Genomic DNA, 64820 nt, shown 5'->3' on the forward strand with positions numbered 1-64820 from the left:
TTCTGGATGGGGGACACCCAAAATGTCCAGAGCAATGGCAACTTTGTGGGAATGTTTGTAGTTTCTCAAAGGGACCACTTTAAGTTGGCCAAGAACTTGACTAAGTTATAATGTGTTGATTTAAAAATGGTTCTGTTTTCTGGCTATTTCTATCTTGCAACAATCTTGAAGAAGTTTCATTGGTCATCAAAGTTGTATTTAGGACTGACAGCCAAAACTTCCCCAAATACAGTGCAATTATTTATGGCATTTTCTCCTTCTTGAAATATAAGTATTGAGGGTCTAATATTTAGAATGAAACAGTCTATTTGGTATTTTGCTGTTGTTGAGCACATATCCAAACCCCTTGATATAGAATCAGAGATTTACATAATCATGAACTCCCCCAAGGGTGAGTACTGCACAGGCTCATATTAAAGATCCACGTCGCTGATCAGTATTCTTTTATCACATCCCACACTGGATTAGATGCATCTATGGAGAATTATAAGAATCTGGAATAATGCTCTTCCATTAATACCACCTTCTTTTACATTCCTCTGGAGCTCTAGGAATGAAAGCCATAGACAAATATTTCTTGTAATGCTGCTTTTTCCTTCCAGCCACAGAGGAAACAGACAACACAAACACCAACAAGAAATAAAGGTCCCATGAAGGTTAACTGTGAGAAGAATTTCCTTCATTTTTCGCTGACCCTTGACAGATCAATTGTAAAGATCTGTCCATCGGAGATTATGGAAGATAAATAAATATTGTAAAAACTGTTTCTTGCGAGCACTCTAGCTTTAAAGAATGTAACATTGATTTATTTGGTTTCCAGTCCAATAAGCTGTGTGTTAATCATCTTTCACAGCAGATACTTCAGAGGAGAAAAAAGACATTATAAAGAAGAAAGTCTTTAAGACAGTTTGAGATATCTCAAAATCTCATTATAAGTATAAAATCCTGAGTTGCATATGTATTAATTTGGATTCTCTTATTTATATAATGAGTTGACAAGCTGATAGGTCCTGGGGGCCACCAGAATCCAGGTCTGTTAATTATCTAGCATAATTATGGCAAGAAACATCTGTGCCTTTCCCCCTGCTCCACACCAGTAGAAAGATGCATTTGCACAGTAGGTATGGGATATTGTTACTTTAAAAAACACATAATGTTTAGATATTTCTTCTTATCAACTTTTAAGCTAATTAAAAAGTAATACTCAGCAGGTTTAGGTTTCTCCATTAGCATGACCTAACACACTAACTATGTGCCATATACAGTTCTAGATTCAGAGGATACAATTCGAAATTTGTTTTGGCCCTTGCTTTTATGTAGATCACAGTAGAGTGGGGAGGGCTAAGTATATTATAATGGATTAAATACTATAATTGAAGTGTAAAAAGTTCAATGTGGGTATGGCGAAAGATAAATGAGTCTGCTAATTGTATCCTCCTCCTCTCCTATATTGTCAACTTCTCCTGCCATACAGGCATATCCTGTCTTCTAATCGAAAAATGAAACAAAGCAGCACTACCAGAAAGAATCCTTCCCTCAGGTATATATGTAGTCATTGTCCTTTCTCCATCCCTGTCCAATCAGGCTTGCAAATGCACAGTCACTACTTCTTTATCTCCAGGTTTGATGGATTCTGTAATGCCCAGATCCTCTTTTTTAAGGAAGGGCATCCTTCCCCAGCAGCTGGAAGAGCTGTTAGCACATGGTCTTCAGCTACCTGCCCTTCAAGGCTGCTCGGCTGGACACAGCTGACTCACCTGAGTTCACATCCCTTTTGGCTTATCCACTTTCACTGAATGATTGAAGCAGGGTAGATGGGCCTGGCCATCCTGTTCCAATGTGGGACTGCTTTGAAGGGCCATCCTAGCTCCAGAGCTTCCCATAGTGTTCAACGATACTACTATATGGCTGATATTATGTCTTGATTACTCACTCTGTCCACTCCTACTTCCTTCTCCACAGGGCTTGATCGCAAGGGTGCTCTTAAAAAACCTTCTGTGTACCAAATTCTCTCTGTGGCCTGACTCTCAGGGAAGCCGCCAATGATACCTGTAGCTCTTATGCCCTGTGACTCTTGTAAAGAACCTGTCTGATGATCCTGCTAGTGAGGCCAATTAGAGCAATTTTTAAAATTTTTTCCTGCCAGATTATTTGTTGCTTAACAGAAGGGGCCATTTTTAAAAAACTTCTACTACATATAGTGCCTGGAGCAGCAGCATAGATACATTATAAATAATAATTGAATGAATACATATTAAAAATCCTCTCATTATTTATATGTTCAGATAATTCTAGAAGACCAATATTGTTGCCTCAGAGATATGCAAAAGAAAATAGAAGGTTGGCCAAAATGTTTTTTTAGAAACTTTGTACACATTAGAGCATAATATATTGGGTAAAATATCTATGATACAAAACTGCCTCAAGTCCATGAAGGATTCAAGTGGTAGAGAGTGAACTACAGACCAAAGGTGCAGGAGTCCAGAGGAATCTAATGTCTAGAAAGAGAGAAGTGGTGCAGTCCAGGTGGACTCAGTTCAGGAGTTAGAACTTGGTGTGCAGAGAAGAAATGGGGAGGGTACTTTTGATGAGTGTGCAGCAATAATGCTTGGAGGTGGGGCAATAGGAGGGCCAGGGGAGAGGGAGAAATAGTCAGAAAAAGAGAGTAGGATCAATTTGATAAATTAGAATTTCTTATGTGGGAAGTATGACAATAGTGAGGTATTGCATAGACATTTAATAAAATCTTGTAACTGTAACTGGTTAGCTATTGCTGTGTAACAAGTAACTCCAAAACCTTGTGGCTTAAAAAAAAGGAAGTTAAAGCTAGAGATACCCTATGACCCAGCAATTGCTCTACTAGGTATTTACCCAAAGAGTACAAATGTAGTGATCCTAAGGGGCACCTGCACCCCAGTATTTATAGCAGCAATGTCCACAATACCCAAACTATGGAAAGAGCCCAGAGGTCCACCAACCGATGAATTGATAAAGAAAATGTGTCTATATATACAATGGGATACTACTTAGCCATCAAAAAAATGAAATCTTACCATTTGCAGCAACATGGATGGAACTAAAGGGTATTGTGCTAGGTGAAGTAAGTCAATCAGAGAAAGACAATAATGATTTCACTCATATGTGGAAATTAAGAAACAAAGCAGAGGGATCATAGGGGAAGGGAGGGAAAAATAAAATAAGACGAAATCAGAGGAGGACAAACTATAAGAGACAAATCAGGGAGACAAACTATAAGAGACTCTTAATTATAGGCAACAAACTGAGGGTTGCTGGAGGGCCGTGGGGAAGGGAAATGAGTTAAGGAGGGCATGTGATGTAATAAGCACTGGGTGTTATATGCAATTGATGAATAGCTGAACTCTACCCCTGAAACTAATAATACATTATATATTAATTAATTGAATTTTTAAAAAGAAAAAACAAATAAAACCTACCCCCCCTCAAAAAAAAAAAAAACAATAACCATTTATTAGCTCAGTTTCTGTCATCAGGAACCCAGGCATGGCTCAACTGGGGCCTTCACTTTAGGGGCTCTGATAGGCTCAAACCAGGTTATCCCCTTGGCCTGCCTTTGTTTTGAGCTTCAAATGGGGCAGTCCACTTGCAAGCTCACTCACGTGGTTGCTGACAAGATTCAGCTCCTTATGGGCTGTTGCGCAGAAAGTCTCCATTTCTTGCTGACTGTTAGCCAGAGGCTGCTCTCTATTCTTTGCCACGTGACCTCTCCAACAGAGCAAATGCTGGAGAAGACACACAGCAAGGGAAAGAATACCAGCAAGATGAATAGTAATAGTCTGTTGTAACCTACTCATGGAAGTGATGTTCTATCATTTTTGCTGTATTCTGTTTGTTGGAAGTTAAGTCACAGGATCCAGCCCAGAAATGGACAGGGATTACACAGGATGTGAATTGTAGGAGGTGGCGAGGCTTGTGTGCCAGGTGGAGTAGGGCTTGGCACATATTCAAATACTACCACAGTAACTTTCAGGAATAGAAAGTGAGTCATCTTGAGGGATGCCTGGGTGGCTTAGTGGTTTAGTGCCTGCCTTCGGCCCAGGCCGTGATCCCTGGTGTCCCAGGATGGAGTCCCACATCGGGTTCCCTGCATGGAGCCTGCTTCTCCCTCTACCTGTGCCTGTACCTCTCTCTCTCTCTTTCTGTCTCTCTCTCTTTCTCTCTCTCTGTCTCTCATGAATAAATAAATAAAATCTTTAAAAAAAAAGAAAGTGAGTCATCTTTAATCCATGCCTGTCATTTTTTGTGCCTTACCATGAAACTGCTCAGCTTGTTCATAGCTGTGTACTTTTGCATATGTTGATATCTCCTCTTGGATACTCTTCTCTCTTCTTTCCCTGGGTAATTCCTACACCTTCCTTATGTTTCAGTTGTTCGTCACTTCTTCCATGAAGCCCTCCCTAAATCCATAGGTACTATTAGTCCCTTTCTTCCATGCTCCCCATTTCCCTTTGTAAATATAGTCACAGAGCAACTTGCTACATTTCATTGAACTTACATGTTTTTCCTGTTAGATTATTGCTTCCCTGAGGGCAAAGATTATGTTTTAATTATCTTTTTATCCACAGGGTTTTGCACAGTTATTAGCTCAAAGTAAGCTCTGTAAATGGCATCTATTTTTTTTTTGTGACTAGGTCATTGAAGGTGTTCAATAATTACACTACACTTCTAATTTATTTATTATTATTTTTTAAAATTTATCAAGCACCTGTACCTGCTATGTGCCAGTCACTAACTTTCAGAAAACCCGAGGCAGGAATGTTTTCTCCTATCTTGAAGATTTGGAAACTGAGGTTGAAAGAGATTATTTAACTTTCCTGAGTTCCTTTCTTTTCTTTTCAGCCCTCTTCTGGCTAATGGAGGTTGTTAAACCCAGTTCTGATCAATGACATGTAGACTGCTGGTGGGGATTCCAGGAAAACTTTTGGTTTCCTGATTAAAAATGGACCACTTCAACTGGAACACTCTATTTTTTTTTTTTTTTTTAACTACCATTGTGTTTTCCCTGCTGTTTTCCTTAGGACCTGGAGGTAATTCCTGGAAGTTCAGCAGGCATTTGTAGCCACGAGTCTATAGGCATGAGGATGCAAGTGAAGGGGACCAATGAAACAGAAGGAGTCTAGGGTCTTAATGATATCTGTGAATAGCTGCAGCAAACTTGTATTGCCTTTTGTGGCAATGTTATGTGAAGAAAAGTAATATCTATTTGTATAAGCCAATGTTAGTACAGGTTTTTCTGGTTTTGTTTTTTTTTTTTAAAAACCAATTCCCAACTAATACTTCTGCCAAGTGGCAGAGCTGAGATTCAAACCCAGTGTCCTTGACTCTCAATTCCATATTATTCCACTTTGCTGTATCATATAGTTCCTGATTCAAGTTTATTCAACATGGACAGAAAAACAGACTAACTGGCACAGAAAAGAAGTAGTATACACTCTAACGTTAGGTGGTGGTGCCCAGTCTGTTGAAGTTTTTCCACAGATAGATGAAGTTAATCATGGTAGAATGATCACACAAGCCTTCATGGGTGGGGTGGGCTACAAGCTAGTTCTCAATCGACAGGTAGAATTTGGATGCTTAGGGAGGGGAGGGCCCAGGGTAGTGCCACCTGGATGGGGAAAGAGAAGGAGGCTGTTGTATCATTGGCAAAGGGGAATCACATAAACTCTTTCATCCTTCTCCCTTCATTTTACTTGTAAAGTGAATTTGAAATGCTTTCCTTACTTTTCAGCAAAGATTTTGAGGAGCCATTATACCATTATCAATGAAAGTCATCAAGTAGGAGCCAGAGGAAGAGGGAAATCAAGTGTCGTTTGACAACCAAAAACACTGCTGATGTCAAAAAGACACTGGAGTCAACTTCAGGTGGGTAGGTCACCAGGAAATGACATTTTGCAGGACACCTGGGGGCGGGGGTTTGAAATTATTGCCTTAAATGTTTCTGGTATCTGAATCAGAGTGGAAGAAATTTGGTGTTTAACAGAATCTTGTCTGACTTCATAATTTTTTGTTCATAAATGTACATTTCTTCTGATTGTGTGCTTGCAGGGACAGAGAATACTTTTTAGCTCCTTCTCCATCATCTAAGTAAGTTTTTTTTCCCTGTACAGATAAGAATGAAGTAGCATTCTCTTTAGATGGCCTTGTTCAAAGGATCCACCCAAATGAAGTGCATTTAAGATCTTTCCTCAAAAAATTTTAAACTCTATGTATACATTATATGAATAAATGTTTAGAGAACACTTGAAAAAAAAGGGTAGTCATTCATATTTTGTGTAGCAAAATAGCTTAGCTACAAGCAGACTGCTGTACAGTGTTTGGAGTTAATTTTCCTGTGGTAAATTTTGCCTTATTTTAGGTATTTTTTGCGTTCTCTCTAAATGACTTTTATTTGATAATCCCATCTGTTAAAAAAATAGCAGAATAAGAGTTTTATTTTTAGAGTAAGCTGTTTTGACCATTGAAATTAAAGCACGCTTAGAAAATAACAAGGCTAGGGCTGCATTAGAGAATAAGGAGCATCTGGAAGAAAACAGAGGGAAGAACCAAGTAGATAAACTTGGTTGAATGAGAAAATCTTAGACATGAGAGAGCATGATGCCCATATTTTGCATATGTCTCTTTGTGAACTCAGGTTTGTCTCCTGTGAAGATAAGAGGTATTCGTATTCTTTTTCTTATAATAGAAAGAATAATCCATCATGGAGCTTTTGTACCTTTGTATCTGAGGCTCAGCAACAGTTGGCCATGGCCATGCTTGAGAATCGATGACAAAACAGCCATCGTGCTTGTTAGGACTGTTAGAATCTAATGTGCCAAGGAGTTCCCAAGGATATTGTAGAAACTCTAGCAGTCCAATGGTAGCCAGCAGGAAAACATAGAAGGCATCTCTTACTTGTAGAAAGACTACATATGGCTATGCCAAGGACTCCAGAAGACCAAATGGCACACATGGGCTCATTTGTATATGGAAGCAGTGGTAGTTTTGAAAAGATATAAACTACCTAGGCAAAACATTGCTGAAAATGCAATGATGTGAATCAGAAATGACCTGTATGCAGTGCTTTGGAGATTCTTTCTCTCTTTTCTCTCCAGCACATGCTAGGCTGGATATAGAGCGCCTTACTACTCACTGTCATAGTTCTTACCTATATGTCTTCCAAGTTCACCTACTCATCTATTCCTGACCTTTGTTACTAATCATCAGAAGAACTCCACTGCCACCCACCTCCAAGTAGCTCAATCCTATTGCTCAGGCTGTGAGTAGCTTGGGAGGTAAGGTGCAGAATGTGCCAGGGAAACCCACCAAATTCTTACATATTCCCAGATAGGTCCTTGAGTCATCATAGCATCTCAGAATGAGAAAGAGATAAATCAGAATCAGTTAGAACAAATATTGATATCAATTGGCATACTTCATGCCATGAGACGAGGGATCATTGGCCCTTGACACTTGGCCCAGTCTCCCTGGGAAATGCAGAAATCCATCTCCTCAGACACAAAAGTGCAAAGGGTTGCAGCGCAGCAGCTGAGTGAGGAATTCTTTAGCTGTGTCTCCTTTTTTCCCTTCATATATAGCCATCAGCCTTGAAAGGCTCTGATAGCTGTTTAGAGACCTACTCTGAGTTCAGACAGTATTGGTGCATGGCCTCCCACCTGCCAAGGCTTAGATATAAATTATTCAGAGTCCTGTCTCATAAGTAGACTAATGCACCAGTTCTAATTTGCTCATGGTCTTTGTCCATGACAGGGTCAGGTTTTGAGCAAAAAAAAAAACCCTTCTTCATTTTATTCAGAATCTCTCCCTTACAAACCTTACAGTCCGAGTCCTTTTGAGTTTAGATCTGTTTATAGTTCTTACATGCTTCCATGGACTGCATCTCTTGTATACCTGAGTTGCCTCAGTGCAAATGGTGTCTTCTGCTGGGAAAGTTTAGTCCCCCCAGTTAGGCTGCCAAGCCAGAGGAAAAAAATTGAGAGGGAAGGGAGGGCAGTGCCTATCTCTCCTTTTCCTTATCTTCCATAAGATTTTTTTCAACACTCTGCCTCACATTCAAGTTCTTTTTCTGTTTCTCTTTCATAGAGTGACAAACCCTGAGAACTCAGGAAATGGCTTTTTCCCTATGAGAAACAATGAGTTCAAATCTCAGTTGTACCAGGGCACCTGGGTGGCTCAGTTGGTTAAGCATTTGCCTTTGGCTCAGGTCATGATCCCGGGGTGCTGGGATTGAGCCCTGTGTTGGGCTTCCTGCTCAGCAGGGAGTCTGCTTCTGCCTCTTTCTCTATTACCCCAGCTCATGCTCTCTCTCTCATGTGCTCTCAAATAAATGAATAAAATCTTAAAAAAAAAAAAAAACTCAGTTGTACCAAATACTGACTGTGTGACCTCACACGTTTTTTTTGTGTTCTCATACCCAATTCGAATGGGTGTGTCCACCAACCAATGTCAGTACTCTTCTGACATAATCTGGGTGACTTATAACTTAACTCAATTTGGACGCTGCCTACCTGGAGAGCGCATCCGATTCCACAGGTGTAGAGATTATTTCTATAAAGCCATCATCACCTTCAGACACAAGTTCAGATTGTTACCTGTTCTTCTGAGCTACAAATCGGAGGTTCTCATGACCCCATCCTTGGGTTTGATTAATTGTTATAGCAGGTCACAGAACTCAGAAATATTTTACTCACTAGATCACCAATTTACTTTGAAAGGATATAACTCAGGAGCAGCCAGAAAAAAGATACATAGGACAAGGTATGTGGGAAGGGGAATGGAACTTCCACACCCTCTCCGGGTATGGGTACGCCATTCTTCCCACACCTCCAGTGTTCACCAACCTGAGACTCTCTACTCTCAGAACCCCTTCCTTTTGGGGTAACTTCATTAACATAACAAAAGACACCTTGATGATTCTTATCACTTAGGAAATTACAAACGTTTCAGGAGCTCTGTGCCAGAAAAGAGGAGGTAGGCCAAACATATAATTCTTATTGTAAATCACGATATCATAGATATACACGCTTCCTCATATGCAAAATTGGGATAATAAATTACTTCTCACTGGTGTGTGAGGATTATGTGTGATAACATATGTGAGAGTCTTCCATTGAGAGTAAAGCTCCTTACAAATGTAAGGCTTTAATATTGTCATAATTGTTATTCATCATTGTTTCTTTCACATAACCTCACATTGGGCCTTATATCTCTCAATAAGTGCTCAATACGTGTGGCTGAAATGAATAATAAACCCTCGATAATTAAGTCCAGGTTTCAGTGTTGTAAATGTTGATTGCCAGTGACTGTCATGGAATGTTAAACAAGTCTGTGATTTTGCAGACAAATGAGAATTAAGCAACTCCTGAGACTTTGGGCCCTTCCTTGTTTTTGCGTGTTCAGTCGGATGGCCTGTTCCTACTAATCCAAATCCAGAATTTGTTATTTTTTATTTTTTATAGATTTGTTCTTTGGAGTCAATGTGGCCCTTGGAACCACTGGTTTGGTATGGTAAAAAGAAGACAACTTTTGGAATTCAAATCCCAGCTCTGGCATATGTTAACCGTGGGACATCAGGCATACTTCTCCTGCCTAAGCCTTAGTTTTCTGATCTGGAAGACAAAGATAAGGATAACATTCAGAGGCTGATGGGAGAATGGAGATAATATATACAAGGAACCTAACCCAGGTCCTGAGGGCTGCTGGCACTTAATCAATAGGATGTTTATTTTCTCATAGATTTGAGTTAGATGGCTGCACATGTTCCTTAGTTTATATTGCCTTTTCTATCTTCTCTAGTTTTAATGCAGTATTTTACATGATTTTGTTTTATCTTCTTCCACTAGCATGTGATTCTCTAGAATTCAGCTGTCTTTCTAGATGCCCTGTGACCTCAATTCTTTGATGGGTGTGAGAAAAGTTATTGATTTTCCATTTGTTTAGTCTTTTTCTTGTTGTAAGGCTGGAAGTGATGACTTCCAATCTTTTTTTCTAAAAAAACCCCTTTATTGAGACATGATAATAAACATACAAAAAGCTACACATATTTAATGCATACAAGTGAGTTTGAAGATAAATATATACAATGAAATAATCACCACAACTAATGCCATAAACATATCCATCACTTCCAAAAGTTCCCTCCGCCTTCTTTATTATTATTATTATTATTATTATTATTATTATTATATCATTTAACATAAGATCTATTTTCTTAGCAATTTTAAAGTATATGATACAATGATGTTAGCCACAGGCACTGTGCTATACAGTGGTTTCCAGGACTCATTCAACTTACATACCTGAAACTTTGTACCCTTTGACCAACATCTCCCCCATTCTTCCCTCCCCCATCCCTTGATAACCACCATTTTACTCTCTGATTCTATGAGTTTGACTATTTAAGATCTCTCATGTAGATGGGATCATGTAGTATTTGTTCCTCTGTGTCTTGGTTTCATTTTTTTGTTTTGTTTTGTTTTTTGTTTTTTACTTAGCACAGTGTCCTCAAGATTCATCTGTGTTGTCACAAATGACAGGATTTCCTTCTCTTTAAAGGCTGAATAATATTGTATGTACATTGTATACATTGTATGTACCACATTTTCTTTGGCCACTCACCTACTGATAGAGATTGAGGTTATTTCCATGTCTTGACTATTATGAATAATGCTGTAGTAAACATGTGTATACAGATGTTTGTGAGGTCCTGATTTCAATTCCTTTGAATATATACCCAGAAGTGAGATTGCTGTTTCATTTGGTAGTTCTATTTTCAATTTTTTGAGGAAATTCCATACTGTTTTCCTTAGTGGCTGCACAAATTTACATCCCCATCAATAGTAGTATAAAGGTTCCCTCTTCCCCACATCCTGGTCAACACTCCTTATCTTTTTGTGTATGTGTTTTCTTTCTTTTTTTTTTTTAATAAAAGCCATCCAAATATTTATGAGGTGATATCTCATTGTGGTTTTGGCATGTTGTGATTTTGATCTTATTTTCTCCTCAAACTCTGTGCTGTAGAGACTTTCATTTCCAGTGCATAAAAGAAATGGTGCAGGAATGCTTCGGGTGTTTTTAAGTGGCAAATAGATGATTAGCAGATGAGATGGGCTTCAGTATCTGGTCTCCGTGACTCCAGGGCCTGTGTTCTTTCCACAGAACCACCACAAAGACTGGAGTCCACGATGACTGTGTTTGTTAAATCCCAAATCATGACATTTATTTTACTAGCAACTTTATGTGTATTAACAGACTAAATGCTCATAACAATCCTAAGAGTTAGGTAGTGTTATTACACTTGATTTACTGAGAAGGAATCTGGGACTCAGAATGTTAACTCATAGACAAGAGCTCCATAGTTAGTTATTGGATTGGCGCACATATTCATGTGATTTGGCTTCAGTGTCCATGCTCTTAACTGCTACATCATCATACATGGTGTGACATGTAAGAGTGAGCCTCCTGGGACTCTGAACTGGGACATAAAATTTTCAACGGTATCTCAGATAAATACACAGAACAGATACGGGTAAAGGGTGGAGATAAGGCGGTCAATTAATTTTGTTGGCAAATCTCATGAAAAGCCGCACATCTGATGATTGAAAGATAGGTCACAAAAGATTATGCATCCCCAAAAATGTTACTGTTCTGAAGAATTTTGATCAGGGAAGAACATGAATTACTTTTTGCAGTTTTGGAAGTTATTTCTGGCATAGAAAGAAGAGATAAAACTAGGTCTTTGCAACAGTTCATGGTTGAACCTACTGGAATATATTGGTCCAAGCAGCTCAGCTTCCTACCATTCTTGCCCCTCCATCTCTTCCAAAGGCTACACTTTATTGAGTAGCAAAACGAAGGCACTGTCATCCCATCAATTGGCCAAGGAAAGAGAAAATCATTCCAGCCTTAAATCTTAGTCACTGTTTTGACGGCTGTTATACAGAAAGCTGACATCCCTATTGAGTTATCTGCTTTGACATCTCACTTACTAGTTTTTGAGACATTTTAATTATCTCCAGGATGCCATTAGAATGCATGAATAGAATCATAAGTTCTTCAAATTCCAGAATGCTCGTTTCGTGTATGTTATTCTTGACAACGTGAGTTACCTTATGTACTCGCTTCTGCACATTGTTGAACACCTTGGTGTTGGTTCTCCTTGTGGCCATCCTTCCTTCTGATTAACCTGAGTCATTTGATAATCTGCAAATCAATCCCCTTAGCTACCAGCATATTCTTCCTAATCATTAACCAACATGTGGAATAACCATCTCTCCCTTTGCAAGGTTAGTGACAAGACATTTATTTTTAACTCTTATCTTGCTTAAATGCAGGATAGGACTTTTTTCTTTTGCACAATTTCCAATGGTAGTATTTCCTAGAAGCTCTTGGTGAAGGACTTACCAGAAGTCATCTGGATTAGGAAATTAGAAACCATCTCAGAAGGACAGGACTTTAGATATGGTGTCTGAGCATGGGAACATGATGGGTTCCTAATGGAATTGTCTGGGAACATTCATAAAGAACAGAGCTCAGAGATGACAATAATTATCAATGTGAGTAAATATGTTAGTACCTGTTGTGCGATGAATGTGTGCAATTTATTTGTATCAGATCGTTTGATTCTCTATAAAGACAATAGTCTTCACTTTAAATTTTAAATGAGAAAACTGAGACTCAGAGAGATTGTATAATGTACACAAGGTTAATAACTTAAAAGGCTGGAATTTGAACCCAGACCTTTAGTAGTAAAGACTGTTTGATGGTGTGAGCATAAATGAAATGTTGCCTGAAGGATGGAAACAGAAGAATTTTCTGGAATATATAGGTTCTTTATCTAAAGCCTACCTGATAGAAGTCTCAGGCATTTGCACTTAGGAGACAGGCCATGCCTCATAATGGGAAGAATATAATTTACAGACTTTGATGTTCATATTTTACATGACTGAACAATGACACTGAAGAAACCGTTGGTATACTTAATATTTTCTTGAGCTGACAGTGCTTAGAATATCTAAGATATACCAGTCTGAGCCTCCTTTTACTCATTCTTTTAAGGAATCTGAACTAGCTAGGATGGGTCAACTGGAGTTCCCAATGTTTTCTTCAGTGCAGGAATAATTCTTTCTAAATTTAAGGCTCCCCTGATTCCATCTGGTTTTGAGAATGGCCATCCAAATACTACTTTTGTTGTGATGGTTCAAACTAAGGTTCTCAATTTGCATTTTTTATTATGTTCTTAAACCTCACTTTATTAGTGTGGGCACAGTCAGCTCTTTAGGCTCACCATTAGGTGAGACATCTATGGAGTTAACTTTTGGTTAGTACTTGCTGGGTGCTAGGCACATTACTAGACTACTCACATACACTATTTCATTTACTTAAAAATACCAGAAAGAAGAAAGTGTTCTGACTTTTTCAGGTAAAGAAACTGTTATTAGAGCAGTTAAGTAACTTGTTGATGGTCATATAGTTCTTAAGGGATGAGAGAAATATTTGATCCCAGGTTTAGCTGACACTCTTTATTACACTTCTTGGTATGTTGTTTATTTCAGTTTTCCATTAGTCTCTATAAGGGTTATTTTACTCCTTTTCTTAATTTTCTTTCCTTCTGTCTTACTCTCTCTAACCCTCCCTCTTTTTCTCTCCTCTCATCTTTTCTTCCTTCTATCTACTCTCTCTTTTTTCTTCTCCTCCCTCCCTCTCTTCCTTTCTTCCTTCCTGCCTTCTTTTCTTCCCTCCCTCCCACCTTTCCTTCTTCTTTCTACTCTCTCTTTTCTTCTCCCTCTTTTCTTTCTCTCCATCCCTCTCTTGCTGTCCTCCTTATTTTTTCTTTTTATTAAGTAAAAGGTGCAAGAAAGATGGAGTCCTTTTAACAGAAACTTCTTGGATCTTTTCACGTCTTTATTATATTCTCAGTTACTCTTTCAAATGAATATGTATTAAAATAGCAACTTGCACAAATGTCACCTGATGCCATCTCTCTGCTTGCTATAACTTTCCCAAGGAAAATTAAATTTGATGAGTTTTTGTTTCATTGTTTTGGCTTGAATTTATAGACGCTACTTCAAAGGAGTTTGGTCAGTCCTCAGAATGGCCTTGTCTGAGGCACACAGCTGGGGAGATTGACCTTGGAGACTTACTGCTTATTGAATCAATGACTGCTCGAAACTGTGGGAGATTTTAGAAATCCCTTTTAGAAAAGGAGTCAGAGGCTCAGAAGATGAAGTCAGTTTCTTTATTTGAAAATAGGGATATTAATAACATCTACCTAATAAATGATTATGAGTATTAAATAAATTCCTATTTGTGAAGTGTATAGAATTGTGACCAGCACATGATAATCACTATAGAGTGTTTGAAAAATAAAAATAATAATTTGTCTAAGGTCACAGAGTGAAAAAGTCGCCATAGTTTCTGAATAAATATACCTGGGTTCTTTTTTTTTTTTTTCTTCAAAGATTCTATTTATTCATGAGAGACACAGAGAGAGAGGCAGAGACAGGCAGAGGGAGAAGCAGGCCCCCGCAGGGAGCCCGACACAGGATTCAATCACTGGACCTAGGATCATGCTCTGAGCCAAAGGCAGACACTCAACTGCTGAGCCACTCAGGAGTTCCAATATACCTGGGTTCTAATTCCCCTGCATGACTTTGGGCAAGTCATCTCACCACTTGGAAGGGCAGTTGCTCAACCTTGAAAACATGTCTGATGTCTTGACTTCATAGCATTCTTGTGAGAGTTGAATGAGCTAACACAGGCAGAGTGCACAGCCCTGATGGGATCCCAGCCGGTGAGCTTTAGACTCAAAGTCAGAAGCAGTAACCATGATCTCTTGACAAACCCAATGCTCTTTATAAATCTTGAAATACTTCATGATTGCAAAGAACAGTTATTTCATGTCTGTAATATAATCATTTCTTCTAGGGCTTGGGGGTGGAATGTTTAATGTCCCTTAAGCCAACCCAAGAAAATCTATCTAATTTGAAAAAGAAACATATTCCAAACACTTTTCTTCCTGTTGGCATCATCATTGGTTAACACATTGTCTTTGGCTGAGCTTCATTTATATTCTCTAAAAATCATAAGGGGAGATAACCTTAAATCTCTGTTTTTATTTGGAAGAAGATATTCTAAGCATTGCATTTCCTTATCACTTGTTTTGATTTGATTCTTTTGGTTTACTTCACTAGGCCAAGAATCACTCAGATCTCAAATCTGATTCTAACTCAGTCAGAACCAGTTGAATGGCCTTGAATTGGTCACTTGTAAAGTTCTTTGACTTGTAATAACTTTTATTTCCCTGATTTATCTTTTTTTGGAAAAAGAAATTATTTATTTATTTACTTACTTTTAATTTTAGAATTAATTTCAATTTTTAATTTTGACTTTAGTTTAGATTTACAGAATTATGAAGATAGCACAGAGTTTCTACATACTCTTCACCCATTCCCCCAATCATGAGCATCCTATATTATTATGGTACATTTATTATAATGAATAAATGAATACAGATACATTGTCATTAGCTGAAGTTAATGCCTTATAAAAGTTAAGTTGATTGCACTGATTGGTTTTCACATATTGAATCAGTATTGCATACCTGCAATAAATCCCACTTGGACATCGCATATACTTTTTTCTCATACAGTTTTTGTAGTCTATTAGCCACCTGTATTTTCCAGTTTTGTCTTTTCCTGCTTGCCAATATGAACAGTGATCTGACCAGGCATCACCATTGTCTATTATATATGACATTTTGTTCGAATCCTACCCCTTCTTGTAGATTTTTTCTCTTTATTTTGTTCTCTCTCTTCCATCCAGACCCTTTAAAGCTATTCCTCAATCTCTACCTCTTCTGTCTCCCTTAAAGGTTATATTTCTCTATGAAGCACTTGACTTGGCATGGCAGATTCCTGGAAATAAGGTTCCTATGATTTTTGCTTGTTTGTTTAATATCTCATCTTATTACAGAGAGGATTTAAAGCATTATCCTCAGCTACCTTGAACTCAATAAGGTCAGAACCAATTAATGCCTGAGTGGATAATGACAGTGGGACAAAGAAAAAATTAGGGTGGAAAGATAAGGTGAAGCCAGAAGTGAGGTGATAAAATTCTTACTTTTTTCTTATTCTTTAGAAAATGTGGCACATTGTTATAAAGTTTTCCAGTTTTCAGAGTACCTTGCCACATCTTAGTTTGTTCTATGTTAGTATTTTAATTTAATTTTTTGGGGAGGGCCAGGGTAGAAAACCTAGATTCAAAGAGTGTAGGAGGGGGTGAATAATAGAACAAAGAAAGTAATCTCACTGTGTGAAAGTTCCGAGTCATTTCACAATAGTGTTATAGAAGCTTTGTGAGGGGCCATGTTTTTTAGTTGTTTTGTTTTCCATATTTTGCTCACTCGAAATTAGGCACCTGTTATGGCCAAGCGCATGCACATTGATTTGAATGCTATCTCATTTTGCCTCCAAGTCTGTAAACAATGTGGCAAGGTGGGTTAATGAGAATTTAATGTAGCAGAATAGGAAGACCCAAACTTGTGTTTTGTATCCTGTTGCTTTGAAGAAGTAGTTTTTCAGCCTTGGGGATATAAGACTAACTCATGCATTTTTACACTGATCTGATTCCCATAAAAGACAAAATTTGCTACTTTTAATTCTTGGACCTAAAATAGTTTATAGATCCTAGTTAACCATTCTGTGTCCCTGTTAAGGACAAAGTGTGAAGAAAGACAAGTGGACAGTGGTCTTAGCATTAAAAGTAAGGGCTCCTTTGCTTGGCGGGTTAAGAGGAGATTAAGGGAACTTTCCTGAGACTGGAAAGAATAATTGCACTTTCAGTTTCCTTAGATAAGTGAGAACCTTAGTAGTACACAGGGAGTGTCAGGTCTTAAAAGAATGCGAGTTCACGACCCAGCCTGGGAGCCACAGAGTGTCTCTGGGAAGACCTGGTGACTCCCTGGCTGGTGTGAATGGGGAGAACCTACATTATGCGGCCAGTTGGGTAATGGTCAACACTGTGAGGGGTCTGAAGAAAAGGCTGCTTCCTAACTTTTGAATAATCTTGAGAGCTTCTAGCATGTTGTAAGGTCATAAAAATCACCAATTAATGAAGGTAAGTGAGAATTTGAAAGAGAATAATTTGATCTGCAAATATAGGGAAATTGGATCTTTATTGTACCTTGGGTGTCAAGGTGCAATCTATACCTATTACACCAGCTAAGTGCTAAATACATCAAGTACCACATCTGTAAGAAATATGTCCTTGTCTCCTGAGTAGGCAACATAGCATAACTTTTCATATTCAGGTGTCCCTTTTAATAACCCAGAAAACTTGCTCAAGATACAGAAATATGGGCTCCATCTTGGATGTATGGAATCAGGATATTGGAGTTAGAATGGGATGTGAATAACTGTAGTTTTTTCTACTGTCAGCCCTACTCTCCTCTGTGGACTGCTAGTTGAAAATTCTTGGTCAGCAATAAAAACATGGGCTTTGGGTTCAGGCAGGTCGGGATTTAAATTGAATCTCAGCCACTCAGACAAGTTATCTAAATTCTGTGAGCTACGGGATTTTATGTGTACAATAAGGATTAAAAATATCTAACTTTCATGTATATGGAGGGATTAAATTGGATACTATATCTAGAGTTTTCACTTCAGTATGCAGTAGACGTTCAGTAAATATTTATGCATCCCTCACTCATAATTTTTCTGCTTGATTTCAGGACATTGTTCCATTTAGGTAGCCAGGGGTTCTTGGATTTTCTGACTTAGTCTACCTCTTTGATGTCTAATCTGAAAGCTCTTCTTCATCATAAACCTACCCATGGCTTCATCTGCAATTGTTCTAGGTACTGACTGGCAGGTCAGAACACTGAGAATGTCACTTTGAAATGACTGTGTGTCTTAATCTTCTCTCCCCTAGAAGCCATCTTGGAGTTAGCACAACTGAAGATAATTAACAGATTGCTTTCTCGGAGTTTGAATCTTTTCTGACAGCTTGATATGAAAAAGTCTCCTTTGTGTTGTCCAGGAGTGATATTGCAGACAGATGTAGCCATTAATCAGTTCTAGTCAGGAAGGAAATGTCTATTTTGATTGTGTTAATACCTGGTCCAATGATGGCAGATGAGTTGCTCAGTTTTCAAGGATATATGGAATGGTAGTTTTCAAAATGGAAAGAATTTGGAATTAGTGTTGGAAGATATGAGCTTGAGTCCTTTCTTTCTTTCTTCCCACCCTCCCATCCTCCTTTCTTCTTTCTCCCCTCCCACTCTTTCTTTCTTCCTTCCTTTCTTCTTTTAATGGATTTAGATAATAAAAATCACTGCCCTTTACATCACTTTCTGTAAGATGGAAATGACAACCCCTGCCTAGACTGTCTCTCAAGGGCTTTTATGAGGATTAAATGAGATACATAAAGCCTCATTTCGTAAACTATAAATTCAGATGAAAAAACAAATAGTTTTTATTTTTCATGTTCATGTCTTAGATGACTCTGGAATGAGAGTGTATAAGAAAAGGAAAGAAATGTTTTCCCATTTAATGATTATTCATTCATACAATCATTTATCATTAAGCAAATATTGAGAAGCTACAATAGAATGTAGCCTACTAAACCTTCACACTTGTACTATTTCATTTAATGTTTACATCAGCCTTGAAAGGTAGTTATTATTGCTTTCATTTGGGAATCTGAGATCCAAAAAGGAAGAGTAATTAGACCAAGGTCAGACAGCTAGTGACAAGGTTGAGATGGTAGGCTGGGTTTTTCCGACCATAAATAAGATAAGGTAGTAAACAAGCTTGAAGATAAGTGATTTTTAAAAGGTATTAAAAACTCAAGGTGCTCTAGGTGTCTCAGTAGGATCCCTTATTGAATAATAAGGATCTTTTTTTTGGCTCTCATCACTTCTGCACATTTCTATCTGCTAAAATTAGATCTTTTTTAACCCTTGCCCTAAACCTATGAAGTCATGCAGACCTAGTTTAGACTTGTGCTTGACACGATGGTAATTTAGATTCTTCTGTCAGTTACAGCCCACCCACTACTCACTAAGTAGAACAAAATGTGGATCTGGTGAGGATGGTGACAGAGACACCTACGATACTGGGGCGTCCACTAATGATTCCATCAGTTTCTCTCACTCTCAGAATGGCAGAGGCAGAAACAGCTAGGTTTTCAAGACAAACATCACAGGATAATTATGATTTCACACTGTGAATTTAAAATAACAACTTAGGCCCCAACCATGACCTGCTTAACTGCAGAAGCCAAGTCACTCTATTTTCTTCTTTCTCTAGTCCCCTGCATGTCTCCTGGTGGGGGGAGGGGGAGGAGGTTCTCCCATGAACTTATGACAATCTAGGTCTTGACTCACAGTTGGAATCTGCCTTCAGTTTCTACTCTCACTACTTCCCTTGGGCCAGCCCTCCTATCACCCTGCTTCTCTTCTTCTGAGCTCTTAGCTTCATCCCCCTTTGGGCTTTCGACTGGAACACTGTTGTAGCTTCTCTATGTGGGGACCACATGGTTCCTGCTTCCAAAGTTCTGTTTCCTTTTAATGAGCACTTAATGAGTGAATCCATTCATCCAAGACTCCACTGGTTTTGTATCTAAGAGAGCCATGCCTGGGTTCTTGGAATTATCATGGGATGGAGGAAAGTAAAATAAAACAATGGATTCCATCATTTAATTTTGTCCTCATAGATTACACCTGCTGAGAAGTGTTCCATGGCCTTGCTGCTTGGGTTTTGTCATCATTTGGTTTATGTGAAGCCTTTTTTTTTAACCAGTTACAGAGGCTTGATTATGACTGCTTCAAGAAATACTCTCCATATTGTATCCAGAAGCATTATTTCCTATTTTAACTGAGTTCCAATATGGGCTTCTGTTCCTGAGGTGTCAAACCTTCTTCTCTTTTTCTCTTGAAATTTTACATGGTGACCATAAATAACACTAAACAGTTTAGATCTTGAAAATACACCAACTCACGCTATTTTATTTAGGAGGTTACATTTGGGGTCATCAGGCAAGATAGAGTGAGTATCCTTTGAACTATCAATAATTGGGGAGGAAATAAAGTAGACCTTGGAACTAAAATGTAAGCTATATGAATGCAGGGATTATTTTCTGTTCACTTGAATTACTAGTGTCTAAAATAGTGCCTGGCTAATACAAGGTGCTCAATAAATGTCTCTTGAATGAATGCCTAATAAATGGGGAATTATCAAAGGGAAGAGGGAGAGTAATTATTATCTTAGGGACCAAATAGGGAAGTATGGGAAGCTGGATATCAGTCCTGGGTTCTGGGGTAGTTGGGAAGGTAGGAGGAAGGTAGATCAGTTGCCCTTGACCTCATGGAGACAGGCAAGGGTGAGCTCAACAACTTTCAGCTGAGTGCAGTAGCAGAGTGAATAAAAATGACAGCCTCAATGTGGTGGAGCCCCAGATTCTCAGGGACAAATCTTTATTTATTCTTGCTTTGCTAGGAAATGGCCAAAGGAAATGGGACTGACTTTTTGGAGTGGAATAAAGTTGTATTACACCTGTCTCCACAACTTAGTGGAGATCTAGTACTAGGTACATTGTGTGTCTGATGGAATCCTTTGTAATCTTGTCCACCTCTCTTATGGAAGAGTCTCACAAGAATATCCATGAGTATGCATGATGTGGGCCTTAAGAACTTGACCTGTGGCATTGGACTCAAGGCCACTCATTATCTCATGTAATCCTGACAGATTACAGCATGGAGAGAGAATGGCTTGCTCCCTGGAATGGTATATCTTCCTCTCAAACCATTGTTTATAGGCATGTCTCAGTCACTGCTGCAGACAGACATTGTTGAACTATGTGAAGGATGCTATAGAACAGTGAATGTAACAATAGCTAAGGAGAAAAGGTTGTCTTGGCACACTGGACAGCTTGTACATATTTCTTCTCCAACATGATCATAATTCTTTGGACCAAAGCCAACAAAGTGATGCTGACATTCTTGGAGGGGCAGAAAGAAAAGAAAGGAAAGAAAGGCATTTTTTGCAATATATAGGTAGATGCTATATAATCTCAAAATCATTCATTGTTAATGTTAAAGTCATCTGCCATTCTATGTCACATTCCCAGTATTGAACATAGCTTAGATTTTCTTCCTGCCCCAGAGACCCGCTGGCATTCACTCAAATCATTGAATACAAGAGATAGTTGGGGTAGAGCATTAGGGCTTGGTTAATGGCTCCATAGGCAGTATCCTCATTTGCATACTGTATGCAATTATGTGCTTCAACCCATGTAGTGGTTAAATCTGTGAATCGAGAAAAAGTGATGGCCCCTCACTTCTTCAATGGAGGAGACAGAGGCTTGGGAAGGCTGGGTGACTTGTTTGGGTTCATGCAAATAATGTTTCCAAGGCAGGATCTGAGCCCAGGTTTCTCTGACTCAAATCCAGTGCTCCTTCATCTACTCGGGCTGCTCCTTGAGATCAGAGCTAGGCTTCATTAAAGCCATGAAGCTGACTGGATTATCTCTGGGTTTTCCTCTTATTCCCTGTGGCTCCTAACCTTCTTTCTGGAGCCAGGGCTCTTAAGATACACTTCCCGCTAAGTTATTTGGTTCTCCCATGTAATGGAATAGACAAATGACACAGATTTTGGAACATTTTGTGGCACCATCATGGGCCTACAACCTGTATAGTAGCCTGGATTCCATGCAGAGGCTTGGCTTCATGATCTGCAGTGAATTAGGTAGCTGATCCTTCTTTCAAGCTTATGACTTTGGTTACACATTTCTTAACTTTTCTAAACCTCAGTTTTCATATCTGTAAATCAGAAACAATGTAGTTATGCATATCTTAAAGTCTTCTTGTGTGGAATAAATCATATATAACAGCAAACTGGCTAATAGAGCTTTTGTGCATGCATGGTCCTCAATAATTCTTAACTTCTTCACATCTAATCCAGGAGAGAAACCTGCTCATTAATATCTTACTTTGTCAGCATTAAAATGCTGGAAATATGCAATATGCATGTGGAGTTTAGTTTGTGGTGGATAAGATAATTATTTTGATTTTGCTGTTGTGAGATTAAATAAGAAGTAAAAGGGCTCCTTTTTCACCCAAAGGTACTAGTTCAACCAATATGTAGACTTGGTAAGCAGAGTGATGAGGGAAACACTGTAATAGGAGCAAAGGCTAAGAAATCAGTCAATCCTCATTATTGTCAGGTCAGTACGAGGAGCACGCATGCTTCTTAGAGCATCACTGAGCTCAATCAGCTGCAGTTGCTGGCCAAGGGTAAGGTGAGTGGTCAGAAAAAAAAATATAAAGAATGCAGAAATTAAGGTTTAATGATATTTTAAAAACTTTGCATTTGGCACTGTTCTAGCAGGTTCAAATATATTTCATTTAATCTTCCTAAGGACCCTGAGAAGTAGATAACATTAGTAGTGTCTTACTGTTGAGAAAACTAAGCTTGTTGAATATTTGCAGATCTAGAGAACACCCTAGAATGTATAGTGTTTGGAGTCCATTTGGAGTTATTTGAGGACATAGCTAGAAAGACAACAAAGATTATCTGGTGGCAAATGGGTTTCATCTCATGATGTGCATCTAATTCTTTGGTAAGGCTGTATTAAGAAGGGTTCTAGAACTCTATGTAGACTGGGTGGGATAGTGTGTCTTTTTTTTAAGATTTTATTTATTTATTCATGAGAGACACAAAGAGAGAGAGAAGCAGAGACATAGGCAGAGGGAGAAGCAGGCTCCCTGCGGGAAGCCTTATATGAGACTCAATCCCGGGACTCCAGAAACACGCCCTGAGCCAAAGGCAGACACTTAGCCTCTGAGCCACCCACGGGTCCCTGGGATAGTATGTCTTGATCAATTAGCAAAGCTGGCCTTGGCTCTAGAAAAGTGGTGGTGGCATGTAGGTCAGACATTCACTATCTCTGACCTAGTTTCCTCCATTTATAGAAGACATCATGACCAAGAAGTTAATATAGTTACAGTTCATAGGCTAAACTACTGCTTAAACCTACTTTTAATCCTGACATTACTGATGTTTACAGTAAGGCTATTTTACCAAACAAACAACAAAAGCAACAAACAAAAAATAACAAACCACACACAAAAAGGAATAAATTTATTTACATTACCAGCACCAGTAGAAAAAATATTAGAGCTTAGAGGATTGTTTCTAAGATCCATAAAATCATAATAGAAAGAGCATTTCAAACTTTTGTATGTTTCAATAGCTGGTATAAGGCTTTTATTAATTTTTATTTTTAAAAAAGATTTATTTATTTATTTTAGAGAAAAAAAGAGCAAGCATGAGCAGGGGGAGGGGCAGAAGGAGAGGGAGAGAAAGAATATCAAGCAGACTCCCTGCTGAGCACAGAGCCCACCATGGGCTGATCCCAGGACCCTGGGATCATGACCTGAGCTGGAATCAAGAGTCCTTGGCTTAACAGACTGAAACATCCAGGCACTTACTGTTGGAAGGCTTTTAAAACACAAGTTGCTGGACCCCACCCACAGAATTTCTGTGTCAGTAACTAGGTCTTAGATGGGTCCTGAAAATCTTCATTTTCAACAAGTTCCTAGATGAGGTTGATGTTCTGGTCTGGGACTGTGCTCTGAGGGCTCCTTATTTGTAACTTTTCCTTGATCATTGATCTGATTCCTCTTGAAAAGAATTATGCAATATGCATTTTTTTATAAATTTGGTAGATGCAATCTTCCACTCCCATGGGCTTTGTTATAAATTATGAAAATTATCTCGAAAAATTTTCATTTAGTGGTTGCTTCAGTAGTACATATACTAAAATTGGATTAGCATGGCTCCTGTGCAAGGATGACATGCAAATTCAGGAAGCTTCCCATATTTTTTGGAACTCTTGTGCACTGTTGGTGGGAATTAAAAATTGTTCAGCCACTAAAGAAAATAGCTATGGAGATTCCTCAAAAATTAAACATAGAAGTACCATATGATCCCGTAATCCCCCTTCTGGGTATATATCTAAAATGATTCAAAGTAGGATCTCAAAGAGATATTTGTATATCCAAGTTCATTGTGGCTTTACTCATGATACCCAAGAGGTAGAAGTAATCCAGATATCCATGGACAGATAAATGGATAAGGAAAATGGGGTATACACATGCAGTGGAATATTATTCAGTTAAAAAATGGAAATCCTGCCACATGCCGTAACATGGGTGGGTCTTAAGGATATTATGTTTAGTGAGATAAGCAGTCACAGAAAGACACATACAGTCTGATCCCATTTTATGAGGTATCTAAAGTAGTCAAACTCCTAGAAATAGAAAATAAGAGGGTTTCTAGGGGGTAAACAGGGGAGGAAATAAGAAATCAGTGTTCAATGGATATAGAGTTCCGTTTGCAGGATGAAAAAGTTTTAGAGATCTGTTGCAAAGCAATGTAAATATATCTAACAGTACTGACCTGTTCATTTAAAAATGGTTAATGATGGTAAATTTTATATGTATATTTTACCATACTTAAAAAAATTTAATTTAAAGATAACACTTTCCCTGGAGGGTACGGTAATTTTTTTTAAAAGATTTTATTTATTTATTTATGAAAGACACAGAGAGAGAGGCAGAGACACAGGCAGAGGGAGAAGCAGGCTCCATGCAGGGAGCCCGATGTGGGACTCGATCCTGGGACTCCAGGATCATGCACTGAGCCAAAGGCAGATGCTCAACTGCTGAGCCACCCAAGTATCCCCAGGCACAGTAATTCTTGATTGGAGAGGTGTATAAAGGGAAGGGAGAGACTCTTTGTGGCTGCTCAAATATGAGCTGGGTACTTCTCCTGGGTCCAGTGTGAGCACATTTCACACTATGTATGGGCCTTTAGATCCCCAACCTCTCCTAGGCAATTCTTTAAAGTATTGGTATCTCAGTTCAACCCAGAGATTCTAATTTGGCCTGTGATATGGACCTGGATGGTAAGATTTTTGAAAGCTCCCTGGATGGTTTAAAGTGTAGCCTGAGCTATAAAGCGTTGTTTGGATCAGCAATTTGTAAATTCTTAGAAGTTGAAAAGGATTTCTTTGGAGCTTTGACAAAATGTATATGCTCAATACTCTTCCATTCTCTTCCTCACTGTGCCAGATAATTCTGATTATTGTCCCTCTTCTCAACCAATCTGAGAAATATAACATTGGATGATTTCTAATGCTTCTTTGAGACAAAATATGTCCATGATTACTATTTTCTAGTAAGATTCTCCTGATCAAGGGATTGGGCTAGATTATATATATATATATATAAATATATTATAAATATATATAAATATTATATATATATAATATATTATATATATATAATATTTTATTTATTTTTTCATGAGAGACACACACACCACACACAGAGGCAGAGACACGGGGAGAGGGAGAAGTAGGCTCCATGCAGGGAACCTGATGCGAGATTCAATCCCAGGTCTCCAGGATCACACCCTGGGCTGAAGGCGGTGCTAAACTGCTGAGCCACCTGGGCTGTCCTAGATCCTATATTTAAACCCCATTACAGAGTTGAGTTCCTCATCAACTGGGTTTGCACACGACCAAGATTCTTATTAAGGTTGGTGGGACAGTCTTAGTTTTTTTTTTTTTTTTTTTTTTTGACAGTCTTAGTTTTTGGCTGTGGGTGTACACATAATCCATCTAACCTTTTAAATCCTCAGCAGTCAAATCACACAGTCTAAAGAGCATTTGGGCTTAAAAGCAACTTGTTGGGCTATAACAAAATTCCATTGTTTTGCTTACATATTGTTTGTCAGGCTATGAATAATTTAAAGATGATCTGAAGAACAAAAGGATGAAATTTCACAGAGTTAAGATTTGCATAAAGGGATTAGGCACTGCCAAAGGGATTTTTTTGACTCCCTAAAAATCAGTGGTATATCAGAGGGTACAGAGAGTCCTAAGGAATTACTATCAGGGTGTGCTCATTACCAAAGAATCGCAAATGGAAAGAACGCTTCACGTATTCATCCATTGTAAGCCAGTTTAGATACCCATGAGATCAGAAATCTGGCACCACAGGAGTCAGGGGACATGCCAACCTAATTCTGTTTAATATTAATTAAACTTAATATAGCTCAGTTATCTGCTTTTCAGATATTCCCAGGGAGAATACCAGAAAAGAAGAAATAAATCTATATTCATATTTTATGTATATTTAAATTACATAGTCATAAATGTGTTCATAATCGTATATTCATATTATGTAATACATTATCACATATTCTAAATTTCTGAATATTTCTAGAGTAAATGAATAGGAGAAATAGGAAATCAGTAATTTCCATGAAATCAGTTACCTGGGTAATTCATTTGAGAAGGTACAGGTGTCATTGTACAAATACACATTCTTTGTACACTGTGAGGAAGGCAAAAATACTGCTATGTGCCCTGCACATTAGCTTTTCAGGGATGGGAGCGATTAAGGCCCCTTAGAATTTTTCAAGAGGACATCATGAGGACATAACTACCCAGCTGTGTTTTAAAGTATGTCTACGGGTAACCAATACCATTGGGCAGTGCAGTTACCGTGGTGGTATTATCTTGGGAAGGTATCCAATCACATAAAATCTTGGCAAATGTTCACTGCATCCAAACTTTGATGGCTTCCTCTCTAGGTAGATGATTACATATATATAATAGAACTATTTGTTGTCTTTTCCTCATCTAATATTTACCACAGGGCAAGAAACACTCAATTTCTGTCCAGCAGCCCAATTTATATTAGAGTTATTTTTTTTAAACACGAGGATATTAAGTCTTACTAAAATATGTGAAATTAAATTAGCATTCCCAGCATTAGTGCTACTGCAGCAGACATTACATTGGTTGTGCATACAGGAAAGAGGAGAAGAAACTAAACTTAAAGAGGCAGAGAACCCAGGGCTAGAGTCCTAGTCATACTAAGACTCAACCCATAGAACTCAGGTTTCAATAGATATAAAGTAAGGGTAAATCTGGACTATACAAGCCAGGATTGTCAATAAATTCAGTGTGGAGTTTTAAAAATGTACAGATTCTCAAGACCTACCCCATGATTTCTGTCTAGAGTAAGGCCAAAGCATGTGCATGCGTGAAAATCCCAGTAATCCCAGGAAAGATTACTGCTTCCACCCAAGATGGAAAACAGGGACTATGTTAAGTGTCCTGCAGAAGCAACTATAAAACTGGACAAAACATATGAAACAATAATTTTTAAGACATTGGACGTCACACAGCAAAGGGCAATAATCCTTGAACGACAGGAAACAAATGAGATGAGTTCTACCATTATCCCAGATTACTGCCTTAAGAGAGTTTCAGGTTGTGTTGCTGCTGGGAGGAATTGAGGCTGAGCCCGTTGGTGTCCATGTTGGAAAAATGGATGTGGGAGTCCAAGAAAGCCAAGATGGCTAAAGTTTACAGAGTGGAGTACTGAAGAGAGACAGAGAGAGAGAGTAGGGTACAGAGAGACCCCTGGAAAGCTACAAAAGCTCCCCTCACCAGTCTTCAGCGGAGTTCTGATCAGTATACATAGATAAGAAAACTGCATAAGAGCAGAGAAAAATGCAACATCAACTCCTAATAAAAACTAGGAAAAAAAGAGAACTTAACCTGGTAAAGATCATCTATGAAAAAACCATACAGTTAATATTATACTTAGTGGTGAAAGGCAGAGTTATTTCCCTTTCAGGATCAGAACCAAGACAGAGACATCTGCTCTCAACAGCTCTATTCAATATTGTATTGGAGGTTCTAGCTAGTACAATTAGGCAAGAAAAATGAAAGTAACTGCAACCAGATTGGAAATGATGAAATAAACTTGTTTTTATTTGTAGGTGGCGTTGTCTATGTAGAAAATTTGACGGATACAAAAAAAGATATTTGAACTAGTAAATGAATTTAGCAAAGTTGCTGGAGACAAATCTCAATAGTATTTAAATACAGTAGCAACAAATATTTGGAAATTAAAGTAAATGTCATTTTTAATGGTACAAAAATAAGAAATAGGGATAAGTCTAACAAAAGATGGGTAAAACCTGTATATTGAAAACCATAAAATATTGATGAGAGAAATTAAAGAAGACCTACGTAAATGGAGACATTTTCTTTGTCTTTGGATTGGAAGATTCAATGTTGTTAAGATGTCAATTATCTCCAATTTATCTGAAGATTCAACACAATTCAACACAATCCAGGAGGGTTGTGTTGAAATTCCAGGAGGCTTTTTGGGCATGGGGGAGTAGAGACTGGCAAACAGATTTGAAATTCATATGGAAAGGCAAAAAGATCTAGGATAGCAAAAAACAAAAACAAAATCTTTTGAAAAGAGCAAAGTCAGAGGGCTAACACTACCTGATAGACTTTGCTAGCTCAAAATTACATCCTGAGGCAGACAATTAGGAATATCCTGAAACTGTATTAAGTCATCACGTTCCTATTTAGCAAATGACTAGTTTGATGAACTAAACAATATCCTGGAGATGCATGAGTTATGATTTAGTTGCCAGATTATTTACGGGAAGAAAGGAAATATGAAGTGTGGGCACTAAAGTAGCAATCAAAAACTTGTGTTTTAACAGAAACCATGTTTCTTAATGCATATAAATGGAGAAGCAGGATTTGTCCTCTTGCTCTTATTCATTGTGAGGATTAAAATATGCAAAGATGCTTAAAAAGGACAAAACACTATGTAGCTCTGGTATTGCTAGCATGTGTATTTGGAGCTTCTATGGGATGGGGAAATTAGCCAACTATTGCCCATTGTGGGGAAAAGGTGCCTAAAAGATGGGAGATAGTGTGTTAAAGCTCAACCTCACATCCTGAGCTTTGGATTGGACACCAATTTAGAGGAGCAGCATGCAGGAAAGAAGGCTGTGTCATCCAGGTATATACTAACTATACTATTAAGCAAGCTTCATAGCACTTTCTACTAGCTCAGTAGGTAGTGGGCTTTAGTGGTGAGTAGTGAGGATTACATGAGAAAGAAACATTACACGCAAAGTGTGGCACTTATATTAGGAATTTGATAATGCTAGTCAGAAATACACATGATTTTCAAACAACCCCTCCCAAAATAATGTTAGAACTCAGGAGAGTTGAAACCTTCCCCTCTGTGAGCAATAATGTAAACCATATAATTTGTTCTATTTTGATTATTGCCATGGTTACCTGGAAGCTCAGAACCAATTATGAAGCTTAGTTCTAACAGTTCTAAAGTTCCTTATCAATTTTATATCTGATTCGTGTTTGATCCTTAATATTCTTTCAGTTGACTTCCATAAACTGCCTATTTCTTTCTGGGAAGAGGGTTGGAGGAAGGAAAGTAAATGAAAAATGAATGCGTGCATGAATTAATGAACAACTGAATGAATTACATATGAACAAATATATAAATGTATATGAATCTATAATGTAAATATATATTTATATATGATACATACCTATATTATACATAAAATATATAATGTAAGTATATATATATATAGCATCCTAGCTACATATTTATTTACATTTATTCAATAAACTTGCATGAACTACCGAGGCAGATTCTATGTAAACCCCACCTGAAAACTAGCCTTCTACTATAATTAAATCCCAGCATCTGTGACTGTGTGTATGTCTGTCTCGTGTGTCTGTGTCTACCCTCATTCCATTGAATCTCATTCTCTAGAGACTTTGAGTTAAAGGAAAATCCATCTTTTTTTGGCCAAAGAGGATTTGGCGTTAGTTAATTAAATTCCTCGTAGGCGTCTTTCCTGATGCAGGAATACTAAATCCAGAGATAAGTTGTCTTGGCAACTGTTTTGGCGACGGTTAATAGCCTGCTCTTTAGGCTTGTGAATAAAGATGTTTGAGAATGTAAATCACCAGTTGAGGTTTAACAGATTTTATTCTCACTTTTCGAAAGAAGCTGGACACTAATTGATAATACAGTACACTTTTATTTATGTGTGAATAATAAAGCAACGTTCATAGCTCAGCCCTTGGACGATTACATATATTATTCATGCTTTCAAAATGTAATAAAGATACATAATATCAGTTTTCCAATTAAAGTTTATGACCAAGCTTGGTGATGGTTATAGTTTTTGGCAGAGATTTTTAATTTTCTTCAAATGCTTTCTTGGGATTCACAAAACAGCTTCAAGCATAAACATGTTTCGCTTGGGAGAACAGGAGGGGCAGAAACTAACACACGTGCACACGAAGATGACATATATATGCTAACATTTTCCAGGTACTGAATCTAGCAAAAACTGACAATAGCCCTATTTTAAAAAATAATTTCTTTTTAATTAAGATATCCTTTCAGGGTTCACATGCATTAAAGAAATTGGCTACTGAGTTAATTTGTTAACCATCAATTTTGTGACAAGCTAATGTGCACTGATGTCCATTCTTAGCACTAAAAGAATATGTGCCAATAAAACCATTTTTACTAGATAATAAAGTAATCCTCACTTGAGAGGCTTCACATTGAATGCTTAATAGAAATATAGGGTATTCAACAATTATGTAGGATTGAAACGAGCTTAAGAACTTTTGGTCCAACCTCTTTACATAAGAGGACACTGAGATCCAGAAAAGCCATAAATATTGTGAGTCTTTTGTAACTATGATCAGGTCATAAGCTCCCCATCATTGTCAATGCAATGTAGAGGGTCCTGCCATAGTGGCCTTCCATGTACTTATTTCTGGCTAAAATAACCCTGTCATGATTTTTTTTTCCTTCTCATAGAGACACATGGTATGATTTAAAGGTTTGGACTTCTGAGTCATTTACACTGGGTTCGAATTCAGATTACTTAAAAAAAAATCCAGCCTCCATAATCTTGATTCCCATAAAATCCTTATGGTCAGGTAGCAGCCACTCTATCTATAAAATATATGGAGGTGTTCCATCACCTTGAAATTATAAAGATAACAAAGGATCCCACTCTGCCATGAGAACTTCATATTGTGTACAATACATGGTCAGAGTCCTTTAGCTCTACAGAAAAATGTGTGTTTCAATGTCATTCTCCATTTATTGCCCAGAGGTAAACTGTTCTCATTTGGGGCTGCTGAGGAAGAGATACTAGCTTGTCATGGCTAAATCTTTTTCTCTGGGACCCATCCTGTCCTTTTCCCCTGGAAGTGAATCTGCAACAAAATACCTTCTTGTTTTTTTTTTGTCTTAATACATCAAAGTTAAGAAGGACAAGATACTATGTTCCCCGCCCCCCGCCCCCCCCCCCCCCCGCTAGTAGAATGTGCTTGTCCACCACTTTTCAAGAATATGATACAGCTCTTCAGTAGGACTCACTCACTACGGCAGTACTGTCTGATAAAAATCTCTACAGTAAAAAAAAAAAAAGAAAAGAAATCTCTGCAGTAATGGGAATGCTCTGAGTTACCCTAACAAATATGGTAGCTATTAAGTAGCCTCATGGGGCTTTTGAGCATTTCATATAGAACTAATGTGACAGGTGAGCTGAATTTTATACTTTACTTAATTTTGGTTCATTTAAATTTAAATATCCATCTGCGAGTAGAAGCTACCATGTTGGACAGTTCAGGTGGAGAGGTTGGATGGGTAGGTATCAGGAGCCTGCCTCTCTACCTCCCTTCCTTTTCTTTCTTCTCTTTCTTCCTGCTTTCCACTTCAGGTTTTTTCCTTTATACATGATAAAGTAAGCCAGGCCAAATGGGGCTTCTTTGAAGGCAACATATTTTGCTTTTTACTGGAATCTTTTTGGGGATGGTCCTTAAACTGGGAAAAAAATGGCAGTATCAGGCTCTGTAGAATCCTGATAAGGAAATCCTTTCCTTTGAGGTTAAGGTGATCTGGGATCATCCTGTGCCCCTCCAACCACACGTTATAGGTAAGTATCCATTCTGCCAGAGTAGAACACAAATCACGATTGAGCATCTCCTATATTACAGAGATTGACATTTCTTGATATGTTGTAGTAATGTCTTATCCCCTTTAAGTAACCTGATTAGATCTTAATGCCAATAGCTTTTAGTGCTTTAAGTCACTAAGTCTAGACTTCATTCTTAAAACAGATAATGATTTTATTTTTAAAGGCTTTGCTCATTTATGTCTAGTCTCTCCATCCCGATGTGTTAAGGAGAGATACTACACATGTCACAATCAGTTTTTAAAATTTTGTGTGTTCATTCATTTCACAAACATCATCCTTCCTTCATCCTACTAGTGCTGCAGGGAAACAAAAGAAATAAGATGAATATGAGCATTTGCATTATAAGGTAGAGGACAAAGTATTTCATAGGTAGCCTTTAGGAAGATTTCCTAGTTTCAATTGAAATTCACCTCTTCCACCTCTAATGTCTGGCTTGGAGATTTTTGTTTAGGGAGGCCTTTGTCTTTAAGCTTCTGAAGTCACATCCTTCAACAGCAATTTCTGAGTGCATGGCCTGTGGCTACTGAAGCCCAAGACCCCTTCCTTTAAGATTTGACTTTCTAGCTACCAGCTGGCTCACGACACAGTCAGGTAAGAATCAAAAGCCATTCCTTCTTGGTAGCTGAATACAGGCTGCTTTCTAAGGCTATTGTTCCAAAAATTACCTCCTAAAACCGCACCCAAATGTGCAATTTACCCACTGTGATGACCATGCTTATCCTTCAGCAATGTCCCTGACTTCTCTTAGTTGTCTGAAATATCCTTTTCATATTTTTTTCTGATGATGTGAATGGTTTGTTTCTAGCACCCTTATAAAAATCCTTGACATCTACAGTGGTGTAGTAACCCACTTTGTACCCCACTCATCAGCAATGTGATCAACGGGACCAATATTCTAAGAAAAATCATAGTGTACGTGAAGGAAACAATTCTCCATTCATTTAATATTTTGGTACTACCTGTCTGAGGACCTGTGTCTGGGGATATTTATTTTATTTAATAGCAATAAGAATTATTAGCAGGTTGTCATTACCATTCGTAGTTGTCAGGGAGGAAATTGATGCCCAAGAAGTCAAGCAAATTCTGCAGAATTTTGTAGCTCCTTGTGATAGGGTTGACATACAAAGCCAGGTCTCTATGGACCCAGGGACAGCTCTTTCCACTTTTTGCACATTTAATCCACTTACAGAAGCAGTCTGGTGTGAAGCATAAAATCCATACTTCATATTAGTTTCCAGATGCCCTTTGATTCACTTTCCAGTGAATCTTATGTACTCATTATAGCAGGTCTGACAAAACTTGAAAATACAGATATTTGTTTGAATTCGTTTGTGTCCTTAAAATTTTTTTTCTTTAACAGTATTATAAAGTAAAATTGTTCATGAAGTAAAATTTTCTGTTATTCAATTAATCCTCACTATGAATTCTTAAAAAAATTTATGTGGGTCTGTGTGTATATGTGTATTTTGTCTCCCACCTACACACATTTATATCCAGTCTTGACATTTGAATTTCTGTTCCTGAATTTTTCCTTTTAAGATAAAAAGGACTTTCATTTTCTGAAGACATTGATTTAAAAGGTTGGTTCTCAATTTGAGTTCATCTAAAAGTTGGCCACACAACTTTGACAAACATGATTCACTCCTGGGGCCTCATTCTCTCCACCTGTGAGATGAGAATGATGGCCATGTTACTGTTCCACTTCTTTTTCATGGAAGTAAACACCTATAAATGGATTTGAGGGATCCCTGGGTGGCGCAGCGGTTTGGCGCCTGCCTTTGGCCCAGGGCGCGATCCTGGAGACCCAGGATCGAATCCCACGTCAGGCTCCCGGTGCATGGAGCCTGCTTCTCCCTCTGCCTATGTCTCTGCCCCTCTCTCTCTCTCTCTGTATGACTATCATAAATAAAAAAAAAAAAAATATATATATATATATATATATAAATGGATTTGACATAACCAGTACCTTCCCCTTAGAAATGAAGCCTGGTTTATTTTTGAGTACATTGTTGTTTCTTGATCTGTCACTTGCTCTTCAGTGGTGATAAAGAAATCACCTGCTCATATAACTGCAATATCGTGCCTGCTGTTAATATTCAAAGCATTCTTTTCAGCATGGAGAACCAAGAACCCATGGTGAAGAATCAAGAAATCCTTATTTAATTTTCCAGAAATATTGGAATATATACCAGTAGGCTTTGCACATAATTTGAGAAAGAGAAAAACCTATAGCAGCCTGAGATAAACCTGTTGTAAGGAAGTTGCTATAATTTTGGGCACAGGGTGTGCAGAGTGGCCACAAGGTGGCAGCCTCTTAGAACACCTGGGCTAGTGGATGTCCTGAGAAATGGCCATGGTGTTTGATCTTGCCTTCACAGCTCAGCCATATCCAGGTCAAGTGTGTGCCAAGGTGAGAGCTGCCAAGGGGTTCATCAGCTAGCACTGATGGAAACCACTTCTTGACGGTGTTTTAAAGCAGTAACTGTATCACTCTTCCATTTTAGAGTGCCATAGCTTTCATAATGCTTTATTTCCCTCAAGAATCTAAAACCTAGAATGGTTAGAAAAAAAGTATGGGGGTAGGACTCTTCATTCTATTTTCCTATTGTTTGCAGTGATTGGTTCTCAACCTTGATGGTACATTAGAATATCCTGGGGAACTTATAAATCAATCTCTGGGGCAGGGTCCCAGAGATTGATTTTTAAAAGCACCCCAGGTGATTCTAAAGTGCATTCAGAGTTGAGAACCATCTTTCCAGGTCCTCACAATTTATTCACTCATTCACTCACCAGTTATTGCACACTTCCTCTGTCAGCTCGGAGCAAGGTGATGGTGATGATGTAAAATGAGATTCTACAATTGTCCCCAAAGACTGTGCAGGTTAGTAATTCAATTCAATGGACGTCAATTCAGCAAACATTTTTCAAGCTCTTATGCATGACCAGGACTATACTAGATACAGAGGAGGCTGAGATGACAGCAGATCCTGCTGTCTGGCTTTTATATTCCAGTGGGTGGTATGTATGAATAATTACATGAGGCAGAATTTGGTATTATTAATGTCTGACCTTTCTATATAACACTTCCCAGTAACACAAAGATTATTTACCAATCTAGATAACTTGAAGCTCACTCAATAATTCTTGAGATGTAAGCAGCTGGCTATCAGTATTTGAGGTTCAGAGAGAAGACTAACATGCTTTGCCAAGAAGAAGCAAGTCAGTCCTCACACTCACACCTACAGACTCCATGGTCTGTGCTTGCTGACTTCTTTCATGCTATGCTGTGGGGCTCAGGAAAGAGTGGTTTTGACTCCATGAGTGAGGACAATTGTTTAAGGGCGTTTTTGTGTATTTGTCTTGGGAGTTTAATTTCCTGGAGAAGAGCAGATAACCATTTCTGTCCACACATTTCCCAAGATCCTTCCTCCATCCAGTCAAAGGCCTCTTCTTGGTGCTATCCTTATGCTCATATCCTTTTAAATGATTTCTTACTTTTACCAACATTTCTCTTTTCTCCAATGTTCTGGATGTCTATTGTCTTGGAGAGAAAACTGAAAGTATTTAGTTCCGTCAGCAGATCTGCTTGTCATGCTTCTGTCAATCATAGAAAGGTTTAATTAGAGGACTGAAAATTAGTCCAAATGTATATAAAGAAGAAGCCAAACAAGTCTCAATTTTAGAGATCTCCATTCTGTCAGCTAATAAAGTGTTAAGCCAAATGCCATCTGGATTGGGACTGGCACATAAGATAGTTGATGATGAACATGTTTTAAGAATTAACCTTATGGCTGATTTGGAAATTTGTCTCTTAAGGGAGTGAAGTGTGGGTGAATATCCTCCTCACATGCAGAATCAAAGTGATATTAACACCCTTCAGAGTCAATCAATATAAGTAGATATTCCTGGGTCACTGTTTTATTTTCCCATAATAGCAGAGAATCCACTAAGTGATTGATTCTCAGAGGTCTCTGGCATTTCTATGGCATAGAAGACTTTGCTGCTGAAGACCTCACGGGGGACTGTGGAATTATCTATCCTTTCCTTAAAGGCTTGGCAATCTTAAATGATTAGGACTGTCCAGATTTAGATGCGAGAGCCTACGAGAAACACTAGAAAATTGGAGTGCGTCCAGGAGGAGACATTTATATGATGAGGAACCTGCACATCCTCCTAAAGAGCAGCAACTGAAGAGCTGTAAAATTTTAGGATGAGGAAGTGAAGATCCAGAAATAAGGATGGAAACATGAGAAATGTCCAAATATGCAAATATCTATTTGTGGAAGCGAGGTTATGTCCATTCTATCTGGCTCCAGAGAGAAGGACAATGACTAGGGATGGTGATGACAGGGGGATACATTTCAATTTATGCTGATGTAGAAATCATTATGCACTATAATGATTCTGCAATAAAAGTGGTTGCTTCATAGCCCCCCCCTTTTTTTCAGAGATGTTCAAGAACAGTATGTCAGGAATGTAGAAGTAGGGATTGAGAAATTGGTTCTAATGAACTTTCCTGGAAATATTCAACAGCTCTGGTTTTCTCCCTCAAGAAGGTTTAGCCCTCATGTCTCTAATTTTGTTCAACACATTGTATCGTTGAACTTCACTCTTTCAAGTGGGAGAAACACTGGAGGGATGCTAAAAATCAGCCATTAGTGTGAAGTGGACAGGTAATCCATTACCCACACTTCTAGGGTGTATAGAACACTAGCCCCTGTTAAATAAGCATATATATGATGATTCTTCTGATGCCAAGTCAGCTGTGTATCAGAGGGGCAAACAGTCCCACGCAACCCGATTCTAGTCTATTCTTCAAGCTCCTTTGCCCCTAACTCTCCCTCTTTACGCTTGAGTCAGACTCAACTACTGAACACACTCTTCTTTACCACACAGTCATGGTTCTGCTTAAGCTATTCTATGTCGGAGAAGTATTCCCTTCCATTCCTCCCCTAGCACCTTTACCTACCTCAACTCCCTTCATCTCAGACCCCACTTTCCATAGGTCGTCCCTAACCCCCAGGGATGTGTTCATTGCCCTTTCTCTGCTTCCATAATACCTCCCTTAAATTTCACTCCCCTCCCTTAAAATTCTGGCACACGTTACTACTTAGTGATGGCACACTTTCTTGGCTGAGCCGGGATTCAACTTTAGAATCCTTTAGAAGTCATTTCAGGAAGCCACTACTAATGAGCCAGAGCAGATGATCCAGATGAAACCTGCCTGCCAGTCCCAATTTGGTGCATGCCTCACTCATGACACTTTCTATGTTGTATCGTAAGCTTTCATGAAATTGTTTTTTTGTACAAGCCTGAAGACACCATCAGGGGAATTGTTGTAATCTTTAGATTTTTAATAAATTCTCACTACTGTGTGCAGGGCTTGATATTGGTCTTCACAAAGATCTCCTTGCTGTGGAGGTGAATGGGAGCTTGGTGGGAAGAAGGTTGGTAGGGCAGAGGGGAGCTCTCGAATGCCTTCACAATCCAGTCTCTGTGTGTCTCCCTGATGATGACCCCAGATGTTACTCTTTGAATGGAGGATAGGGGAGAGGGCACCATAACTGCTGCCTACCTGGGAGATGGGCTGGGAACAGGTTGGTGCCTTTAGGACCTTTTCCTTCAAGGTTCTGAGGGATCCTCTGGCAGAAAGGGTATTACTCGCCTTTGAAATCCTTTTTATTTACTTTATTTATTTAATTATTTATTTTTTAAGAGAGAGAGAGAGAGAATTTCTCTGGATGCCACGCCCAGCATGGAGCCTGACATAGGGCTCGATCTCATGACCCTGAGATCATCACCGGAGCTGAATCCAAGAGTTGGACACTTAACTGGCGGAGCTACTCAGGTCTCCTTGTTTCTTTTTAAGGAATGCTTCACTATTCAGGCCTTTGTGTGGGCAGCTTCCCATGCTTACCTCCTCTCACTGTGTCCACACAGAGCCCTACCTTTCTTTCTTTTTCTTTTTTCTTCCTTTTTTTTGGTTTTATTTTTAAAGTTTTTATTAAAAGTTCAGGTAGTTAACATAGAGTGCAATATTAGTTTCAGGTGTACAATATAGTGACTCAACCCTTATGTGCATCACCCGGTGCTCATCACAGGTGCATCCTTAATCCCCATTCCCTATGTCCTCCATCCCCCTCACCCACCTGCTCTCTGGTGACCACCAGTTTATTCTCTATAGCTAAGAGTCTGTTTCATGGTTTGCCATTCTTTTTTTCCCTATGATCATTTATTTTCTGTCTTAAATTCCACATATGAATGAAATCATCTGGTATATGCCTTTCCTGACTGCCTTATTTCACTTAGTGTAATGCTCTCTAGTTCCATCTGCATCATTGCAAGTGAGCCCTACCTTTCCATTGCAAAGTGCTCATTCCTTCCCCAAGGGCCCTTTAAACCTAGCTCCCACCAGCCGTCTCTCCCCTGTGTGCCACCAGGGGGCGTCAGTTCAGCGCTGGTCCACCTTGTGCTTGGCTTGCCTGCAGTCTCCTGTCCTCTCTCCATCCATCACCTCCCCACAGGACCAATTCTTTCCTTCTGCTCTGTGCAAGGAGCTTGGCTTCCGGGAACTTGTCTTCAGTGGCTTTTGCTCCTGAGCTTCCAGCAGTTCAGGAGCGTCAGTGAAGAGCAGAGTCCTGGGGCTGATGACACAGGCTTGGAGGCAGATAGAAATGACTCTACCATTCACAAACCATGTGATCTTGGCTTGATGCTAAATGGCATTGAGACTTAGCTTCTTCATCTGTTAAAAAAAAAAAAAAAAGTAAATTATCATACCTGCCTCATGTGATTTTGGGGAAAATTAAATAATTCTTGCTGTACCCTTAGCAGACCCTGCCTTGTAATATCAAATTTTGGAGTGAATAACTGAATGTCGTAAAAGATCTCAAAACTAATCTAAACATAAAGATAATAATGAAGTGCTATTCACGAGGCTACGGGTCAGCTGGGGCTTGGGGAGCTCGTAGGGTGCATGTGGTGGGAAATATGACTGGGCAGATGAGTAGGAACCCGGTTCAGGAAGGCCTTGAAGGAAAAGCTGAATGCTTAGGACATCATTGTACTTTTGCTCTCTAGGCAGGAGGGAAAGGACACCAAAGACAGTCATTGATCAATGCCAGCCCACGAGTCCCATCTACAGAAAGGGTGAGCAGTCCTGGGGATTTACAGGAGAACTGAGCAATTCTTTTTTGGAAGAGTACCTGTGATTGAGATCAGAATGCTTTTGCCTAACCTGATGGGGGATGCTTTGAGGAGCCCCATTGGCCCTGTTTCAGGCCTAGAAATTCCTAACATAGTCACTTTCTCGGCTGGTAAACCTTTTAAGGCCCCAACGGCAGGTTTGGTCACAGCTCTTTTATGCAGAGGCTGACATTAGAGCACAGTTCGGTCACCAGTAAAGATGAAGGAGAAGGGACTGTGGGAGAGCTGCCCAGTTGACAAATGTGGGTAGGGTTGACTCGGGTGCTGAGACCAGAGCATGGTGCCAAGCCCTAGGGCGCAGTCTGGCAGTGGCCCCCGCACCTGGCGGCTCACCACTGGGAAAAGATGCTGGTATCTGTTGGACTTCCATCACAGCACGTCTGTGAATTCACCTTAAAGAAACAAAGACCAAAGACTGGGACGTGGGGTGGACATGTGGGAAGGCCCCTGGAGAGGAGGGGGTTCATGGACTCCGCCCAGTTCCAGAGGAGGGATGGTGACCAAGGGTGACATTTCAAGAGGACCAGGTAACCACTCAGTGGAAAAACTTCAGAGCTATCAGACAGTGGCAACCGCTGCTTTACAAATGTCCTATTGGTAGCGATGTTTAAAGACAGGCTGCCACTTGGGGGAAAGGGAGTCATCAGTGGGTCATTCTTGAAGTAGCACTTTAGATGAAATGAACTCTTACTTGGGAAGGAAGAAAGTTGGATAAAATGTATTTTCCGGAGACTTCATGAACTGCAACATACTTTATTTATTCAGTACTCTTGGATGCTCTAGAAGAGTCTCCTGTCTGCCCACCTTTCTAAAGATCCTCACCGCATTGTCTCTACTGGAAGATGGTTCTCTCAGCTAAGAGCAAGAACTATGTGCTATTTACATCTGAATCTCAGCCCATAGGATACTACTTACCATCGAGTAGGGGTGCATTAGATGTTTGTTGAGCAAGTGAGTCTCAAATTAATTTTTTTTTTTGTATATAGGATTAGAACATGGACCAAGTCCCTCTTGTGTACTAGATATGCCTATTTGGAATGAAAACCAATAGCTAACATTTATCGCTCTCTTATTACTGGCCAGGTGCTGGGCTTAATGCCTTATACACATTGTCTCATTTCAACCCTACAAACAGCCCTATTAAAAGATCAAGCAGGGATGCCTGGTTGGCTTAGTGGTTGAGGTTGAGCATCTGCCTTCAGCTTAGGTCATGATCCTGGGGTCCTGGGATCAAATCTTGCATCAGGCTCCCCACGAGGAGCCTGCTTCTTCCTCTGCTTATGTCTCTGCCTCTCTCTGTGTCTCTTGCATAAATAAATACAATCTTTAAATAAAAAAAATAAAAAAAGAAAAATCAAGCAGATGTTACTATCATAGTCTTTTTACTAATGAGGAAACTAAGGCATACAGAGGCTATACAGCTCCCCCACGGTTACATAGAGAGCAATTAGATGATGCAGGATCAAAATTTAGGTTGTGTGACTCCAAAGCCAATGTAGTTCATCAGTGCACTATACCATGAGTGAAGGAATGATCGTTAGCGATCATTAATCGGGGCAGTGTATTTGCAAAACATAGCTAACAGTTACTGAGTGCTTTCTATATGCCAGGCACTAAGTATTTGCTCACTTAATCCTTGCAGCAGCTTACAATGTAGGTACTATTATTGTGTTCATTTTATAGATAAGGAACAGGATCCAGGATTTTCAGGTTTATTGGATCCTAAAGCTCATCCTTCCAATGTTATGTGGTCTTCCCTCCATTGTGATACTGAAGAGTGAATAATGAATCTTCTTCTGTAAAAGGTATGTGTTGCTCTAAGAAAACTGTACTTGGATTTGACCTGGAACTGGATCTCAGCTCATCAAATACTTTGTTAGGATAGTAACATTCCAGAATGCTTTCTGCTTGCCCACTGGACAGTGCTTAACTAAGCACTTCAAGGAAGGATGGAAGGTGGCAAAGAAACTCCTCATAAAGCCAGTATTGTGGGAAAAACTAATAATTTAGTACCAAGTGTAGATGGGTTTAGGGCCTAGTTCGCCAGTTTCTTGGCTAGAGGACCCTGCAGGCTAACCTCTCCATACCTCAGTTTCATCATCTATAAAATGGGAATGGTAACTATACTCACCTCATAGTGCTGCTATAAAGAGTTGAAGGCACCAAATTTCCTTCCCTTTCCTTGTCATCTCATACTTCTTTTCCCTCTTTTTCTCCCTCTTTATGTTCCTTTCCGTCTTTCCCTTTCTTCTTCATTTTCTCATTGTTGTTCATAAATTTTTTAAAAGATTTATTTGCTAGAAAGTGAGAGAGAGAGAGAGAGAGAGAGAGAGAGACAGCATGTGGTGGGGGTGGGGGTGGGTGGGAGGAACAGAGGGAGAGGGAAAGAGAGAATCCCAGGCAGACTCTTTGAGAAACACAGAGCCCAGCACAGGGCTCGATCTCAGGACCCTGAGATCATAAGCTGAGCTGAAATCAAGAGTCAGATGCTTGGGCAGCCCGGGTGGCTCAGAGGTTTAGCTCTGGCTTCAGCCTGGGGTGTGGTCCTGGAGACCCGGAATCGAATCCTGTGCCGTGCTCCCTGCGTGGAACCTGCTTCACCCTCTGCCTGTATCTCTGCCTCTCTCTCTCTCTCTCTCTCTCTGTGTGTGTGTGTCTCATGAATAAATAAATAAAATCTTAAAAAAAAAAAGAGTCGGATGTTTAACCGACTAAGCCATCTATGTACCCCATGTTGTTCATAAGTTTTTAATGTGGATTTATTACTGCATACAAGATATCATTCATTCCTTTTTCATATTTTCACCTCATCACAATCAACCATACTCCAAAATAATGCTAAACCTTCTAGTTGGATTGCAAACTATGTTCCAAGAAAGTGGATGTGGCTTTAACAGGAAGAGGTGCCCCTGCACCCCTTCTTTGGGTTCGTATGTTTGAGGTAAAAAACTTTCTTGCTGAGAAGAAGGGCAAAAGCTGATGTGTTCAAGAGCACACCTGCGCTTGGGCCAGCAGCTCAGTGTGGGGAGCCGGGGAGCTGGGAGGCATGGCTGGCCAACAGGAGGAATCCAAGAATTTACCACACGAACCCAACACAGCACCTGGGCAGGGCACTTCTTGGGAAAGAAATCCTCCTCTCCTTGCCTGAGGATCCCTATGGGTGTGTTTCAGTGGAGAGTGTCGAATTGTACTTTAGACAAGCAAAGCAGGAAGAGGACTAATCATTTACATCTCGGCTTTTTTCTCCCTCCCTCCCTAGGGGTGAGGACGTGTGCTGCCTCCTGCCGGGCGTTGTGGGGAAGATTCATTAGCTAATATCGGTAAAGGGCCTTTGATGATGACTCCTAAGTGTTTGCACCATGTAATTGCCATTTTTTTCCAAGAAAATGTCCATATAGTTACTAATTAGGCATTGTTGAAGCACCTCATGCCCCATTATTTTACAGTTGTCTTGCAATTAACTGGCATCAGTACCATTTCAAATGACATTTATTGCCCATTTCCCTGGTTTAATTTTTGGAAATTTTATGGGAAGCCTGGGCATTGTTTCTTATTCACTGTAACTAGAATAATTAACAACGTAAATATGGCTTTGGGTGGCGATATTGCCAACTACAACAGTTCTTTAGAGATTTTAATTAAGAACCTACACATTGTACTTCATGTGAAGGTTTATTACGGTGCCAGAACATTCCAAGTACTTCTTCCCCCGAGCCTGTGGCTCATGCCTGAGTGTCCGTGCACTGTTATGCACCCGTATGTACATAGCATACGTTGTATGCATATGGTGTATGCGTGTGTATGCACGTGTGTGTGTTCACAAGTGCACGTGTGTGAATGTATGATCTTCATGACCAAGAGTGTGATAAGAGATAGGAGGGCAAGAACAAAGTCCTCCTTTGGCTTAGTCTTCTTTAAGGCACAAACTAGAGAAACTGACTAATGAGCTTTCCTCCATTTCTTACTATAAGCTAGAGATTTGAGTTGGCCCAAATCAAGCATTTGTTAATGTCCACTGTGGTTTCAGGTATTGGACTAGATGTATTTCATGCTTTCTTCAAGCTTTACAAGAAGTCGATGAGGTTTCTCATGTTGACCAAATGAAGGTTTAGGGAGGCTAAGAAAGGCTTCCAAGGTCACACAGCTATTAACAGATGAAGACAGGACTCTGAAGGACTCTGAGCCCTCGGCCCCTTCCATGCTCTTACTTTCAAGCAAAATTGCTGAGTTTTCTATCTAGAAGTGAGCCTTGGTCATTTGAAAGACCAACTTGTGCCTTCTCCAGGAAGGCTTACGTGGGACACCTATATATACGTAAATTTTTCCTGTATCTGATAGTACTTTGTATCATTTTTCATAATCCAAGTTTTATTTTAGCTATGCTTGGGGAGGGGGAGGCAATATGATACAACTATTAGGAAAGCATAGGCTTTGGGAGCATCTGGATTATATTTCTCACTCTGCTTCTTCCTATCTGAGTCATCTTGAACAATTCTAGCTGGGCCTAAGCTTCATATTGTTGTTGGAAGATGAGTGGAGAGCATGTATGGAAAGCTTAAAATGTCTCATGGCACATAGAATGTATACAATACATAGTGGTTGGATGGTTGGGTGGATGGATGGATGAATGGGTGGATGGGTGGATACAAAAATATAAATAAGTGAATGAATGGCAGAGACCATTAACAATTTGTACAATGACCTCCCCCAAATTCTGATCACTCAAGTTTATATTTAGTATTAGTTCAGTAAGATTATTTTGCAATAAAAATCTCAAGAAGACTTTTTAGAAATTTTAGTGTTTCTGAGTGGGACCTAGACTGCCTGTCCCTCTGTGGTGAGAAAACTGGACAAAACCCTGATTATGATGAAGCATCCAACTTCTTGACAAAAATTACTACTACGACCAGAATATGGTGACTACTAATGAGCTAAAACATAGGAGTCTGTTGTGTTGGGGTTTCCTTCACCCCATTATCATATATAAGGACAGAGGCCAAGAGGAAGCCTGGACTTTAAATCTCAAGATTCTTCTAAGAATTCCAACCCCATCATGTGTAATTATCCAACTTCTGAAGATCTGTCTGCTATAAGGAGTGACATTCATAGGAACTATCCAAGAAATGGACTCTGAAATGGAGATTTTCTGGTGGAAACTTAGCTGGCGAGGCTTTTACAGAGGTAAAGGCATCTGTCAGAGAGGGAGAGAAGCAGGACTGGGGTAGGGTGGCTGCTGCAAGCCTGAAGCATTTCTGGAACTTGTGGGGTGGGCGTTGTGGGGAGGCCTCAGAGCTGCCCTGACTTGAGAAAGAGGGCCACACATTTGAACCCTTGCAAGTTGTTCCAGGAGAAGGGTTGTTCCAGAAGGATATACCTTGGGGCAAGGCCAGAGGGGGGCAGTTCCTGGGGAGGTATTGAGCTCTGAGCTGTCAGCATCCCATGCCCCCAGCAGCTACAGGAATGGGTTTCTCTATCCTGAGAGGGTGACTGCTGGGTGAAGCACTATGGCATTCACCATAGTGAAGTAGGTTTGAGCTTAGGATCCTTTCCCCTTATGACTGCATCATGATTTTTCTCTCTCTGTCACTCAATTCCTATTATCATATTCACTTTACCACTGGAGATAGAGTTTCAGAGTTAAGTAACTGCCCCAATGACACATCAAGAGAGTGTGGGCTCACCATATGCCACCAAAGCCCATGTACATTTCCTAGGACCATGTACCTGCCTACTTTGATAGCAAACAAGAAGTCACTCATAGCTTGCTAAACTGTTCAACAGTTGCTTGCTGAAACTCATAAGTAGATTGAAAGATACTCTGTGTGTGTGTGTGAGAGAGAGAGAGAGAGAGAGAGAGAGTGAGAGCAAGAGTGAGAATAGTTTCAGAGCAAGCAGAAATTTGACTGTTCAGTGTGGTTAGCATCACTCAGGATTTTAGATGAAGAGTAGGCCATTACAACACACTTCACGCTGAGAAGATTCTGAGTCAGGTCTTACTGCTTATAAATATAACTCCATGCAATCAAACCTAGTATACACTTTCTGAGCTGCATTTATTAATTTCCTACTATTTTAGGAATTAGTTTTTGCACATCTATGATGTACTCACTAGGGACGTGCAGGTAAAGGGAGCTCAGAGGTTGGTGACAGGTTGTGTTGCTCCCGGGCTCCAATACTGTGAAAGGATCCTGCAAACATGCTGGCCCGGGGAATACAAATGTTCTCCAAAACTTCAGTCTGTTCCACCATTCCCAATCTGAGGTGGAGACTGCAAGAGGGAGGGAAGGAGAGAGAGGCTTTAGGGAAAAGATAGCACATTTACTCCAGCCTTGAAATGTCCTACAACCCAGGAAGCTGTGAATGTTCAAGTGGCCGTCTCCGCCAGAGTAAGCCCCTGCGGGGTTGGCTGGCATAATCATCAGCCCAGACACTTACAGATGCCAGCTTCAGGGCTGCATGAGCTCATGAAGGCACAGCAGCCAGTGGGAGGCTTCTCTCCACACAGGATCAGCTCAGGCATGCATCCTTGCCCCTTACTCCCCCAGCTCACGAGGAAAGGCTGGGCTTTAGCTCACCATCCCATGTTTACAAAATATTTGCTCTTACCTGCCCAGGCCTCCTCAGGGTCTGTGAGCCTCCAACAGGTGCAAAGGATTCTTGGCACCTCTTCCAACTAAATGTGAGAGCAGAGTCTGGCTGGTCTCGCGGTTAAAAGCAGAATGAAGTGGGCTTGAGTTCTGGTTCCAAGGCTTGCTGGCAACTGGCAGGCTACTTCACCAGTCTGGGCTTTGGTTGCTCCATCATCTGCAAAATGGCTTGGCGGGGGATGGGGGTGGTTAATAGCCATCCCCTATTGGGAGGAGCAAATGGGAGAAAGTTATAGCTCCACACAAATGGCTGAATTCAGATTACATTGTCACTTATTGGACATGTACCAAAGGCTGGGTATGGTGCTGGAAACATCTGTTTGCATCATCTTCATAATCAATTGACACCACAGTCGCCTTCTGCGAATTTGCAGAAATGGAACTCATAGAGACGATTTGACTTGCTGGTTGCCAGCTATTGAGCCTACGCTGGTTCCTGATATCCAGTGTTGCAGAGATTAGAGACTGCCTGGGCTGCAGAGGGGGCGAGATAATAATGTTTGCCCAGCAGGTGGTGTGGGACCAGATGCTGTCTAACTCTCCGCTGATACCCAAGGTCTATGATCTGGTGGCTGGGTGAGGACCCCTGCTGGCCTAATTTTGTGGGCTGGTGTGAAAGCCTTGAGGTTGGAGGTTTGGATGAAGAGGACAAAGGATCCATGTTTCATTATTTGTTTAGTCACTCCTTGGATGCATTGAGTGCTCCTCGTTTCATGCCACTACGTTGTCAATGTCCTTTGCACAAAGATCCCAATGCTGTCAGATGCTGCTTGGCCTGCCTCTGCTTCCTGCTGAAGCCTCACCTCCCCAACCCTGCTCCCTTGGGGCCATCAGGCCAGCAGCCCCAGGGGCTGCTCCCTCTGGCCTTTGCGAGTGCTGCTGGCTCTGCCTGGAACTCCCTCTGCGTGGCTCTTGTATCATCTTTTCATCCTCCAGCTTTCAGCCAAGCATCTTTTTCTCAAGGCAGGGGATTCTGAGGTCCTGGGGCTGGCTCAGTGTCCTTTGTGAATCACTAATAACAGACCTGTCTTTCTTTCCTTCAGAGCACCTCATTCGCTCTGCAGCTATACATTCTCTGATGGATTAACTGATTAATATTTGTCTTTCCTTCTACACTGTAAGCCCCATAAAAGCAGGGGCAGTCTATGTGGCTGGCGCAGACCTTCTGATCACAGACCACCTACCATGTAAATACTCTCTAAGTCCCAGTCAGTATCCAATCTGTGAAACTGGTGTTTGGTAGGTGTTAAATAAATATTTGTGGTTCTCTTTCAAAAAGCTGTCTTCCGTTCTTTACGAACACTAATTCAGTTCCTACCCGCACATTCCTTAATGGGTCGAATGACTAATAAGGAGTGAATGGGGGAAAGAAGGACTGGTTATCACTGGTACTTGCCATACACTTAACTGTTTGCAAAGCTTGCACTTCAATGAGCACCTGTTATTGTGTTGTGGGGTTTCAACCTGTGGAGGAGAATTCAAGGTCTGGTCTGCTTATCCACCTGGGAGCTGGTGTCCATAGTAACAGGGACTCTTTGTGTAACATGGGGGGGCATAGACTTTGGAACCAGACTTCCTGGATCGAAAGCCTGACTCCACCACCTATTGGCTCCATGAATTTAAGTGAGTCACTTAACTGACCTTTGAGTCAGCTTTGCCATCGGTCAAATGGGTTAATAATAGTACTTATGTTGTAGGGTTGTTGTGAGGACTGAGTATTTTAATATTTGTTTTATGAAGTTTTTAGAACAGCTCCGGACATGTAGTGCATGCTATGTAATGCCTGCTATTGTTTGATTTGTTTGGGAGGTCATGTTATGCCTTCTCGGGTGCCAGCCCCTCTAGCCACTCGCTTCCTACTTCTGCCTCCCTTCTGGCCTGAGTTGCCAAAATCTGACCATTTCCTGAGCCTCGTCGATTATGACAGTGTTTTTTGTTTCTCCGTGATTTCGGTGGAAAAGGAAAATTTCCTTCCAATTTTGATTTTCAATTTCAAAATTAAAATTGTCCATTTCAAATTCAATTTCAATGTGATTTTTCAGTGAAATTTCTCCACTGGTAGAAAATTGACCTGTACTTCCACTTAAATCTCAGCTCTGCCCCAAGAAAGTTTGGTTCCACAGGTTTAATCAACCAAAAACAGCGGTGTTGGGAGGCGAGCAACCTTGAGAAAGCTGGCTTTTGCCAGCGCGGGTGGCCGCAGTTCACTTCCACTGGGCTAAGTGGGGCTGCATAAATCCTAGTGTTAGTTTTGTGTGCATCACCGCTCTTCTTTCTCACCTCTTATCAGACTCCTGGCTAGCAAGCTGATGTTAAGAGAAAAGGAATGTTCATGAAATGCCTTTGTTTGATGGTCCGCCAGCACAATTTAAAAACAGAATTAGTTATTAAGGTTCACTCAAGTTATGGGGGTCGAAGCTTTAAAATGTGATCTGGCTAAGACAGAAAACATTGTCTGGGGAGGACAAAATCCACAGTCCACAGAGGTGTGACCCAAACCCACGTTCTATAGCAGTTAGGGCTTTGGTGGCCTTGGGGAAGTCCTTTCCTGCCTCTCGGCCTCCTCATCTGTTAAAGCAAGCACTTCAACCATCTATTCCATAAATATGTATTGAGTTCCTTTTTTTTTTTTCTTATCCATGAGAGACACAGAGAGAGAGAGAGAGAGAGAGAGGGGGGCAGAGACACAAGCAGACTTCATGCAGGGAGCCCGACATGGGACTCGATCCCCAGTCTCCAGGATCAGGCCCTGGGCCGAAGGTGGCGCTAAACCACTGAGCTGGTAACTATTGCTGCCCCAATATTTGTTGAGTTCCTACTATGTTTCAGACACTGCTGGACTAGATGAACTTGTGGATGTTTCACAGCTGAATCATCTGCAAAGCCCATCTATGAAACCTCAAATATGCTGAACTGGAGAGTGGGAGTGTGATGGACTGAGTTGTTTTCATCTGTGTGATTAACACAGAGCATGAGGTGCAAATATTTGGTAATATTTGGGTGCAAAATAAAAAATGATAAAATTGTAAGTTTTCCTCTAGCACAATCTTAGATACTTCCAAAAATTATTGACACGGTGCCTTTTTGCTATGATCATTTGAAATATTTCAATGTCCTCTGTGACTTCCTTTTTGACCCCTGCAGCATTTAGAAGTGTGTTGTTTAATCTCCAAATGTTCCCATATATTTTTTTTTAGTAATTGAAACGCTAATTTCTTTCCTTTGTACTCAGAAGTCTAGAAGCATTGCAGTGTTTCCTTCCCGCTCTAGAAGAAACTCTCTATATATGTACCATCCAGCCCTAGGCCAGAAATCCATTTCCCCAGGTGGCATTCTGGAAACTCCTATCTGCACCGTGCCTTTCTCTTTAGTACACTGCCTGGTGAATTCTAGTGGCTTCAGGAGCCTTCCACTCCGATCTCTTCCTCCTCAGCTTAACAAGAGTGCCGTCCTTTCCTTGGGCTCTTTTCCTGGTGACATATGGGAACCTGGAAGGTCCCCAAGGTAGAAGGTTGAGAAAACATTGAGCTTGTCACATGTGTCTGCTTTTTTGCTAGTACACAGTTCTGCACTGACTCCACTCTCTTCCTCTCCGGCTTCTTCAAAAATGCTTTGCTTATTTTGTCCACTTTTATAGTTGTTTACAGTAAAGGGAACAGGGAGCACTCTAGAACCCATGCTGTGTCATGACCACACCCAAAGTATTCCTTTTTAAGGTACTCCTATTTAAGTTACTAATAGTAAACAGAAGAAAATGGTTTTGGAAAGTTAGGTTTTAAAATGCATGCTTTTAAAATTTAACAAAATGTATTTATTTTTATCGACTTTTAATTTTGGTTTGCATGTTTTTTAAAGATTTTTATTTATTTGAGAGAGAGAGAAAGAGAGAGCACAAGCAGAGGGAGAAACAGACTGACTCCTTGCTGAGCAGGGATCCTGATGCAGGGCTCAATCCTAGGACCCTGGAATCATGACCTGAGCCAAAGGCAGACGCTTAACTGACTGAGCCACCCAGGTGCCCCTGTTTGCATTTCTACTAACAAAGAGAAAAATTACTATTTATGAACTTCAAAGAGAAAAATTACTGAGTCAGTTTTTCTCGATTTCTGAACTTCCATCACTCTGAACAACTAAATTGAACCTGCAACTGCTATTATAAAACCTGTTTCTAACAATACCTAAACAGTGCTTTTTTTACTTGATGCTTTTTAAAGATAACACAAAGACCTAGTTAAGAATGACTGATTTAATACATAAGATCAACTATGGTTGACTTTAGCACAGTGCTTCTATCTCACGGCACAGATGACATCCTAATGGAGCCATGATAACCAGTTGACACCTTCCATCTCCACCCTTAGGAGATGGTGAGTCCTTTAATAACATGTTATAGGTAATATTGCTCTCCTGCTCCTATCTGGATGTTCATACTGATTCATGCCTGATTCTTTCTGTTTTGCTCTCTTCTGTATTTCACACTTGTCTCTGCCAGATATGCCAAATAATTCTATTTCATAGAAGCATGACTTTATACCTGTATTGAAAGTCTAGCTCTGAGAATTTGTGAAAGCTTTGTCTGTAATTCCCTGTATTATGGATAGAATCTTCATTTATTGCATTTCTTTTAGCTATTCTTGTTCCTACTACCTACTGCACATACCCATGAAAATGTTGAAACATAAGTTTTTGGTTTTTTTTTCCCCTCCGGAGTACATTTGGCAAAAGCACAGTGCTAGAACTCCTTGTTATCTGGGAATAATGTCTGCTCTATACAGCTCTGTACGGTTCTAGGCTAGTTGGCTTTTGATGAAAAGAAAAAAAAATCCAATTTCATGCTATCTGAAAAAAAATCTGTTTCACTGAGTCAAAGGTTATTTACCCTATACTAATTCCTGTGTTGCATTGTTAAAATAATTCTCAGCTATAACAATCTCAGGATTTCCCCTTTAGTTATGTTATGCTCATTTAGGATGGTACAAATGAACTTAATAACATCCATTTTGAATGTTTGAAACAGCTTTTCTTTTTCTTATGGTTCGTTCATATAAGATAAGACCCTTGGAGCACTGAATTCTAGGTAGATGAGATTATTCTATCTTCCACTCATTTGTTTGGCTTCATTAAACAATTATAGTTTAAAATCACAAATGCCACTCTTTTTGGGAAAAGAATGATGCTTTTTACTCTGGGGAACACAAAAGAACCAAACCCCTGTCCTCAAGTTGCTCAAGGCATATGTGGAAAACAGCTACATGCAAAATTAAATGACAACTCAAAATATTTGAAATGCAAACAAACAAACAAACAAACAAACAAAAACCCCAGAAATTTTGTGAAATACAAATGAGTGGGACAGATAATGTGGACAAACTGAGGACTGGAATGGGCTGAGAAATCTCTTCCAGGAACACTGTGTGGTCAAGGAAAGTTTGTCCAATGTACGTTCATCTCCTGTAGCCTAAAAAATATCTCCATGCTTAAATCCCATGATTGAGTTTATGCACAAAGGTTTGGAAAGCACTTTGTTCTTTGAAATGCAATAGGGTGTGCTGTCTAATTTGCTACTCTGTCTCCTTATTTAACACATAAGTCACCGCCATTATGCTCGGCTATCTTTTTCTCTGTAAGGAACCTCATCTGCTTTCTAGAACCCTGATTCTCCCCTTCTGTTAGTGCCTCTACACTTATGTGCAAGGAGGAATGGAACTGGCTCCCCATTCTGATTCTGAACAAGGTTGTAGGCCAATGTGGACTTCTCTGCCCAGATTGTCTGTGAATGAGGAGCAATGGACTAGAAGAGCATCTCCAAACACACCCAAAACTGTCATTGGATTGTATGTGGCCTCTTGGAAGAAAATAGTTGCAGATACAGCTCTGCATGTTATTGGTTTGAGATCAGACCAGAGCATCTTTCCTCTAGCTATGTCCACAGGGAAATAGTTATATGGGGAACTTAAAGAAGAAATGTCAAACAAAGAGGAAGACTTGTAGCCATATTAAAGAAAAATTGTCCTTGTCTTTAGCTGGAGGTATCACATTCTAAATGTGTCCTTTTACTCTCTCATATATAATATATCCCCCTTTCTCTTGGAAAATGACACTGTAGCCATTGATTTTGTTTTTATCAATCAGGGTGAGCCAACCCATATGATTTTCAAGGGAGTAAACAAACCAGGCACAAGGGCTAAAATGTAATTATGCAATCATGAGTAGGGGAAGAAGTGCGTGCATTTCTGGATGGCTGTGTTCTCTAGACAGAAGCTGAACACTGAAGCTAGGACTTAATGCTCCAGCATCCATATCGCTTTGGGAACACTCTTTATCCTTGTTTGAAAGCATGGACTGAGCAGTGTAACTTAAGCTCCTTTGACAAAATCCTATTTAATCAGGCCTCTTGCTTATCTACAGGCATAAGCCAGCCTCCCCAGAGCCGAAACTTACATTGTTGGGCAATAGAAATTTATTCCCACCCTCTTGCCACTTCCCAGAAACGTGGTCCAGGAACTCAAACTTGAACCGGACCCTAAAGGATGGATGGAATAAATGTCACTTTTATAAATAACTTGTCTATCCTAAGGTTAAATAGTTATTTACCTTAGTTTTTTCTTTTACTCCTGTTTATAAAAAAAAAATGAACCACTTTTTGTGTAAAATAATGTTTTAATGCTATCCTTTGCAATCTCATTAGTGAATTGGCCCACTCACATTTATTGAATACTTTATCAAATAAATGAGACATCTTTACAATATGTGATACTTTTATGTAGAGCTGAGACTGTACTTGGGCTTTCCAACCTCTTCCATTATTTATCTATTAGTCCTCATACCTGAACCATAGTTTTGATACTTTAAGCTCAGTTTCTTTTTTTTGGGGGGGGGGGGTATGCAGAGGAAGAGGGAGAAAGAGAATCTTAAACAGGTTCCATGCCCAGTGCAGATCTCAGGACCCCTGAGGATCATGATTGGAGCTGAAATCAAGAGGTGGACACTTAACCAACTGAGCCACCCAGGTGCTCCTTAGCCTAGTTCCTTAACCTCAGCACTACTGGCATATTGGGGCAGACAACTCTCTGTTGTGGAGAGAAGTTCTGTGTGCTGTGGGATGTTTAGCAGCACCTTAGGATTTGCCCTCCTAGGTGCCAGTACCAAGCCCTGCCCCTACCACTACTCAGTTGGCAACAAGCAAATGTCAAAGATATTATCAAATATCCTCTGGGAGACAAAACTGCCAACCATTGAGAATTACTATTTTAGCCTAATGATACATTTTATATATTAGATAAGACAGACCAACTCCTTAGCAATGCTTGGATGAAGTTCTGAAGCATCTGTATCTCATTCATTTTAATGGGGCTCTGGTACTTTATTTAAAGGAGCAGCAGTGTGTAATAACAAGATGAATTCTGTGATCACGAACTGAAACTCATCATGATCATATGATCATTTTTTTTCTCCCTCTTTCTCCGTCTAGAACTTAGGCGTGGAAGCATAGCTTGGAACATAAAATCATTGTACCCTGAGATCTTTTTGACAAAAGTTCACTCCTTAAATTTTGCCTCATGCATGATCACAAAGATCATGTTTCTTTTTCTTTTTTCTTTTTTTTTTTTCCTCAGGAAGTGTCTACGAAGGACTTAAATCACTCAGGCAGGATGTGGAAGACTAGGAGGTGTCAGAAACAGCCATGTACCTGCCTAATGAGGCTGGACAAGCTCGAGTGGACAGGATGAGCTGGACAAGAGGAAAGATTGTCCAGGCCAGTATCTGAAACCATGTAATAGAGCATGCTAATATAAGTTGGCAGGAGCATGCCAAAAGAAAATGATGGAAAATCCAGTGGCTAACAGCACCAGAAAAAAAAAAAAGACTCGCATATATAACCAGGCTTCAGTTTCTGAGCTAACTTCCAGAAGAGAGAGGGAAAGAAATCAGGGGAGACTAAGAAAAATATGACAGCCCCAATAAGAGTTTTATAGGAACCACATGATTGAAATGAGAATCTGGCTCAAGGAACATGTCAGAGACTCAATTATCTGGGGGTGGAGAATAAGATCTTAGAAGATCAGTAGCAAATATTTCTTTATTCTGTGTCTCTGTGCATTAGATGAATATGCTTTCATCACATTGCACATGAGAGTTTATCCATGAAATTGACAAATACTTTTTGAGCACCTGCAGTTGGGTGCACTGGGTGATGGAAATTTAGTAGCCAAAGTAGAAAACCATCCTGCTGTCACACAGTTTATATTCTAATAGAGGAAGAAAGGCAATAAACACAATAAATAGATAAATATATGGTATGTTAGAAGGGAATAAGTGATATGAAAAAATGGTGCAAGGTATAAAGGCTTGGGAGTGCTGAGTGTCAAATCGAAGTAAATACAGACTTAGATAAAGGGAGACCTTATTTAAAAAGACTATTCTATCAGGCAAAATTCTCTGATCCCAAAGACCTGCAAGTATCTCAAAATTCAACAAAAATAAAAGGCTTTTATAGGGTGGGGTGAGCAGAACTAGCAGGAAGTCTGTGGGGGGGTAGGGCAAGTGGGTGGGGTAGACAAGTGGCATCTCTGGGGCATTTTCACAGTGAAATGTTTTTCTTTATGGTTAACAGATTCTCAGAATTAGCTGTTTAGGGGCGGATGTTCTGCACTGTAGTAGTTTAGCATTTGCCTGAACTTGAGGTCAAGCCAACGTTTAAGGGCCTGTGTGGAGCAGAGAAGGCCGATTACAATTTGGTCAAGCAAAGTTCAATGGATATGCCATGGGCAATTGTGTGCACTTGGCCGTAGCGAAGAGTGTTTATGAATAATGTTAAATAAGGCAGTCAAGGGTAGGCTCATTGGCGTATTGTCAGAGTTAAAGTAAGTGAAGAAGCAAAGACTTCAGAACAATGAGGAAACAAAAAGCTGATATTGAGAGAAAAGCATTTCTGGTGGAGGGAAGCCTAGTGCAAGGCATTGAAGTGAGAATGTAGCTGTTGTGTTTGAAAAATAGCACAACAGAGTACATTTTCCAAAGATTGCCTCAATCATATCTCGCATCCCACATGCTTTTTTTGCAATGCGATCTTGCCACATTCCCATGAACAGGGAAAACTTATTTCTCCATGTCCTTAAATCCTGCCAGGTTCTGTGACTGCCGACACCAATAGATTATAGCAGAAGTGTCACCATGCCAGTTCTAGATGTGGCCCTGTCTTAATTGGCAGGAAACTTCTCCTTCCTAGTTCCTGGTGCACTTGCTCTTGGGACACTGTTTTCCAGAACATAGACAACTCCCCCCCACCCCACCTTGTGCCATGCTGTGAGAAGGCTTAGGTGCACAGAGAGGCCATATGGAGGCTCTCTGGTCTGCAGCCCCAGAACTGTGTGTCATGAGAATGAGTCATCTTTGGGGCCTTGCTTTTTGAACCAGTAGATTACTCCAGATCTGGCTGACAGTGGTCTGTAACCACACAAGAAACCTTAAGCAAGAATGCCCAGCTGAAGTCAATCAACCTACAGAGCAATCGAGACACAACAGATTGTATTAAGCCAATTAATTTTGGTGTAGTTTGTTATGGAACAATAGATGACTGAGATAAATAGCAAGGAGGACATTGTAGGTAGAGGGGAGTGGGCCACAGGGAAATTAATCCACAGGGAGATGAAGTTGGAAAGGTATGTGGGAAATCCTGTTAGATATTGCTTCATACAAACTTTTGAGTTTTTCTCTGAGTGAAGTGGAGGGCTGGTGCAGCGTTGTGAAAGTGCAGTGACATGAATTGAGTAACATTTTGAAAGGGTCTCCCTGGCTGCTGTGTGGGGGAATCAACCTCAGCCACCAATTTTCACAATCTGGGGAACCAATGATGGTGACTCTCAGATCAGGAGAGGAGAGGAGAGGAGAAGAGAGGAGAGGAGAGGAGAGGAGAGGAGAGGAGAGGAGAGGAGAGGAGAAGAGAGGAGGGGGGAGGAGGGGAGGAGAGGAGAGAGAGGAGAGGGGAGGGGAGGGGAGGGGAGGGGAGGGGAGGAGAGGAGAGGAGAGGAGAGGAGAGGAGAGGAGAGGAGAGGAGAGGCCAGGGATTGAGCTCTGAGGCATTAAAAGGTGAAGAGGCTGGGACAAGACAAAGGGACACTAAATCAGGCTGAGTTGGAGCAGGGGATCCTCAAGACTGGTGAAGGAAGTGTTTCCAGTAGGAAGGAGCCAGCAGCTGGGTCAATGCTGTTGCTCAGTCAAGTAAGGAGAGAACTGAGAATTGTATTTAGCAAAGTGCTCTCAAAAAATGATCTCACTTTCTCTCTGTTTCTCCTCATACACAACACAACAGTTATTGAGCATTTACTATACATCAAGCACATCTTAGACTTGGGGATATTAAGGTAAGTAAAACGTTCCCTTAAGAAGTTTACAACCATCCAATCGATTAAACAATATTTACTGCATAATTACTATGTGTAAGGCACTCTGCTAAGTAGGATATGAAGGATATAAATGTTGGATGGGATACATGTTTAACCTAACTGGAAATATAGAGAGAAACACACAGACCGGTACACTGCAGTACAAGTAAAGCTCCTCAAAAAAGCCCTAATGAAGTGTAAGTTTTCAGGAAATGGTGGCATGTATTGTATGATGAAGGGATAGGTTGCCTAAGTTGGAAAAATCTGGAAAAGCTTCATGAAGGCACAAGAATAGAAAAATGCAGGGGTGCAGAGCATGTGGAGTGGGCATTTGGGCATTGGAGGTCAGTTAATAGGCAACATGGAGAAGTCAGAAAATATAGAAACTAAGTGTGACACTGTGGATGAACCTGGAGGACATTATTCTAAGTGAAGAAGCCAGTCACAGAAGGACAAATACTGTGTGATTCTACTTGCAAGAGGATCCTAAAATAGAATTGTAGAATGGTGGCCGCCAGGGGCTGGGGGAAGGAAATGGGGAGTTGCTGTTTAATGGGCATTGAGTTTCATTACACGAGAGGAGTTAAGTTCTCGATATCTGCTGCACAATCTTGTACCTATAGTTAACAATACTATAGACTTAAAAACTTGTTAAAAGAGTAAATTTCATTATGAATGTTCTACAATTTTAAAGTTTTGATGTAAACATCAAAAAGGAGCACCTGGGTGGCTCAGTCAGTTAAATGTCTGACTCTTGATTTCGGCTCAGGTTGTGATCTCGGGGTCATGGGATCGAGCCCCATGTTGGGTTCTGTGCTAAGCATGGAGTCTGCTTGGGATTCTCTTCTGCCCCTCCCGCTGCATGCATACACTCTTTCTCTCTAAAATAAATAAAGAAAATCTTTTTTAAAAGTTAAAAAATAATTATGAATTGAAAAAAGTAAGTGGAGATACCTCAAGAATGGATGGGGCCACTGTTCATGACTTCGGGTTTTTATCTTTTTCTTTGCTATGGCAAGGTTGGGGTCTGGTGGATAAGGAAGTTTTGGACTAGTGGATGCATCATAAATTTCCATTTTAGGATCATTGATCTGGTGGTGAAGGTTAGGATGGAGTGTAGCTGGGGCATGATGGGACTTAGACCCAATATCATGGAAATGGACGGTTACTTAGAGCAATACAGGTATTTTAAAAACAAACAAACAATACAGGTATTTTAAAAACTCCTTTCAACCTTGTGGAGACTGCGTCTTCATAGATATGTGTTTTCTTGTGCATCTAGGGTGTGGTATGTGCGTGGTGTGTGTGTCAGATGTACATTGATTTCTTTTTTTTTTAAGATTTTATTTATTTATTTATTCATGAGAGACAGAGAGGGAGAGGCAGAGACACAGGCAGAGGAAGAAGCCGGCTCCCTGTGGGGAGTCTGATGCAGGACTTGATCCCAGGACTCTGGGATCAAGACCTGAGCCAAAGGCAGATGCTCAACCACTGAGCCACCCAGGTGACCCACCTCCTTTTTTTTTTTTTTTTTTTTTAAGAGTAAAGTCTGAGCATGGTGCCCAGCACATATGATTGCCTCCAAAATAATCATTCATTCTTATATTCCTTTTCTCTCTTTTTTTCAGATATGTGGAAACATTGTCCAGTAAATACGTCTGACTTAGGTGCTTTTATTTTTAAGTTGCTATAAACCTTTTATGTTGTTTTAAATTTCTTAGTTTTTGTCCTATGTCTTAAAAATCTTTTTCTTCCCATTTTTATTAATTTAAAAACATTTACCAAGCATTTATTATGTGGGAAACCAGAATCTGAACATAGCCTACCACCCACCCCCATGAAGGTCTCAATCCACTAGGGGAGTCAGACACAGAAATAAATCACTATAGATACAGTAAAATAATATATATTATACAGGTACAAGTAAATTACTAGATTTCTAATTTTTTTTTAGAGCTATTTATTTATTTAACAGAGAGGGAGAGACAGACAAACAGAAAGCACAAGCAGGGGGAGCAGCAGGCAGAAGGAGAAGCAGAAGCAGGCTCTCTACAGAGCACGGAGCTTGACTCAGGGCTCCATCTCAGGACCCTGGGATCATGACTTGAGCCAAAAGAAGATGCTTAACTGACTGAGCCACCCAGGTGCCCCTAGATTTCCCATTCCTTATTCCAAATTCTATTGTTACAGTTTTCAGTTTATACAGTGGATAAATTCAAATATATAAACTAAAGCGGGTCCTGAGACAAGTGGAGCAAGCAGTAGGGTCATGGGAATGGGGGGGCCAGGCTGATGCTCCCTAAGGTCAGTGACCTGTTATCAATTTTTGGAGACGTGAATTCAAGAGTTAGCCCTTGTCTCTTCTCGGAAAATCTGACATCAAAGTAAACAAATCTGAGAAAGTACTTTTTGTGGTTTGGAGCTAAGCAGGATATATTGGGGGGAAGAAGCAGGTGTAAGCTTGAGACTTAACATGCTGTTTTTGCAGAAAGAACTTAGCTCTTCATACCCCCGAGCACCTCCAGTACAGACATACATCGCTGACGGTCCGCTCTGCCCTGCACAGACAGCAAACCACTTCCATAGGATGGGTGCCACCAAACAAGGGTGCAGATCATAGATACTGCTTTAACTCCCCAAAGCCAGAAAGGGTTCCCATGAATGCATTGCCCTTTAGCCTAGACCTTAACGGGAAAGGTTACCTTGTGGTGTCCGTGAGTGATTTAATGAAGTCCGGGACAAAGTTTTGAAAACCTGTGTGGAGAAGCAAGAAAAATATTATCAGCCCAGGTGGTGTAAGTGGACAGACTACAGCCTCACGCTGCCCTTCCCCCCGGGATTCTGAGGGTGCACCTCCTTTACTCTTCCAGCTTGTAGCTGCTCAGCGGGAAGGCCACTTGCCCCTTTCCCTCACCTTATCCACCTCCTCTCGTCTCTTTTACAGCTCAAGGGAATAATAACAATTCTTGGGAAGGTGAAAGTGGGGATTTGTACAACCACAGAGAGAGGAGGAATCCATGGCATCCCCTTAACCAAACATAACTTTATGCTTTGCTTCTCAGGCTACCCGAGGAAAAGGGACAGTTTTATTTTTTTAAATTTCTCATCCATCACAGCCTGATTCTTTTATAAAAGATCATAAAAATGAATTAGCAGAAAAATTAAAAGGCATAATTAGATTCAACAGGCATGAAATTTCTCTGCCAGACTTACTCTTAATTTCAGTACTCGTCTTGTCACAGATGGGTGGTAAACAGTTTACAGACTTGTGCTGGTTTGTGGACAGCCTTGGAGTATCACTTTCCAAAGCTAAACATCCTAAGAAAACACTGTGATTAACCTTTTTAAGCACACATTTATTGAAATCTCTCCATATTTCTCTCTTTTCCTTTCTTCTTTTCTCTATCAATCATCTATTATCCATCCATCCATCCATCCATCCATCCATCCATCCATCCATCCTTTACCTTGTATAATATTGCTCCTGTATGCTTGAACTTTGTTCTGCACTACTCTACTCTACTCTATTCCATTCTACATTGTATTCACTCCATTCCATTCTGAATTTGTTTAGCTTGTGGCCACAAGAACATCTCTTCCTAGTGGATCCAAGACAATTGGGTAGAAGGTACATGTACATGATTTTGGTAATGCCTATAGTAGTGAATTGCAATATGTTAAGAATTTGTGGGAGAGTGGTCATGTGGGACCTGGTAAATGTTACTTTTATATTTCCTAATGCAGATTTTTTAAGTAAATGATAAAAGTCACCTTAAAAAGTGAATCTGTTTCTGTTTTAGGCTTGGATTCCTTTGTTTCTCGCTATGCATCTTTTGGGGTTGTTTTGATTGTCAGAAATTCTTTTGGATATTTTTTTGGTTATACTTTAAACTTTTCACAAGGAAATGCCTAATTGACTAGTTTTCTTCAGATGCTTTACCACTTCCTTTTTTATTTAAAAAAATAATTAAAAGTGTTTATTTTCTAAGATGATATCTCATTTAGTTTTCTTTTTTTCTCTTTTTTAAATTTAAATTCAATTAGCCAACATATACTTAGTTTCAGATGTAGTGTTCAATAATTTATCAGTTGCATATAACAGTGCTAATCATGTCACTTGCCCTCCTTAATGCCCATTATCCAGTTATCCCATTGTCCCACCACCACCCCTCTAGCAACCCTCAGTTTCCCAGAGTTGAGTCTCTCATGGTTTGTTTCCCTCTGTGATGACTTCCCATTCAGGTTTCCCTTCCTTCCCCTCTGATCCCCTGCACTATTTCTTATATTCCACATATGAGTGAAGCCATATGATAACTGTCTTTCTCCAATTGACTTATTTCACTCAGCATAATAGCCTTCAGTTCTATCCACATTGATGTAAATGGTAGGTATTCAACCTTTCCGATGCCTGAGCTAAATTCCATTGTATATATAGACCACATCTTCTTTATCCATTCACCTGTCAAAGGACATCTCAGCTTCTTCCACAGTTTAGCTATTGTGGACATTGCTTCTATAAACATTGGGTATAGGGCCCCCTTCAGATCATTACATTTGTATCTTTGGGGCAAATACTCAGTAGTGCAATTGCTGGGTCGTAGTACAATTGCTGGGGTGTGGGGGTAACTCTATTTTTAACTTCTGGAGGAAACTTCATACTGTTTTCTAGAGTGGCTGCCATGGTATGGAGGTCACTAGTTTTATTCTTGAACTATTTATTACTTTCATCTTTTTAAGGAGTTAATGAACTTTTTTGGTTCTATGTATTATATGTTTTCTGTGTCCTGCAAGACCGAAATTAGCATATCTGGGACCTAATGCTCATGGTGATTGTTTTGTTTATCTTAGATTTGTGTTGACTTTTATCTCACCCGTGGACTTCTCATAGTCTAAGAGGCAAAATCTAGAGTCACTCATATTATTGTATCTTTTATGTTATTTACATTCCTCCTGAAACTGTGTGAGATTATGACCTTGCATTTGTAGGGGAAGAAAAAAAAATTTTTTCTGTCTACCCTTCTAGGTTTTCAGCTAGGGCTCAATGGGAGAAAAAGGAACAAAGGCTGGACTTTCCTGTGGCTTATAGTCTCCAGGCAGGATTCTTGAGGCATACAGGTTATAACACTTCTACAGCTACCTCACGGACTTCTTTAATGTTTTACCAGTAGAGCTTTGCTCTGTTTAGTGTTACTTGACTCTGATAACTGTAAATATCCCTCCAGCCCCATATATGTCAGCAATCATCCTTTAAACATATGGCCTACTGATATACATCAGAAGGGTCTCAGGTCTAGTGTTTTACTAAAAGTAGTAAATAACCTTATCTTAATGGTATAGCTACCCCTCAGGGTCCTGGAAGCCTTGCTTCCAAATTCCTTAGAGATATAACACTGTCCCTAACCCCCACTAACTTAAAGGCATATGATCAATCGCCCCTCACAATCCCAGTGCTCTTTCTGCCCATGAGTTCTGTCCCCATGCTGTAATAAAAACAATGTTTCACACCAAAAACAGCTTAAGAATTTTGTCTTGACCATTAGCTCAAGGCCCCATATCAGAGCTCCATAACAAGAGGCAGATCAACAAGAGAAAAACAGAAAGTTTTAGTAACATGTTTATCTTACATATGCGTAGGAGAAACTCAGGATGAGTAACTCAGAGTTTTATTTAGAACCTGGTCTTAGTAAGGAAAGACACTTTTTAGGAAGTGACAAGACAAAGGAAAATGACGTTGGGCCTCCAGGGGCAACAAATTGTGTGAAAACAACTACAAGGGAAAACTAAGGGCAGATAAAGTCTAGTGACCACAGTTTGGTTTGTAGATTTCTTTTGTGTCACCTCCAGGTTGGATAAGGGACTAAAATCGTCTCTGGTGATTAACATTTGTCCTTTCAGTAGAGAAGGGAGAGGCGATACACTTGGGTAAATTTGTGTCTTGCTTTTAGGAAAATAAGAGGAGAGCACAGAACATTTTTTTTTTTTTGCCTGCTCCTTCTTAATTGCCTTCAGTCTGAAATGATCCATATGCTAAACTGGTATATTTTGAGGTGGCCAATTTTGCTACCTTTCGTGTTTTAAGGCAATAAGACTTGAAAATCAGGGGAAGGCATTTTTCTTTCAATCATGCTTTTAAGAAAGGTCAATGAGAAAGTAATATGAATACTTATATGAGATTTAATACCTGGGATTTTTAAAATAGAGAGCAATGAAAATCACATGCCTGATTACACAAGACTAAATACAAATCACAGAGTAAAAACAAGAGTGAAAGAGTCAAGAGAAAGGGGAGAAACAAATGATTTAAAAACCAACTCCTAACTAGATGTGGATTTAAAAAGAAAGTAAGTTACTTTCTTGGATATTATGGTCATTAAAAGCATGGATTCTGGAGCCAGACAACCTAGGTTCAGATCCATCTGACATCATTTATATAATTGTCTTTGGAGTCCAATAACATTCTTAAGTGTGAAATAAGTGGCAATAAAAATAAAACCTTCCACATGGTATCATATGCATTAAGTAAGTTAATATATTTAAGCATATGGAATAGTGGCCTGGGAGCTATGAGTGTGAAGATGAATATGACATATTTTCTGCTCTTTGAGAGCTACCAGTAACTCTTATAAACAAAATATCACACAATGAAAGTTAAATGTTCTAAGACAGACGAATGGATGGGTAGATAGATGTGAATAAACTGTATGAATGTCAGTGGTTATAGTTAATAAGTGTAGAAACAGAGACACCTGGATGACTCAGTGGTTGAGCATCTGCCTTGCGCTCAGGGTGTAATCCTGTGGCCCTGGAATTGAGTGCTGCATTGGGCTCCCTGCAGGGAGCCTGCCTCTCCCTCTGCCTATGTCTCTGCCTCTCTGTGTCTCTCATGAATATTAAATAAAATCTTAAAAAAAAAAAAAGGAAACAGAGACATAGAGTTTGTGATTTACTTTTTTTTTTTAAGTTTTTATTTATTTATGAGGGACAGACAGAGAGAGAAGCAGAGAGAGAAGCGGGCTCCATGCAGGGAGCCCCACGTGGGGCTCGACATGGGGCTCGACGTGGGGCTCCATCCCGGGTCTCCAGGATCAGGCCCTGGGCTGAAGGCGGCACTAAACCACTGAGCTACCCGGGATGCCCTACTTTTGATCCCTTGGCTAGCAAGACCAGGGGTGAGGTTGTGACTTGTAAAGAAAAGACCAGGGCTCTTTTCCCTTCACTGCCTCTATACTTACTAGCTCTGAGAACTTTGGGAAGTAACTCAGCCTCTCTGAGCCTTAATTTCCTTATCTGTAAAACAGAGCTAATAACAGTACCTATTTCTGGAACCTGTTAGGAGTATTGAATGAGACGGGGTATATAAAGTGCTTAACAGAATGCCTGGCTCATGGCAAGCATTCAATATATCTTACCTTTTATTATAGTCATATAAATATTTTATTTCATTCCAGTACTGCTTGTAGAGAGTAGATTACATACTTGGAGTCACATAGTCAAGATTAGTTCTATTTTTGTATACGTTCTTTTGTTTCTAGGTAGAGTATATAAGACAGAAACAATCGGAAATAATAAATATATAGAGAGAAATATTACCACTACAAGGCAAGGCCTTCCCCCAAAAAAGTAATTAATTGCAAAATGAAGTGACTTGAGTTTTCCCCCTTTCTTTTCAGGCTTCTGCAAGGGACTATGCCATGTTTCAAAACACTGCAACATATGAGCTTCAGGAAGGAGAAGGGGAAAAAAAAAAAAGATTTGTGGACAATCCAGTCTGTATAAAATAGCTAGGGCAGTTCCTGGCACCAAAAAAGTGTTCACAGGAAGTTAAATTGATTTTTTATGTGATTATTTAAAATATCTTCTTTGGCTTCTTCACAAATACTCACTATCCTCAAACAAAATAGGTTTGTTAACTTCAAAGTCAAAACAATGACAAAAAAGAGAAAATTTCTCTGTGTTGGGAAATTTATAGATGGCTCCATCTACGAGTAATTTGTAATAAAATATCTAAAATATATTTTTAAGGGTTTGAGGTGGTTTCAAAATGTGAAAAAGTTAAATTTATCAAAATTATTATTCTTTTCTTTTGGCTTTTGTTATGACTAAAAGTTTTTATTTATTTATTCATGAGAGACAGAGACAGAGAGAGAGAGAGAGAGAGAGAGAGGCAGAGATGATTGTGAACTTGGTGATAGAAAGTGTCATTGAGAGCCAAGTGAATTAGGGAAGTGTGGGAAGCAAGACTTCTGATGAGAAAGTCAGGATCCAGTCCGAGGGTGCAGAGGTGCCATTCTGTAAGCTGTTCAGCTGCATATCCAACAGGTATTCACAAAGCCCTGGGCTTGCACACAGTCTGTGCTGGGCCCTGGAGGTAGCCAGTAAACACTGGTCAGGTTCCCACAGGAAAGACAAGACATACACTCAGAAGTCAACCAAATGAGGAATCACAGTGTAGAATGTGATGCAGGCCAGATGTGAGGCATTAGCAGGGAGTTCTGTGAAAGTTCTGAGGTCTGTAAGCACCTGGAAGGCTTTGTGGAAAGGTGAGATCTTGGGCTGAAACTCAGCGGGATTATGGCATCAGGAGAGGTGTAAAAGAGGTGAGTTACTGGGGCATA

At 39.9% G+C, this 64820-nt stretch overlaps 1 long non-coding RNA gene and 1 pseudogene across 2 annotated transcripts; both read left to right on the forward strand.

Annotated features, from left to right (window-relative positions):
* The first annotated feature begins 12129 nt into the window (after window positions 1-12129).
* LOC140603834 (uncharacterized) lies at window positions 12130-53572 on the forward strand. Of its 2 annotated transcripts, none has more exons than XR_012006812.1 (4): window positions 12130-12320; window positions 40857-40978; window positions 42433-42493; window positions 53437-53572. It is a non-coding gene; the product is annotated as an uncharacterized lncRNA (long non-coding RNA). The 2 variants fall into 2 exon arrangements; XR_012006813.1 differs by lacking the exon at window positions 12130-12320 and adding an exon at window positions 39931-40124.
* Window positions 23833-23920, forward strand: LOC140604414 (U6 spliceosomal RNA; annotated as a pseudogene).
* Window positions 53573-64820: the final 11248 nt, after the last annotated feature.

Source organism: Canis lupus, chromosome 14 (genome assembly GCF_048164855.1).
Source record: "Canis lupus baileyi chromosome 14, mCanLup2.hap1, whole genome shotgun sequence".
Taxonomy (NCBI): Eukaryota; Metazoa; Chordata; class Mammalia; order Carnivora; family Canidae; genus Canis; species Canis lupus.